Source organism: Durio zibethinus, chromosome 10 (genome assembly GCF_047325235.1).
Source record: "Durio zibethinus cultivar Kanyao isolate XHJ-2024 chromosome 10, ASM4732523v1, whole genome shotgun sequence".
Classification (NCBI taxonomy): Eukaryota; Viridiplantae; Streptophyta; class Magnoliopsida; order Malvales; family Malvaceae; genus Durio; species Durio zibethinus.
This window is the reverse complement of record NC_143171.1, coordinates 5456210-5528298: the sequence shown is the minus strand read 5'-3', so window position 1 is coordinate 5528298 and position 72089 is coordinate 5456210. Positions and strand designations below refer to the sequence as shown.

Sequence of the window (72089 nt, the reverse complement as noted above, 5' to 3'; positions counted from 1 at the left end):
GTAATTATTATTATTATTATTATTATTATTATTATTATTATTATTATTATTATTATTATTATTATATTTTACTTTCTGTTTTTTTTTTCCTTTCTTGTTTCAATTCTAGCATGAATTTTGGAAACTAAAATCTTATTGAAGGAATTCAACATAATCAATGGTTTTATTGCATAATTGGGGTTACAGATTTAACTCAAGAAATCGACCAAAAGCCTAAACTCAATTTGAAGTTCGAGCAGAATCTAATCTCAGGATCCAAGTCTGGGATTGATTCTATCTGTTTCTTAAAATCTATCCTAAGAGGCCATAAATTGGACAGGAAACCATATAATAACAAAGGGAATGGATTGGGGGGTATACGGTGAATTAGGAAATTTTTGGTTCTGGAAAATTGCTTGGGCAATAAAGGGTTTTTCTAGGATTTTGATTTTGAGAATCCTAGGTTTGATTTGAAGTTTCTGGGTTAGATTTGGGTTTCTAGGATTTGATTTAAGTTTCTAGAGAATTTTTGAAGAAATATGGGTAAATCTGGGAAAATTTGGGATTTTTCTAGGAAAATCTGGGTTTGGATAAATTTTTCGGTGGAGAATGAATTTTTCGATTGAATTTTCCAATGGGGTTTGAATTTTTCAATAGGTTCTGGCCAGTTTCTGTGGGTTCTCCAGTTTTTAATTGAATTTTTTGGCGACATTCCCAGAAACCAATGGGATTTTTAGTTTTCAGTTGAATTTGTCAATGGGTTCTTAGGGAATTTTAGAGAGAAAGAAGAGCTTTTGGAAGTTAGAAAGAGAAGGAACTCAGGGATTCTAATGAAAAAGGCTGAAGATTACCTTTTATACTGATCCAAAATGATAGTGTCTTCGAAGTCCCTGACTGACGCGTCTACCCGACCACCCGTGTCTCGACCTGTGTACTGACCCGACCCAGATCACAAGGTTTTCTTTTTCCAATTTATTTTTATTTTCTAATTATATTTTATTTTATTTTTTAGCTCATTTTATTTTTAGTTTTTATTATTTTTTGGTTTTATTTTTTAGAAATTTTATTATTCTGTAAAAATTGTTTTTATTTAAAAAAAAAAAAAGAAAAAACGATTGTATAAAAATAAAAAATATATTTTTAATAAAAAAATATATAAAATCTTTTCAAATAAGTTTTCAAAATAAAATAAAAATATAATAAATTTTATCCTTTAAACTATTGAAAGATTGATACCTAAAGTAACTCCTACCAAACTATTGGGAGACTTTACAAATTTTTTTGAAATAAAAGAAATTAATAAATTTGATGACGTAGCCTTATTCAGAGTAGGATATTAGTTTTCATGAATATTCTTGAGGTAAGAGAATTATCTTGAATTGCTACCAAACTATTAGGACAACTTTAAGACTAATTTTCAATATTTAATATTTTAGTAAATTATAAAAATTTTTTAAAGTTTAAATAATTTGGAATCAAACTGGTACCATTCTATGGATAGGCGTTATGGGGGTGCGATAACCTTTCCCACACATAATCGTACTTTCAAATCTAAACTCTAGTTTCATATATCAGAATCTACTATTTAAAGATACCTAAGTCAATCTTATGACTCATTTTTAGATAGGACATATTCACTCAGGTGGCCAATCACACCTTAACAAAAAAGATTGGTAGACTCTTCTAACTCATGTCTAGTGGTAGCTTCATGGATCTATACGTTATGACAGTTCCAATCATTCGATCTTGACTCGATTCAGATCATTTTTCTAGAACCTCTATGAAACTTAAAATCTTGTGAATCTTTCATTCTTGTGAATCTGAAAGTCTTTGCGAACCTGAAATCTTTGCAAATCTAAAACCTTTGTGAAACTTGAAATCTTGCGAATCTTTCATTCTTGCAAATCTAAAAGTCCTTGGGAACCTGATATCTTTGCAAATCTAGAACCTCTACAAAACTTGGAATCTTGCGAATCATTCTTGTGAATTGAAAAGTCCTTGCAAACCTGAAATTTTTGTGAATGTAAAACCTCTGCGAAACTTGAAATCTTGTGAATTTTTCATTCTTATGAATTTAAAAGTTCTTACAAATCTTAAATCTTTGCGATTTTGTTACGAAACTTAGAATATTGGGATCTTTCAACTTTTGTTATGGAACCTTACAAATCTTTGAATTTTTAAATTATGAATCTTTGGATTTCAAGCTGAAATTTTAAATTTTATGTTTTTTGACCTACGATTCAATCCCAATTACTCGTTTTGATCTTGACTCAGTCCATATCATTTTTACTTTTAGACTTGCAATTCAATCCTAGTCACTTGTTTTAATCCTGACTCAGTCTAAATCATTTTATTTTCAAACTTACAGTTCAATCCCAATCACTTGTTTTAATCTCGACTCAGTCCAGATCATGTTAGTTCTTGTTTCGCAGTTCAATCTCAATCATTTTCCTATTTTGGTATACTTTGATCGCCATTTTTAAAGCTCAACATTCAAACTCGAAAAAAATAGATGTTTTTATCTTTGCGTTATTCCTATTTCACATAAAAATGCACAAAGAGGGGCAACTGTAAACCCCATATTTTGTTCAAAAAAAATTTTTTAAGATTGAAAATAGGCTTTCAGTTGTGAATTGAGCTCAATTGAAAAACTTTGAGTCCAATAAGAAAATTTTTAATTTTAATTTGATTTAATTTGTTTTATTTATTTTGTTTAATTTTACTTGTTCAAAAAAAAAAAGGGAAAAGTTCAAAAAAAAACATTGAAGATTTTGCAATAAATTTTGGTGCTTGATTTATACAATTACGTTGAAGTTTTTGCAAGAAATTTCAATGCTTGATTTATGCAATTAATTCACATTCAATTTATTGGCTAAAATAAAAAAGGATTGAATCCTATAAAAAACCAATCGAAAGTAAAAGAGGGAAAGCAAGGATCAACAAACAAGAAACCATCGCCAAGTGATTCTTAGGAATTCCACAGGGCAATTTCAGGCATACACAGGAGAAAGCACTTCAACAACTCTAAAATAGTAAATATAAAAAATCCAATTCCCATGTAGCAATTTGTAACCAAAAAAATATTCAATCAAAAATCCCAAATCTAGCCAATTGAGCCATCACCAAGCCTCTATGGTTGAACCCAATACCATTTCCTCCATCCTCATAATCCAGCCCTGAGACCACCAGCACCTACCTCATTTCATCTAATCCCTTGAACTATCGAGACCTAGGCTTGTTGACAATGAGGTCCCTCTCCCCAACGTCACCAGCAAAATCTTATCCACGATTTTCGAGTATTGCAAAAAGCACGTTAATGCCACCTCCACCAGGAATGACAAGAGTACCGATGTAAACACCATTTTGTATATTCTTTTTTTTTTCTTTTTTTTCTTTCTTTTTTTTTTTTTCCTTCTTCTTCTTTCCTTATTCGATTCAATTTGATAAAAATTTGAGTGCATTAAATGCACTTTCCCTAAAGTCCCAAATCACCACCGCTAGCTATTGGCAGCCACCTGACACCCTGCCTAACTTGGCAGCATGGATTTCGACCACCAAAATTTCACAGCTCAATTGAAAAGCTGGGATTTGAATCCCAAAAAACTCTATAAATAAAGCTTTTAAAAAAAAAAGGGGGATTGAAAAAAGAAAAAAAAAACTTTGCTAAAAAAAAACCAAAAAATATGCAAAAACAAAATTGTTTTGCTAGATTCACCCAAAAAAAAAAGTTTTCTGTCAAACAAAAAAAAACCCAAGACAAAACAAACCAAACAAATACAAATCCAAAAAAAAAAACTCAACTTCTAAAAACAAGAACCACAGCACTAAACAAAAAAATAAACATAAAAAAAAAATTTTGGTCGAAACTTTCAGGCCAAATATGTGCCATTTGAAGTTTTTTTTTCAAAAACCAGGCTTAGATCTAGACTTGAGAGGCTGTAAGGAGCATTTTGGTATTTTCTTGTAATTTTTTAACACCGAAAATGATGATCGAAGCTCATCGACGATCAAGAACATAGCTGTTGTCAAGGCGGACCGTCACCGGCCCCAGATCAATCTAAAAAAAAAAGGATATGAGAGTTTTTTTTTTTTAGAGGAGGAGAAATGAAAGAAAAAAAAATTTTGACTTTTATATAGAAGGCTAAACCCAAAACAACATCGTTTGATTTAAATGCCCAAAAAATGCCATTTTAGCCCTTAAAAATCCACACGTCAACCCGTGACTCGACTCAAGGTTTTCCCACCTGACCCGATGACCCGTCTATCCCTCAGCCTCTTACCAGTCCAGTCGAACCAACCCGACCAAACTAGACCATCTCTGAACCGCTAACGCCAAAATGACCTACCCAAACCAAATCGTCGGACCAGACCGCCTATTGACCGGACTACTGATCAGTCCGATTCAGGTAAAAAAAAATTTTGTTTTGAAATTTTTTTAGATTTTTTCATATATTATTTTTGTTATTTTAAATTTTTATTATTAACATTTATGCATGAAAAGAAATATTTAAATTTACCAAAGTAAATTTTTGTTGTTTTATATTAATAATTAATAAAAATAAATGATGAAATATATAATAAATAAAAAAATTTGATAATTTTGAATAAACCTTATAAAAATAATTGGTAAAAAAAGTTATAATTAAATAATACAAAATTAATAAATAAATAAATAAAGAAAAATTTTATCTGAAGATGAGATTCAAAGGTACTCCAAGTAGTGATACCTACGAAATCTCTATGTGAAAAGATTTTTTTAAATACTACCAGTGTATTTGAGTAATTATAAAAAGTTTTCAATAAAATAAAAAAAAATTTGTTAATAAAAAATAAAATTAATTAATTTAAAATAATTATAATATAAATAAGGAAAAAGAAATTTTATCCAATGATGTGATTCTAAAAGTATTCTGAATAGTGATACTTTATGAAATCCCTAGGTAAGAAAATTTTTTAAAAATATTATCAGTATATTGGAATCTTATATAGAAAAACTTCAATATATTAAAAAAAAATTTCTTCAAAAATTTAAATTAAAAATAAAAAATCAAATAAAAAAATTAATAAAATTTTTAAAAAAAGAGAATAAAATGTGTGCATCAATATGGCAACATTCTGCATTGCATGCATGACATAGTTTTTTTATAAAAAGTAAATTTGAGCCTCCGAAGATGAGATTCTACGATATTCCAAGAAGTGATGCCTATGAAATCTCTAGATGAAAAAAAGTTCTTCTAATGTTACTAACGTACTGGAACATTTTAAGAATTATTTCAATAAAAAAAGGTTCTAATTTATTGTTCTCGAATAAAAAATGAAACAATAAATAATAATATATATAAAAAAAGCTAATAAATGAACAATCAAGAAAATTATTTTTCAAACACCAAAAATAAAACTGTTTTTATTAAAAACAACGGATAACACTTAATTAATTGGTACCATTTTAAATGGACATTGTGGGGGTGCTAATCCTCCCCCACACATAATTGACTTCTAAACCCAGACTGTTGCGCAGATCCTAAAATTATCCTTTTAATAAATTTTAATTAATTTTAAGATTTCATTAAAAAGATATATTTTAGTAGATGGCCAATCGCACCTAGCAAAAAAAGATTGGTGGCAACTCCATTATTTTTTTATTTCATTTTTAAATTCGTCGGACGAATATAAAATCGTTACGATAGTTTGGCGATTTCACTAGGGATGCCTTTTGTTTTCAAGAGTCAAGCTAAAATTAACTACGTGTTATCCTCAAATTTTGATTTAAATAGTCCTAATCGGTTTCTTAGATTTTTATTTTTCATTTTTAAAAAAATCTAAAACAAAAAGAAAAAAAATTCACACATGTTTCTTTTACTATGCCTCGTAGGTTTTATTTTTGTATATATATTACTTTCAATAAATTAAGATATATTTGCATACATAAAACATGATACATCTCATGCATGAACTCTACACCTGAGCTCCATCCCTTATAGAAAGAAGTAGAGTACCTATGCCCTCATGAGGTGATAACCTCCGTAATGGAAAGCGAAATACTTTCACTCAAATTGAACCATTTTTTGTTCGTAGCCTGTAATGGGTAAGGATCGGGGTGCCATACTAGTCCAACGTGAATGATAGTGAGGAACAATTTGGGAACCTTTAGACACGTGTCAATCCAAACTCAGCATGTAATAAGCTTAGGAAACCAGCCTTAGGTAGAGCCTCGTCCACCTTCTTGTAAGAAATACCTAAGAATAAAAGTTGTGTGTAATACAAAACAAAACAAAACAAAAATCTCAAAACTCAATAAAATATTTTTCTCAAACCACATCCTCACACTAACTCAATTTTGTTTCTTTTTCTTTTTCTTTTTTGCATTAATCATATCATACAGTTTTACATCGAGATATTTTCTTTATGACATTTTTTTCAAGAAGTTTTCATGAATTTCATAGAACTACAGATTTGCTCATCCTCAGTCACTGTCCCATATGAGCCGTATAATGAAATACATGTTTGATCGAAAGAAGCCCAACAAAAGAATGGAGATTGCTTGCCTATTGGCTATGTGTCTGAGTTACCCGATAATGTGTATTTGGATCTTACACAAAATGATTTAAAAGACTTAGCCATCATCTAGGGTCAGTTAAATAAAGAAAGAAAAGAAAACTTTTGTAAAAAGTATGAGCAGATTGCATCCCTCATTCTAGTAGTGATCGATGAACAGTTGATCAAGATAGCTATACAGTTTTGGGATCCATTCTATAGATGCTTCATTTTTAATTAGGAAGATTTGGTGCCAACTATTGAAGAGTATTCAATTTTGCTTGAAATAAAACTACAGTGTCCAGATAAAGTGTTTACTCTAAAGTCAAAATCATGCTATCGTAAAAAATTGGCCAAGCTTATAAGGGTTAAAGTGAAAACCATTGATTCATTCGCAAAGCCTAAAAGTGAACATCTCGGCATCTATTGGGACCTTCTCTAAAACTTCATTCAAGGGCATTTAAATGATGATCAAGTTATGGTTGTGTTTGCTCTAGCATTGTATGGCATGGTAATTTTTTTGAAGACTTTGAGTTATATTGAGATAACTGTGGTAGACTTTTTTTAGCAAATTAAAATCGAAGCAATTAATCTCACTCCATTAATCTTAGTAGAAACCATCTAATCATTGAATTTCTATCAACGAAATAGAAAGTGATGGTTTATAAGATGTGCACCACTATTGTATGTATGGGTTAAAAGTCATTTCAAGTGTGAAAAGAATACATTTTTAAAATCGTATCTTCGAAATAAAGCACCCAATGAAGAGTTCTACAGAAATTGATGGCCAACATTAAAGAGTAAGGAAGAGTGGGTCATTTTCTTACGAAGACTTACTGGGGATGAAATTAAATCGATGGCGTCTTGGATGCCTCATGTGCCCTTGTTGTATCATGGAAAAAACGAGCCGTGGATGCCACTATTAGGGCTATGAGGTGTTAAAAGTTATGCTCTGTTAATGGTGCTTAGGTAATTTGGTGCAAAACAGTTTATTCTTACCACTCATGGCTTAACCTAAGTAGAATTTATTTATCGAAATCGAATCCATCAAGAACCTTAAAGCAGTTGATCCAAGCATGGAAGAAAACACGAAGAATAAGATTGGGGCCTCTTATCAACAAAGTTATCCATGATTATCAAATTTGGAAAGTAAAATAGCTTAGAGATATAATACTCCATCCTAATCAAAGCTCATATTGATCAGCTAATCTTTCAGAAGAAGTGTAATTATCAAAAGTTGAGCTTGTGAAGAAAGAATTAGAAACTGAAAAAAAAGAAATAAAAAGAGAAAATTTGAGACTTCATAAAAATGTGGGACAATTAAAATATGAAGTAGAGATACAAGGGAGTAGATTAGAAAAAGCCATAAAAGAACGAGATGTGGCCAATAATAATTTCAAAATTTTACATCAGGAAAATAAAAAATTACGAGTTCAATTTGAAACCAAAAAAGTCACCAAGTCTTACCTTAGTCGACAACATGAAATGGATGAGCTCCAAAAGAAAATGAACCAATTGAAAGGTAAAGCTCAAGAAAAGAAAGAGGAGGCCATTAGAATTTCTCAAGAATGCCATAATTGGAAGGGATTATACTTTACAACTTCAGCAAGATTAGTGGAATGCCAAAAAAAAAAATGAAAGGTTGAAAGCCATGCTCGTAAAATAGAGAAGAAAGCACTTTGAAGTACTGAATGAAAAAAAAATCACTTCACCAGGTGATCCAAGGGTTAGAGATGCAACTGTGAAACCACAAGAGTCATATTTCAGCACTAATAGATGAGTGGCATAGAAGGAAAAAAGATTGAATCTTTACATGTGATTCAGAAAGGGATGCTCGCATGAAATGAAAAGCAGAAAGCTTAGGGAGGCATTAATACATAGAACACCTGACTAATCAAGTTTGCAAGGTAGTGAAGAAAGCATGAGAGATGGTTGAAAAGGTAGAAGCGTTAAGAAAAGAAGTCAATCCCATAGGAAAATATAGACAGCGCCTAGTGAACTTTCTAGATGAGGTGAATAACCATTATGAATAAGTCAAACACTTTTATGGATATAATTCTAGAATGGTAAATCTCATGTAATAAAAGTTGTATGAAATCAATAAAAATTTCTAGTGATGAAATTCATCCAAGAGCAAATATCTCTCACTTGTATTCATGCATCATGTATATCATTTTCATAAAATAAGTGAAAAAAAATTTTCAACACATAGTATTTTGATTTTTTTTTCAAAAAAAACTTTATGGTAATAAAGGTTCAAGAATAGCTCACTCATCAAAAATTTTGACCCAACCTACTCATCATTCATACAATACCATGACTCAAACAAGAATCATAGAGTAAGAACAGGCCAGTCGATTTGAAATAATCAAGAAAGCTCAAGAAAAACTAAGAGGGGATCTCAGTACAATAATAAATATGCTCAAAAAACTTGACAAGAGAAAAACATTAGAAAAAAATCCTAGCTTTTAAGAGCAATCGCTAGATATAGTAGATCTTATTTACCCTTCAGGGTTTGAGCCACAACCGACTCAACCTTATCAATGAACTAGAGTACAAATACCTACTCCTGGTGAATATTTCAATTTTTATCCAGGAATGACATCTACACCTACTTCAAGACAGTTTCAAAATTTTATTAATCCTGTTATGATGAAAAAATCACCCAAGCCAATCTTGGTTCTCGATTTGGATTATCCCAATGAGAGAGAAAAGCTAGGGATAAAGACACTCAAGAAAGTAAAGATAAAAATATTAGAAGAAAGACTTAGGGCTATAGAAGAAATGAATTTTTATGGTTCCACGGATGCAGTTGACCTTTGTTTGGCCTTAGACATGGTCATTCCACCTAAATTCAAGGTCTCTGAATTTGAAAAATATGATAACACAAAATGCTCGATGACCCATATCACCATGCATTATCGTAAGATGATAACACATGCTCGTGATGAGAAATTATTGATGCACGTATTTCAAGATAGCCTTACGAGATCTACAACTAGATAGTATGTCCAACTAGATAAGACTCGTATTCATTCTTGACAAAAACTCACTAGGACATTCTTTAGATAATATCGACATATCACGGATATGGTTTCAGATCGTCAATCTCTACAAAGTATGGAAAAAAAAGCACCAAAAAGTTTTAAAGAGTATGCACAGAAATGGAGAGATATAACTACACAAGTTCAATCTCCTATCATCGAGAAAGAGACAACTGTCTTATTTGTGAACATTCTGAAAGTATCGTACTATGAGAGATTGATAGGCAATGCAACCAAGAACTTTATAGATATGGTGATATCGAGTGAAATTATTGAAAATGCTATAAAAAATGACAAGCTCGATGCAAGAAAGATTAGTGGAGTAAAAAAAGGTAGAGTTCTCAAAAAGAAAGAGAATAAAGCTTAAGTGGTGAACTATGTAGGGCAATAGTTCAGAGGCTTCATGCCCTATCCTATACAGTTTACCAAACCTATTACCCTCCCATAAATAGTATTACATCTACTTCTCATCCATATCAGCCATACCAACCATTACCACAATCAGTTTATTCACCTCAGTTCTAGCTATTCTTTCAGACATCCACTTATTCCTACAATCATCCTGCTACACCTGCTAGATCAAAATGGAGCCCTAATCCAAATAATGGTCTAAGAGCCCCAAGAAATACTTAAGAAAAACCCACCTTCAACCCCATTCCTATGACATACATAGATTTGTATCCCTGACTTGTTAAGAAATATTTATTCGCTCCTATTATTATTGAACCTTTAAAATTTTCATTTTTCAAATGGTATGACCTCAATGCGCATTGTGATTATCACTATGCAAACTCAGGTCATTTCATTGAGAACTATACTGCTTTGAAAAGTAAAAGTGTAGGGGTTAATCAATGAAGGGGTGTTAAACTTTGAGAATAACCAACAAAGGACTCTAAATATTAATAGAAACCCTCTACCGAACCACATTAGGCCATCGATAAATGCTTTGATTGATGGGCAAGCAAGTTATGTGAAAAAAAGAATAGAAGAGGTCAAAACTCCTATGGCTAAAGTGTTTGAAGCCTTGGTTAAAGCTGACATGTTGAAGTTAATAGAACCTCAGAATTGCTCTGAAGTGATCAACTTAACTAAGAGCTATAATTATCATGAAGGTGCTCTAGGGCATTCTATTGAAAGTTGTTACCAATTTCATCAAGAGGTACAGAAGTGATGGATATGGGTTGGATAAAGTTTTACAAAGAAAGAGAATAATTGATGAAAAATGAAATGTCTACCATTGATTCAAAGAATAAGTTCATGCATAAACTAGTAATAATTTATTATGACACCAAGGCTAGAAAAATCCATCTGTTGACCAATAGTGACAATTAAAGTTTTTATCCCTTTTTCATACCAAAATGATAAAGCAGTATCATGAAAGTATGATTGTAATATTATAGTTAATTCAAATACCGCAAAGGCATGAGAGGTATAACTCAAAGTGGGAGGTGTTATACTCTAAAATCTTTAGAGAAAGCTAAAAAAGGGAAAGCAAAAGTGAGAGAAGAATAAAAAAGTCAAAATAATCTTGTTGTAATCTTAGATAAAGAATGTTAGAAGTCGATCTCTGAAAGTGAAGCTTGTGAATTCTTAAAGCTAATAAAACATAACGAGTATAGCATGGTAGAATAGCTTAACAAGATGCCAGCTAAAATTTTACTATTATCATTATTGCTAAGCTCAGAGTTGCACTATAATACTCTACTAAAGGTGCTGAATTAAGCATATGTGTCCCACAATATCTCTGTTGAATACATGGAATAGCTTGTTAACAATCTGAGAATTTCAAACTATATCTCTTTCAGTGATGAAAAGATTTTTCTTAAAGGTCGAGAAAGTACCAAGGCTCTTCATATTACTGTAAAATGCAAAAGTCATATAATAGCTAAAGTTTTGATCGATAATGGCTCATCCATCAATGTTATCCTATGACTACTCTGGCAAAACTTTTTGTTGATAGATCTTATATGAAGCCTAGTCATATGATAGTTCAAGCTTTCGATGAGACCCGAAGAGAGGTGCTAGAAGATATAAAAATGCTATTATATATTGGCATGTGCACTTTCAACGTGAAATTCTAAGTTATGGATATCTTTTTCTCGTACAGTTACTTGTTGGGTAAGTCATGAATTCATATGACGGGTGCTATTCCATCCTCATTACATCAAAAAGTCAAATTCATTATTGATGAAAAATTGACATGTGTGGTAGGAGAAAAAAATTTACTAGTCACCCAATTAGTAAATACTCCCTATGTAAAAGCAATGGATGAAGCCTTAGAATGCTCATATAAATCTTTCAAGATTGTTAACATAACATATGTGGCTAAATAATCTAAATTATATTTGCCACACCTATCTACGATTACTAAAATGTTGTTAAGAAGCTCATCGAGATAGGATGGCAAACTAGAATTAGACTAGAAAAGAACCTACAAGGAATCATAAAGCTACCAGCAGTATATGAAAAGAAAGATAGATTTAACTTAGTATATAAGCCAACAAGAGAGGACAGAATAAAAATGGTGAATGAGAAAAAGATAAGAGAATAGCTAATCTTAAAGGATATAAGCCAGAGTCAGAGCTCATAGTTATCCCCTACCTCTATGATTCTTTTCGTTCGAAAGAATATATTTACCTAGATTTGCCTAAAGTCTTAAGTGTAAGATTCATGGAAGAGTTTTTTGAGCTAGCCATTCAAATGGTGGATGATGGAAAAAAGAAGAGACGAGATGAAGAGCTGCTCGTGCACCCTTATCTTTTATATTTTTAGTTGAATAACTAGAGAATCATAGAGCTGTCTATTATTTTTAAAACTTCTAAAAAGTAATGTATTGTGGAACTTTAAATCCCTAATTACTTTCTATGAGCATTGGATGATCTTTTGTGATGTCTTTTTTTTGTCATTTTAATAAAAAACTTAGAAGATGCATTCGTATTTTTTCTGTTATTTTCATATTCATTTTGCTTTTAATTTTTTCTTTCCATCATTTTCTTGCCATTCCATTTTTGTCTGTCAATATTATCTTCATCCTATCCTTTGTAGGGTCCCCAATAATGAACACAAAGATAATCATGGCAATAATCTCATATTTGATTTTGAAAACTTAATTCATGTTGATGAACTTGATAATGAGAAAGATTCAGATAATTACACATTACCTCTTGATTTGTTAAAATTAATAGAACATAAAGATAAGCCAATTGAACCCACCAAAAAATTATCGAATTAATGAATTTGAGGGACGATAAAAATAGAAGAGAAGTCAAAGTTGGTACATCTCTTTTATCAGCTGAAAGGTAGAAGTTAGAAGAACTACTTCAAGAATATGTGAATGCGTTCACATAGTCTTATCAAGATATACCCAGACTCAACACTAATATTGTAGAGCACAAGGTGCCTTTGAAACCAAAATGTAAGCTGGTACAGCAAAAGCTAAGGCATATGAAGAAGGAAATATTGCTAAAAATTAAAGAAAAAGTGAAAAAGTAATTTGATGTCGAATTTTTAGAGGTGGCAAAATATCCTAAATGGGTAGCCAATATAGTGACAGTTCCCAAGAAGAACAAAAAAGTGAGAATGTGTGTCGATTACGAAACCTGAATAGGGTGAGTCCCAAGAATAACTTTTCTCTGTCCCATATCGATACTCTAGTGAATAATACTGCTAGGTACTTTATATTTTCCTTTATGGATGACTTCTCAGGCTATAATCAGATTAAGATGACTCGAGATGATATGGAAAAAATCACATTTGTGACCATATGAGGGACATTCTGTTACAAAGTCATGTATTTTGGGTTGAAAAATACTAATGCCACTTATCAAAGAGCAATGGTGACTCTCTTTCATGATATGATGCATAAAAAAATAAAAGTATATTTGAATGATATGATCCATACCTCAAAAAAATACGAGGTTTTTTAGGGAAATTAAACTCTATTTCTCACTTCATCTCTCAACTTACCTATAATGCGATCTTATTTTCAAGCTTTTTAAAAAATATGATCTAAAAAAATGGAATGATGAATGCCAAGAAGCTTTTGATAAGATCAAAGAATACTTGTCAAATTCACTTATGTTGATACCACCAATCTCGAGAAAACTTTTGATTTTGTACTTAACAGTGCATGAAAATTCAATGGGATGTGTGCTGGGGCAAAGAGATAAAACTAATAGGAAAAAATGAGCAATTTGCTACTTGAGCAAGAAATTCACTGATTATGAGTTCAAGTATTCTCTATTAGAGAAGATGTGTTGTGCATTGGCCTAGACAGCTCATAGGCTTTAATAATACATGCTTTATTATACAACTTGGCTCATAGCAAAGCTAGATCCTATTAAGTATATCTTCGAGAAACCTTTATTGACAATGAGAATAGTGCGGTGGCAAGTTATGCTTTCAGAATATGATATTATTTATGTGACTCAAAAAGTTATTAAAGGAAGTGCAATAGCCAAGTTTCTTGTCGATCATGCAATCGAAGATTATGAGCTAATGAAACTGAATTTTTTTTATGAAGATGTGATGGCCTTTGAAGAAAATGAACCTGTTGGAAAGTCTTGAAAGATGTATTTTGATGGAGTTGTTAATGCTTTAGGCCATGGTTTTGGGGTAATTTTAATATCTTCTGATGAACATTATTATCCTATCATAGCCAGGTTGAATTTCAATTACACAAATAATATAACTGAATACGAGGCTTGTGTTATAAGTCTACAAGTAGCGATTGAAAAGAAGATCAAAGTGTTAAATGTGTTTGGAGATTCAGCTCTAGTCATCTATCAGTTGTGAGAAAAATGAGAGATAAGAGATTCTAAGTTGATCCGATACCATAAATACATCTCTGAGTTGGTCAAACTATTTAAAGAAGTTCAATTTGAGCATTTACCTAAAGAGGAGAACCAAATTATTGATGCATTGGCTACTTTAGCTGCAATGATTAAAATAGATGCAAATACTGAAATCCAACCCATCAAGCTAGATGTGAAAAATGAACTAGCACATTGTTCAGGTGTTGAAGAAAAAGTTAATGGGAAGCCATGGTATCATGACATTATGTAATACATTAAAAGCCAGCAATATCCAAAACATACAATAAAAAATGATAAAAGGACTATCAAAAGGTTGGCTATGAATTTCTTCCTTAATGGAGATATCCTTTATAAAAGGGGTTGAGATCAAGTACTTTTAAGATATGTGAATGCAGTTGAAGTGAAGAGAATTATTTAAGAAATGCATAATGGAGTTTGTGAGGCACAAACAAATGGTCATATGATTGCTAGACAAATTATGAGGGTTGATTATTATTGGTTGACAATAAAGAATGACTATATTAGTTATGCTAAAAGATGCCATAAGTGTCAGATTTATGCTGACAAGATCCATACTCCTTCAACAGCATTACACGTTTTGGCTCCTCCATGACCATTCTCTATGTGAGGCATAGATGTCATCAGTTCCATCACTCTAAAAGCTTTCAATGGGCATAGATTCATATATGTGATGATTAATTACTTCACGAAATGAGTAGAAGCTACATCATATGCTAGCGTGACCCAATCTGTGGTATGCAAGTTTATAAAAAAAGAGATAATATACAAATAAAGGCTTTCAGAGACAATTATGTTTGATAATGCCAAAAACTTAAATAGCAAAATGATGAATGAAATATGCATTCAATTCAAGATCCATCATCGTAATTCGACACCATATCGATTAAAGATGAATGGGGCAGTGAAGGTTGCAAACAATAACATCAAAAGAATATTAGAGAAAATGACTGATACTTACAAAGACTGGTATAAGAAGTTACCATTTACTTTGCATGCTTATAGAACATCAATCGAATATCATGACAAGACATTGATGTTACAGAACTTTAAAGAAAAAAATATTGTTAGGGAAGAATATAATGGACAGCTATTAAGAATAGATTGGTCATATGGCAATTGTTGAAAATTTTGATAAAAGAAGCAAAAAGCAAGAGATTTCAAAAACCTTTTTACTACAATGAATAATTTTGATTGCATTACATACATTGTATTTAGAGCACTCAGTACATACATCCATAAGTAGTTATAATAAGGACAAAGACTTTCCATTCTAATGAAAAATAAGATTTTGATCTTCGGGTAAAGATAATAATCAAACAATCAAAAGAGAGAAATTTGCTTGTTTAAAGATGAAAAATCAGTTTCGAGAAAAGATAAATCTTTAAAGTTGTTGAGCCTTTACTGAAAGAAACTTTTTCAAGATGAATTTTTAAAGTTGTTGAGCCTTTACTTAGAGGAGTTTTTTCAAGATGAGATTTTAAAGTTATTAAGCCTCTACTTAGAGGAGTTTTTCCAAGATGAATTTTTAAAATTGTTGAGCCTCTAATAAGAGGAGCTTTTTCAAGATGAGATTTTAAATTTTTTTAGTCTCTGCTGAGATGAGCTTTTTCAAGATAGATTTTTTAAAAGTTACTAAACCTCTGCTTATAGGAGCTTTTTTCATATGAGATTTTTAAAGTTGTTGAGCCTTTGCTTAGAGAAATTTTTTCAGGATGATGAATTTTAAAATTGTTGAGCCTATGCTTAATGGAGCCACTTTAAATTTTCAAAAATGTCATTGAACCTCTGTTTAGAGGATCCCTTTAAAAAAATGGATTTTATGCTCAATGTTTTTTCTTTCCGAATAAAATGATCGTTTGTTTGTCTTTGCCTTATTCTTGATTCTCAAAAATAGGCAAAGATGAGCAACTGTAAACATTACTTTGTATATTTTTTTTCTTTCTTTCTGTCTTTTTTCTTCCTCTTTTTTCCTCATCCGATTCAGTTTAACAAAAATCTGAGTACATTAAATGCACTCTCCCTAAAGTTCAAAATCACCACCACTAGCTGTCGTCAGCCGCCTGACACCCTGCCTAACTTGGTAAGATGGATTTCGACCATCAAAATTCCACAACTCAATTGAAAAGCTGGGATTTGAATCCCAGAAAGCTCTATAAATAGAGCTTGTTTTTTTTAAGGGAAAGGGGATCGAAAAGGAAAAAAAACCTTTGCTAAAAAAAAAACTAGAAACTCTGTAAAAACAAAAAAATTTTGCCAAATTCACCAAAAAAAAAAAGCTTTTTGTCAAAAAAAAAAAAGCTAAAACAAGCCAAACAAATACAAATCCAAAAAAAACTCAGCGTCTAGAAATGAGGACCACAGCACAAAACAAAAAAACAAACATAAAAAAAAAATTTTGGCCGAAACTTACAAGCCAAATCTGCGCCATTTGAAGTCTTTTTTCCAAAAACCAAGCTCAGATCTAAACTTGAAAAGCTGTAAGAAGCATTTCGATTTTTTTTATAATTTTTTGACACCGACAACGACGACCGGAGCTCACTGGTGGTGAGAAACACGACGACCGTCAAGGTGGACTGTCACCGACCCCAGATCGATCTAAAAAAAAAGAGATGAGAGTTTTTTTTTTTTTTTTGGAGAGGGGAAGAAATGAAAGAAAAAAAAATTTTGACTTTTATATAGAAGGCTAAACTAAAATGACGTTGTTTCATTTAAATGCCCAAAACGACACCATTTTAGCCTCTGAGGACCCATACGTCAACTCGTGACCCGACCCGACAACCCGTTCATCCCTCAACCTCTAACTGGTCCAGTCGAACCAACCTAGACCGAACGGACCGTTCTCGAACCGCTAACGTCGAACCAACCTAGCCAGACTGAACCGTCGAACCAGACCACCAGTTGATCGATCCGGTTTATGTCAAATAAAAAAAAATTTTGAAATTTTTTTAGATTTTTTCATATATTATTTTTGTTATTTTAAATTTTTATAATTAACATTTATGCATGAAAAAAATATTTAAATTTACTAAAATAAATTTTTGTTGTTTTATATTAATAATTAATAAAAATAAATGATGAAATATATAATAAATAAAAATTTTTGATAATTTTTAATAAACCTTATAAAAATAATTGGTAAAAAAAGTTATAATTAAATAATACAAAATTAATAAATAAATAAGAATAAGAAAATTTTATCCGACGATGAGATTCAAAGGTATTTCAAGTAGTGATGCTTATGAAATCTCTAGGTGAAAAGATTTTTTTAAATACTACTAGTGTATTGAAGTATTTATAAAAAGTTTTCAATACAATAAAATTTTCCTTTTTGTTAATAAAAATAAAATTAATTAATTTAAAATAATAATCATATAAATAAGAAAAAGAAAATTTTATCCAATGATGGGATTATAAAAGTATTTCGAGTAGTGATAATTTATGAAATCTCTAGATGAGAAAATTTTTTTAAAATATTACCAATGTATTGGAATATTTTAAAAAAAACTTCAATATAATAAATTTTTTTTTCTTCAAAAATTTAAAGTAAAAATAAAAAATCAAATAAAACAATTAATAAAATTTCTAAAAAAAGAGAATAAAATGTGTGTATCAACATGGTAACATTTTGCATTGCATGCATAACATAGTTTTTTACGAAAAGTAAATTTGAGCCTCCGAGGATTAAATTTTGTGGTATTCTAAGAAGTGATGCTTAAAAAATCTCTAGGTGAGAAAAAGTTCTTCTAATGTTACCAACGTACTAAAATATTTTAAGAATTATTTCAATAAAAAGGTTCTAATTTTTTTTCTCGAATAAAAAATGAAACAATAAATAACCGACTCTCGAACCTAGACTATTATGCAGATCCTCAAATTATCCTTTTAATAAATTTTAATTAATTTTAAAATTTTATTAAAAAGATATATTTTAATAGGTAGCCAATCGCACCTAATCAAAAAAGATTGATGATGACTTCATTATTTTTTTTATTTTGTTTTCAAATTTATCAGACGGACAAAAAATCGTTATAACAATCGATAATGAACTTAAAGCATGGGATATTGACTTTGTCAAAGTGGTGAAATGCAAAAAATTAGGAGCTCTATACAACAATAAAGATAAGATAGAATCATTGGCAATTTTGACAAAAAACCAACACTAAAAAGAGAATTAAAAGAAAGTTGATCTGAAAACTGCATTTGGGAAATACAAAATTGAATCAGCAGCATTAAAGCTTAAAGCAATGGAGGAATAGAATTAATAAATGGAAAAATCTTCTTCCACTAACTTGGTATATATCATCACGTGCTTTACTTTTGGATTTTATAATTTTTTATCATGATGCTTTATTATTATTATTTTTACTTCCTAAGATGCCAAATGGATTTTGTTTTTTTCTTTTTTTCTATATTGTTTGATCCGAATTTTTTTCTTCTAATATGATTTTTATTTATTTATTTATTTATTCTATAAAATGATTGAAAATTTTTCATAGATTTAAATTTTATAAAATCCACTAAACTATTAAAAAATTTCATAAATAAAATTTAAAAATAAAAAAAAATAATTTTATCCTCCAAACGATTTGAGGATTGTTTTTAAATTAAGTTTTACCAAACTATTGGAAGATTTAATGAGTTTTTGAAAAAAATAATGAATAAAACTTTTATAAATACTTTTACAATAAAATCTCACTAAATTATTGGGATATCTACTTCAAAATAAATTCTACCAAACTATTATGAGACTTTACTGATTTTTTTGAATAAAAAACCTTAATGAATCCGATGACGGAACCTCTTCAGAGTGAGACACTAGTCCTCATGAATACTCCTAAGGTGAGAAAATTATTTTAAATTGCTACCAAACTATTGGGATAATTTTAAGAGTAATTTTCAATATTTAATATTTTGACAAAAGTATAAACGTTTTCAAGGCTTGAATAATTTGATATCAAACTGATATTATCCTTTGAATGAGCAATGTGAGGGTGCTATAACCTTCTTTACACGTAACTTTACTCCCGAACCTAAAATTTGGTTTCACATATCAGAATCTATTTCAGATGACCAATCACACCTAAATCAAAAAAATTGATGACGACTCCTCTAATCCATGTCTAGCGATAGGTCCACGGATCTATACATTATAACATATGATATTATATATTTACACTATTGTTATTATTGCATGATAATTTATTTGCATAGCATTCTTGTATGAATAGTTTAGCATGATCTAGACATGATATTATTCCATGATATTTGGTATGATTTATAATATATTTGCATGATAATTTTTGCATTGTATGATTTATTATTTATTACGTGATTGCATGATTGCTTGATATTCTTGATAGAATTTTTTGTATCATCATATTTTATAAATAAATAAAGGGATTGAAATTAATTTATTTACAAGATAAAAAACACCTTTGATAAGGCCTAAATCAAATAATATATAATTAATTTGATACTAATTTTGGGCGTAAAGGGGTGTTAATACTTTTCATACATATAACTAGCTCCTGAACCTTAGTTTTACTGATATAGACCAGAACATATTTTTTTTAAGAACCCTTAGTTTATACTTAAGATAACTTTAAAATAAATAAATTTATATAAATGATCAATTACATCTAGATAAAAAATATTAGTGACGATTCTATAATTTTTGTATCTAATGGGTAGGTTCTCCTAACGTAAACATTATATCAATGTGCAATGAAGTTTAAAAATTTGTATATGTTATCAACTGTCAATGAACATAAAGTCTTCAAAATGTGTTTTTAATGCTTTTTAAACTTAGAATTTGTTTGTTGCGGTGATTTCTTATACAAGAAAGCAATATTATACCCATCAAATAATCAAAGTGAAACATCTAATACTTAGCTGCAATAGTAAAAATAACCTTGCTCCACCTACTGGTATCCTAATTGCAAAGAGTTGTTATTGTTTTAGTGAAAGTATTGGATTGGAGGAGGGTGGAATTATCACAACTGCTGAAGCTGCTGCTCTTCAAGCATCATTCTGGCAGGAGGTTGTTGTTTGGCATAAGCTATTGCAATTTTTAATGTTTTAACCAAGTGACAAAGCTGCTGCAATTGGGCAAGATCTATGGTATGGGTTCTTACTCGAAGGTTTTATTTTTTTAATATTTCAGATTTTTGGCATCTAGGTTTGCTTTGTTCTTTATGTTTAATTATTTTATATATGCATGCTTTAGCTTTATGAATTTAACGGGCAATGTTGATTTTCGATGAATTGTGTATCTTGGGGATAAATTTTAGCTATCTTTGTGAATTATGTGGGTTTTCAATGGTGATATAAGATACTTGAATCAAAGGGAATAAATTTACATAGTTTCTAGAAATTTGATGCAAAGAAAAAAACATAAAATTTTGTTGAATAATAATCTGATTTCTATTGCTGTTTCCTAGAAGATGAATACTATTGATCTTTAAAGACGTGTGATACTTGGGCTATGACGGATAGAAAATCTTTTAGGGTCTAATGGGAGAATCATAACTGCCCTTTGATTGTCGACTTATAATCCATTCATCCCCCTTTTATCGTCATATCCAGTAAAGTGTTAATGATTCAACTTGCACATAAGTGCAGTGGGGGATTTGAACCCACGTCTTCCACGCTGGTTTTCCTTTTACCACTGGATCAAGTCTTATTAGTTGCACTCTTTTTGTTTTATTTTTTTATAGATAATGACATTACTATATTGATATAAATTATCTATTTCGTTCATTTTTGTGCTGTTTATCTCTTTTGCCATTTTTGCTATTTTGTTTTTCCACCATCCCAGAATCTAAATCACGTATTATCAAACACTTTTGATCATTAATTTTGTTAGAAACTTGTGTTTTGAGTTTTGAAAATGTGAGGCTAGACTAAACTACTCCTTTCCGTTATTTGATCACTTCATTCGTGTCCTAGACATTAAAGGTATGAATGAAAGAGTTTCTGATACGTGTGGTGATGGCTTAGTTTAAATTAACGTAGATACTGAAAAATGCATTGAAAGTCTTAGATTGCTTTTTAAAGTTGTAATTTACTGTATTGTATGTTTATTGGATTCCTTTTTGTTGTTTTGAATGATTTTGAGCTCTCCATTCAAAAACGCCCATGGCTTAACGGGTAAACATCTTATTTCTGATCAGGCATTTGTGGTTTCGACATGCAATGTGTTTTTGCGTATGAATATTATTTTTCAAGTGAACAAACCTGACCAAAAGCCCATTATTCTTATGGGCTATGGCCCAGAGATCTGTTAAAGGTTACGGTCCCAATGATTATAGTTCTAAAAAATCTCCCTACACATGATCCATAACTCAAGACAATCCAAATTAGTCCACTCCCTCTTTTAAGTCCATGCAGTTTGGCCCATTCAAATTTAATCGATATTTAGTCATATATATATATATATATATATATTCGTTATTAAACGGAATTCATTCCTAATGAAATGTGAGGTATTAATTCCATCAATTTGATTAATTTTTAATTAAAATAATTAAATTAAATTGACTTAATTATGCTATTTTATTTTTACTAACTAAATTAAATTTAGTAAGCTTTAAATTTTTAATTGATTGAATTTATTTTTTTGTATTTGAAGTTATTATATTTTAAATTTTAAAATTAAGAGTCAATATTCTATCAAATACCAACAATTCATGCAGTTATTAGCTAATCAAGCAAATTTAATTCAATTAATTTTATCAGTTTTTTAGTTTAATTAAATTATAACATTCATTTATGTTTAATTATAATTTAAAGATTAATTTTTTATAATCTAAATAAATATGAATAAAATCATTCAAAAAAATATTTAAATATCAAAATACATCTATAATATATTAAGAACCCCAACAACATAACATTTAAAACATCATACAATGATTAAAAATATAAATATTTTATTTTTCAATTATTAATTATGTTAATTTAATTATTTTGATTTATCAAACTAAATTATAAAAATAAAAATTTCAAAGATTATCTAAAAATCTCTTTTGATCTCCACCAAATTAAATCAATTGGAATAAAATCTAATTGGATATAGCCCTAATGAAATGACCTTAATGTAAAACATTAGTACTAATAATTTCATATAATATTTTAAAGCCAAAGAAATATATTATATTAAAGTCTCATTTGTTTCACGTAAAATAATTTTTGAAAAATAATTTTTTTTTATATTTATTTGATAGAAAATTTGTTGATAAATGAGAAATAATTTATTGATCAATAAAAACTAAGTTATTTTTAAAAAAATTATCTTTTATTTTTTAAAGGAAAACAATTTTCATAAAATAATTGTTTATAGGTAAAACTACTTAACAATATGCTTGAGTATAACTTTACTCAAGTTGAATCTTATAAATGATTTTTTAATGTCAAACTTAATTTGACTCAACCTGAAATATTTTTATATTAATAAATAATATTCTTATTTAATTTTAATTAAAATATTAATATATTAATATTAAAAATCTTTTAGTATTTAATTTTTGATATTTTATAATTTTATTCAAGTAAGGCTCTGAACATAATATTTTAAACTCTAATTTTATTTGATCCAACTTAAAATATTATTATATTAATAAAAATATTTTTATTTAATTTTATTTAAAAAATTAAAAAATAACACTAAAAGTCTTTTATTTTTTAATTTTAAATATTTTAATTTCATATATTAGTAAACATATATATTTTTAATGTTTCAATAATAAATAGTATTATATTATATTATTATCTTAATAATAAATAATAACATATTTAATATTTTTATTATTTTAATAATATTATTAATATAATAATATTATTTTCATAATATGAATATTTTTAATAGTTACTTAATATTTTTGTTTAAAATATATTATTTTATATTTTATTTATTAATGTATTTATATTACTATCTTAATAATATATATAAATAAAAAATTTTTTGTTATGATTTAATAATAGATACTTTCAATATAAAATATAAATTAATAGTATAAGTATTTTTAATATTTTAATAATAAATATGACTATTTTAATATTATAATATTAATAAAATAATATTTTAAAATAGTAATTTTGTTTAAAATATTTTAAAATATTAATATAAAGAATAATAAATAATTATGTTTTAAGTTTTTATATTAATGTAATATTTTAATATTAAATATTATTATTAAAATATAATTATAGTTTATATTAATAATTTTAATATAGTTTAATAATAAGTTAATTTTAATACTTAAATAGTTATATCTACATTATTTGAAAAAATTAAATTTTCTAAAAAACAATCAAATAACAAAAAAATATTTTTGATTGACTTGTTTAAACAATAAAAATTTTTATTTTCTTAAAATGTATTTTTTTAAAATCAAATTCTGTGAAATATTTAACAATAAGGGGGCATTTGATTTGCGAAATCTTAGATTCCAGAAAAAAATGTGACACCCAGAAAAGTTTGATACCTGAGGTTTTGTTTGATTTTCAGGGCATCCTATATTCAGAATCACTCATTTGATTAAGGGAATCTCCACTTATTAATTCATATATATTTACCATAATCTTCTTGATAAATTATAGGTAACTTTTCATTTTGCTTTAATAAAAAATTTTCAAATGAGAAATGATGTTTTTAGTATCAAAAGAAAACAAAGATTTTTTTAAGATTAAATATACCCAATTGCAGCGTTTAATTAAACATAATGCCATAATTACATAAATAAATTATAAAAAAAAAAGTTCAACTACAGGGTTTGGAACAAATGAACACCTTAATTTATTTGTTTTTATAATTGATAAAAACCTTTCAATTACAACATTGTGCTCAGATAAAAACCTTAATTGATTTGGAAATCTAATTGATAAAATATATCAATTACAACGTTTGGAATAGATGAACACCTGATTTTATTTGGTTTTATAATTGATAAAAGCTCTCAATTATGACGTTTTGTTCAAATAAATGCCTTAATTGATTTGGTTTTATAATTGATAAAATTTCTCAATTACAGTGTTTGAAACAGATAAAAGCCTTAATTGACAAGTTTTATAATTGAAAAAACCCTACAATTATGGCATTTGTTTAATATAAATGCTTTAATTACTTCCCAAAACTCCTCAATTAAAGCATTTATTAGTAAAAACGTCATATTTGAACCAACATAAAAAAAAAAATTTAATTACTTAATTATAGCATTTCTTTTACATAAACACTATAATTGAGTATTTTTAAAATCAAATACACATTCATTTTCCATTCTTGAAACTTGAGAAACCAAACAGCTAAAACCTTTCAACAAGAAAGGAACAATTCGTGTATTTTTAAAACCATAAACCCATTCACTTTTCATTTTTGTTTTTTCATCTCACTCGTCGCTTCTGATTGTGTAACCATTACGACCATTGCACATTGTCTAACTCTAGTAAATGTAAATTTTTTTATTTTTTCTTGCTTATCTGTGTATCGATGTGAATTTTTTCCTTAATTTATATTTATACATTTATATATATGCCTCTACCCAAGTTGCCACTGTCGCATACCCCCTGCACTGCATGCATGATTTTTTTTTTTTTGTATGGTTAGAGTTTTGTGGTTTGCTAATTAGTTTTATGGAAAATATGTCTTTAATGAATATGATTTTCAATTCCACCTTTATTGCCATGGATTTGTAGATAAAAAGTTTGGTTAAAAAGATGCCTTTCTACTGTAATGGTCTTACTTTGATTCTCATTTGTATTTCATAGACTCTTATGATACGATGAAACACAATATGACTTGTTTCATGTATTTTATTATTGGTTTTGTTCTATATATTGCATATTGGTGTATTTATTATGTATTATTATGTTGGATATTGGTGTATTTACTATGTGGATATGTAGAGAGAATTTTTGGTGTATTGCATATTAGTTTGTTTCTTAAATTTTATATAATTTTGATCAAAATCATAGATAGCATGGCTCCAAAAAAAACATGTCTCCCTCTACTACCTCGAAAAAGAGAAAATCTAACGGACGTGGTAAATCACTTAAAATGAGTGAGACAAAAATTCATATGGAGTTCAATCACAATGGACAGCTTATGTTAAATGGAAATGCAAAGTTGGCTAGTCACATTGGAGCTATTGTCCAGTAGTATATATCCATTAACTATCGTAATTAGAGGATGGTTCCAGATGATAAGAAGGATAGTATATGAGATTAAATCTCATAGATTAAAGCAGATTGACAATAAAAGATTTTAAGAGCAGATTGACAATCAAATATATTTTACTGTTCACTGATAATTCTGAATTGTTGTTTACTCTTCCAATGACATATACAGATGACAGTGATGCAAAACAGTTACAATTTTTTTGAGATTATCTATAAGATGAATTTTCTATATGCATACCCAGCTTCTTAAGTTTTAAACTATATTGTTTATTCTAATTGCATGCTAATATGTAATTGATTTTATTTTTTCAAAAAATTAAAAAATAACAAAAGAACACACGGGCCTAACAAGTGAATCACCATCAAAAAAGGGTTATGCAAATGTTAAAAATGATCTTGTACGTATTCAAATGCTTTTATTATACTTATAGATGAATATTATAAATTTTATTAAATGAAAATGTAAAACTTATATTAATTAATGATTTTAGGAAACATCTAACTCGAAAACCGAAATACTAAAATAAGATATTTGAAAAAAAAGACATATGCACAAAGATGGATCGTATGGGAATGAAACAACTTAACAAATGACTAAAAAGATTGTAAGTTAATTTCGTTTTTATATCACGTATGTTGAATGTGCTTTTATGCATGAATAAATATTGTATTTAGTTAGTTACTCAATATCATATTATGTTTTAGGATGAATTTACTACAAAATATGAATTCGATGACCTACGAACCGGTTATGACGAAGATTATTTGTTCTTAGCTTTAGGATCAAAAGAGAGACATGATTGAGTTCGAAGGGTTAGGAGATTTGTCTCGTCATCATAGTTCTTCAAGAATCAATCGAAACCTCAATGTTGAATATGAAACACTAATTGAGCAGTAACAACAAATACTCGATGAACAAAAGCAACACCATAATGAGTAACAACAATGACTCACAGCATTGGAGATAATATTGGCAGCAATGCAACTTAACATTATCAGGTGTCAGTTTGTTATCAACATCCAGCTTGAAAATGAATTCGCAAATCAAGTCTTACAACAAGCCCATTATCTACTAATCATCATTATTTTTTTTCTTGAGTTAATTTTTAATTTTATTTATGTTATTTGATATTGTTTAAATGAAAAATATTTTATACTCATTTGTAACAAGATGTTTAGCCTTAAATAATGACACATGCGTAATATGCCATGAATGCATTAACCACTTATTCGCATGAGCATTTGTTAAAAGGATATTGCATTGTCATAGAGGTCAAGCATGGATTATTTGATTATCTTTCAACTTCATAGATAGAGCAATTAGATATTCACGTATTTTGTACAAATGATGAGATATTGACTTCCAAAATTGTTGCTTATATAAGGTAAGCTTATCATTTAATTTAAATATATTCTATCAATTTATTTTCTTATATTATATAGCATTACTGAATGAAACTGTTAATTTTCATCATGTAGCTTCCTATACAAAAGGTGAATGAGAGACAATTGACTAATAGATACAAATTTTTTTACCCAAATTCTATCAGTCATGACTCTGGGTCTCTCACTACTCATGCTTATTATGTGGGTCAATCATTACAAAAACCATCCAAATATTATCTGATGCCTTATAATTCCAAGTAAGTTCTATTTGTAGTAATAATTGGATAATTTATTATATCTAATACATTCTGTATAAGTGTATACCGAATTTATGTTTTTTCATCTAATATATTTAATATTATCATGCATATTATTTTCTTGGGGTCATTGGTAGCTTGTTGTAATTGAGATTAATATGTGGATTCCTTACTTATTAAACTTCGAATAAGTAGGATTGATGCATAAACCCTATGTTGTCAATTTAATAAAGAGGTATTATATTTTACGTATAAGTGATAATTTAATTAAAATGTGTTTTTGTATAATTACTAGTATTTATGTTTACGATGGTTTTTAAGTTCAATTTAGGGGAATGACTTTAGTTCATAAAATAAAAAGTTCAAATGGGTGACATTATTGATAAATGTAAAATATATTCTTTTATGCTAAGTTTGTTTAGAAAAATATTTAGCAACCGACTCAATTTCGTTTTTAGGTTCCTCATCAACCAGGAGTTATCGAATGTAGATATTATGTTCGTTGTTTTATAAAGAAGATTGTTATGTATAAGCTTATGGGAATACCATTCAAGGTTAGTATAAATACCATATAATAAGTAATATTTTTGAATTAAACTTATATATGATTATGCAAGTTGATTAATATTTACTTCTTATTTTTTGTTTATAGTAAGCGCAAAAGGAAAGCTTCATGCAAAAATAAATTGAAGTTCATAAAAAATGGTATGATCATATATCCACCTTTGCACATTGAGGATTGAGGACAATCAATTTGGATATAAATTTATACAAAAGTTCCAATTTTTTTTATAGGCACTATGATTGTGTAGTAATTAATTTTTATAAGTTTATTTTTGTTTAAATTAATACCAATCCCCAGTAATTTAATTTAAATACTATAATGATCAATTTCTTATTTCATTCACATTTTACAAGTGGAATGTGATCACTTTGGGCCAAATGGTTCATCCTAATGATGAATTGAAATTCAAATCAATTCATGACACATACATTTCACAAAACATTTATCTTAATGTAAATATGAAATTAGTCATCATAATTTTTTATATCATTCACACAAGTATGATTTTTGTTCTAATAATACAAATATGAAATTAATCCTATATACAAGAATAAATATTAGATTTCAATATAAAGAAATGAATTCATTACCTGCCAATCTATTTGCAATAAAAAAACTATTCCGACCATAATTAAATGAAAATAAAGAATACATAATATATGCATCTTTATACAAAATGTATTATGTTTTATATGTGTCTAGGATGAGGGAAGTCAAAAGATAGGCGATGAGCATTACATTCATTTAACTGTTTTCTAATATAGTCATTTTTAAATACAGGTGGCAAAGCAAAGAAAAACTTAACTTTATGATTTTCTTTCAACATATACTCACCAACAGCAAGCATTTCATCAATCGATAAATCATCGAATTGTATTATTTCATTAAAAAGTAGTATTCTTTTATCACTATTCTTGACTTATGAGCCACTCACATCATATCATAATCAAATAAGGCGTATGTACCATCAATTACGGTGTTTTATATATAAAAACACCGTAATTGATGTATTAAAAATATGTTATTATGAATTTGATTAAAAATTATAACATTTATAATGTCAGAATACAATCTTCGAGAGAAAAAATAAATTTTTAATATGTGATAATTTTGACATTTTGAGGGAAAATTGTTATAATTGATACTCAATTAAAGTGTTTCTTAAATGAAATGTCGTAATAGCCACTCACATCACAAATGTTAAAGTTACCAAATAAGATATATGTATTACAAAACCATCATAATAGGAACTTAACAGGATATAATGGAAAACTCCAGATTTATATCAATTACAGTGTTTTGTTAAAAAAAAAAAAAAACATTGCAATTGAATTAAAATAAAATTAAAATTAAATTTCAAACTTATTTTTAAAAAACTTAAATATATGAAATAAATTTTTTATTTAAGTCAAATTTAAAAATCAATTTTTTTTTCAGAATATTAAAATATCATAAAAAAATGTAGATTTTTAATTTTAAGAGTTTGATTATTATTAAAATTTTGATATATTCTTTCAAAATCGAATAATTCTAAATCAAATATAAAAAGAAAATTCACCATTAAAATTTTAAAAAAAATTATAAAACGTACTATAAGAGATTCATATAAATCATCGTCTTGCTAAAAAACAAACAGCTCTTAAGCTGTCTCCGAAAAGGGACAAAAACCGCTCTAAATTGCAACATTATTAACTTCAAATCAAGCGGCCCAATCTAATACTTCCACGTCCGGCCAGCAGCAAGCCGCGTCCTTCCCCAGCATCCCATCCGTCGCATATGCACCACGTCTCCCATAATTTGCCACCATGGCACTTTCCAAAATACTAAACCCATCATACTTCAACGAACTTGATTGAACCACGTATGATGGACCCACGAAATCACTAACAGATAAAACCAACCCAAAACCATGAACTTGCAACACGCAGCAGATGACAATTGCCCTTCGATGGGTCCAAGAACCGAGGCATGCGTTAATCGGCGCATTGATGAAGCACAGCTGTAAACCAAACACCTCTCTGCTCCACGTGACCCCACTGTCCCCTTAACGAAACCCAAAACTACTTTCATTACGCCACTTCAAACTCGTTTTTCTTCTTCAACAGGCTTCCAAGCTTTGCAACTTGTTACTGACCATGGCTTCCTCCTCTTCTTCACTTTTCTGCAAGCTTCTTTCTGCCCTTTTCATCGCTTATATTGTCCATTCAAGCTCAAAAGTTGAAGCTCAAGTTGAAGAGACAGGCTTGAAGCTGATGAGAGATGCTTTAGAATGGCCACTTTCAATGTCTCTTTACAGTGACTTAAACGACAATGAGGAAGGTGACGAGGAGATAGATGATGAAGAGGAAAGTGGGTATAGTCGCAGATCCTTGTTTTGGAGGAGAATGAAGTATTACATTTCGTACGGGGCACTTTCTGCTAACAGAATCCCATGTCCACCAAGGTCAGGCAGGTCTTATTATACTCACAACTGTTTCAATGCTCATGGCCCTGTTCATCCTTACACTAGGGGTTGTTCCAGGATCACTCGGTGCAGGAGATGAGGTTATCATTTTAGGCTTTGAAAATTTGGGTTCTTTTAATTGGAAATGGGTACTATTTATTTTGTGAGAATGTGGAAGATTTGAGTGTTATATAGCTAAAATATCAGTAGTTTTAGAAATTTGGGTGTTTTTTTTTTAATGGTTGCGCTACTACCTTTCTATGTGGATTAGCAACGTGATTATATAACTTATTATGTGTAATGAGGTTACACTATTCTATGTTTATGGTAATTACTCTAATTGTGATTTTTTTGTTTGTTGTATTTTCAATTCAGTCGCTTTGTTGTATTAGTATAATTTATGAAGCTATCAACTATCACTTCGTCAGTCTTTGATCTCATAAACTTTCATGTAAATGCTTGAAGACTTGAACCCTACTAGATCTTTGTCGGTGTCAACTCATGCAAACTTGGCTTTGCTTTTTTGTTAAGGGACTTTAATTGAGCTGAAATCATTGTAGAAGACTTGGGTGATGGAATTACAGACTAATTTTTGAGCTTTTGGTTATGATTTATGTAGATTAACAGCTTGATAACTTAGATTGATTTGTTATAACTAGTTATGAAGATGTGTTACATCATTATGTAGGCTAATAATATCAATTAAAAGCTCTGCCTTGGTTTTTTGGTTACGTGGTTGGTTGGGATATAGGTTACAAAAGATTTAAGTTGTGATCATAAGATTTAGGAATTGTTTTTGGTATTAAGGAGATCCCAGCATGGGAATAAAAAAGGCTACGTACTTCAGTTTTCTTAGACATCACCATTCCCGTTGTTTGAGTTGTTTGTTGCCTCATGTCTGCTAAGCAAATTAACTTGCTGTTTATGTTTTACTTAGGTGATTAATTAGTTTTGGTAGCCTCGAGATAATTATTGAGTACAACAAACATTTCATGTCATAAAGGGAAAATATCAAGCACTTTCCCATTTTTCAATTTCATAGCATAATAACTAGCCAATGCTGTCCCATCTACTTTCCAGCAACTTACTTTACCATCATTAATGAGATTAAATTTAAATGGCAACCGTGGGCATGGATGGATCATGAGTTGGTTGTGACTAGGGATAGGTGTTTAAATTTTGCTGGAGAAGGAAGAAATGAGCACCTTATTTCATCATCAGTGGTGATTTTCTAACTCAACTGATGTACTGAAATTCTTATCCACCGATGATTTTCTTGGGCGATTGTCATCCACCTCATGCAAAATTTTATGGCTTTCAAGTCATGACTGGTTATAGACATTTAATAGTCTTATTCTTCAAAAAAAAAAAAAAATGAGATACTAGAATTTCAACTTAAAATCATAAGAATGAGCCTAGCCCAATCGTGGAGTGGGATAGATATTGGTAGGTTCTGTGGTTTAGATTTTAGGCAGGGCAATATTGGGCCTGATCCAGATGATATCTTAAACCAGTGTAAGCATTTCAACCCTAAGTACAAAGTTTTCAGAAACTCGCTACTGATGTTTTAGAATGTGAAGACAATGTTGCAACACGAGGAGGATATCACCATGCATTGTAGAGCTATTGGATATTATTGTTTCTAACATCAATGGATTTCCTGTTCCCTTTGTAGTTTGCTGTTGGAGATTATTGTTCTTCTCACGCATTCAATGACTTAATGCCACTCTCATTAACAATTCCACTTCTTGTTTATGAAAAATACGAACTCCAACTTTGGCATGAAACTTATACACGGCTTTTAGTTTACCAATTTCCTTCAAGAAATCAATTCATAACGAAGTTGTCAACGGTTTTAAGAAGACTGAACTTGTGTAAGTTAGGTAGTATTCCTCAAAAGAAAAAAAAAATCTACAGCCTGATATATTGGAATTGATGTAGTCCTTTGGCGAACTTTGATCTTTTCCCCTTTCACCTCATTTCTATGTTGAAGCCTTTTAGCTCAAAAATATCAAATTAGTAGGCTTTACTTTGATTGATTTTGGCATATCGTCGACACGAATCATAGTCACTGGAGATTGCTAATTGAAACTGCGGCACAATTTATGCAGCAATCACAGGAGTTGGAGCAACCATGGCTTAATACAATTTGAGCAGTAGGAACCATGTAACATAATTGAGATATGAAATCTGTCAGAAATCCCGGTTGTAAAATTCCTAATCCATCTGACATAATTAGACTAGTGTGTCAACTGTTTGAAGATATGAAGAAATCTTAGTCTACCCATCAATAAAACATTGCACTTGTCAGTACCTAAAATTTAACTTCGGATGGCAAAGTTGGGCAAATACACTTATTTATATTGCACTTTTTCCTTGGCAAAGTCATCAGGCTAGATTTGCGCTTAGTGGAAGAACAGTGTAAGAATCCTGTTGCAAACTCAATAGAAATCTACAATACAATCAAGAGACTCTGAGTTTAAATCTAGGCTTAATGATTAGAGCTGCTTCAAGATCAAATTGGTCAAGTGATTCAAAGTTGGAGAGTTGCATTCCCGTTGGTGTACCGTCTTTCAAATTTCAATCAAAATTGTCAAATAGTCCTGTCTTGAATCTTTCTTCATTTTGACAATTAGCTGATCCAACTAACATCGTCGTCAATCAAAAGAGCAGCCCCTCCTGGTGGGTGGGTTGGTATCAACTTGACAACTTTCTCTTTGTACCTAACAAATTGCAACTAAATTTGTTGTCCCTTGCGATTGTCACTATAAGGTAATTGCTGAGGTAAAGATTATTAGACCTGTTAGGTTTATTGTATTTGTGCAGGCACTGCACACATCCACTAATCTTTAACATTTGACTTTCACAATATAATAATTTAATTTAAACTTAAGACTCAAATATTTGATTCGAATGTTACTAAAATTTAATTTTCTTTTAAATTTATTAGGTACAGTTAAAGAAAAAGAAATATTAGTCAGAGCCGACTTTTTAAATGAAGAAATACATGCATAGTTACTATTAAGCTAAACCTGCTCAAACATACACTTAACTCCGCAATTCTGTCTACTTAATTCATTTGAAAAGGATATTAAATACTTAAGTCATTTTGAACCCTTAAACTTATAAAAATCTAATCGTATACATATCATTTGAGCTAATACTTAATTAACAGTAAAAGAATTAGTGACATAACTTCATTAGACTAAGAAAATTATTGGCAAAGAGTATTTACTACAAGAGTAGAATTAGTAAGTCTTAGATATATACAATTTAAGTAATGACATTGACTTGAGCTGAAATACAATTTTGCATATATCAAAATATGATTTACTATCAAAACAAATTTAAAGTAATATTGGAAAATGCATGTACTTGGTCAGAATATATCTATTTGAGAACAAAGAAAAAAAGGTGATGTTGATTCTCTGAGAATAACAGGATGGAAAAGAAAAAGGTGTGTTTTCGATGATCCTAAAATAGTAGCTTTGATAAAGTGAGGATTCATACCATTGGACTTTCAACGCCGACTAACTTTAGTTATCTCTTCGAAGAAAGGTATGAAGTAAACGTAAACTTGAATGGTAGTTAATATCATTGCTAAATTAATGTCACTAAAGAGTACACTTTCAATGAACCAAAATTTTTCTTCCAAGTTCAGCAGCTGATCAATTTGAGTTTGACCGAAGCCTAATTCTATGTGGAGTAGTTTTTTTACAATCTCTTTAAACGTGTGGAATTGTGAACTTGACTTGTTCTTTCGTTTGTGTGAACAATTTTTTCTCCCATATTTGCTTGATTTAAGTATAAGAGTCCTTTTCAAAGTAATATTCTAATCATAAAACAATATCACAAAACGATGAAAGAGTTTGCCAAAGGAAATCTAAGCCCCCGAAGGGTTGCAATACTTTAAAGCCAATTCGATTTCTAACAATTAAAAAGGAAAAAAAAAATCTTATAGGAGAATCCCCATGATTGGTGGATCAAATTCACTTACGTAGGTCCAAATGCTGCTAGGAACAAGATTAAGATCAATCTGGGTCCCATTTTCACAATCTACCCAAAAGATTAACTCAAGAGAGAAAAATTAAAAACCCACCAATTATAGTGTAGACGGAAGCAAATAAAATTCGGCAATTACAATGGAGCAAAAACAACCGGAGGCTAATCCCAAAAGGGTCAAAAGCAAACAGGGGCTGCCTGGCTGTGGCTGGCCCCTGGCCCCTGAACGTTGCTAGTGTGGCCAAGATTCCATGAACCTTTGAGGTTGCACTTGAATGAGCTCAGAGGAGTCAACTAAGAGGTCCCCACTAGACGAGGCTGCATCTTTAATGGATATTGACTAATAGAACACTCAAAACCGCTCTTGGTGCATTGCATGGTGCAATTTGCTTTGTTGGTTTGCCTGGTGGACTAGAATCCATCTTTATGGACCGTTGAGGTTAATAAATTGATTAGACGCGGTCACACCTTCTGCTTCAGTCACGGTTCGGTATCTTTGGCTCACATGGGTCGTGGCATAATCCAAGAAACAGACAAAATCGAACTATTTCAGCATTTTTCATCTGTTTATCGTGGGAAAATTGACGTTTCGACGGTAAGTCAGATTTTAATAAATATACATTAGCTCATCAGTTTTTGAGCCGTTCAAACATGTGCGATGAATGTCATGTTGCCTAGAGTAGCTAGGGCGGTACCAAAAGAAGTACTAGCTATAACTAGGGCTCGTTTGGTATGACAATAGATACCCAAATTATCTGATCTAATTAAATAGAAATAGAATATTTTATAATTAATTCGGATAATAAAATTATTATTTATTATGGGTTTGGATAGAATTCGAGTAAAGACTTTAAGATATTCCCTATCCAAATTCTTCGATTATAAATAATATATTTGTTAATATTATATATTTTATTTATAATTATATATCATTTATATAATATCTAATTAAATTAATTTATTAAATATATTAATTATGATTTTTATTTTTAATTTATTTGTATGAGTTAATTTTATTTTTTAATATTATATATTTTATTTATAAATTATATATTATTCAATTTTATTTTTTAATATTATATATTTTATTTATAAATTTTATATTATTCATATAAATGTAAACAACTCGAATGTCGTACTTTAATTAAAAAGGGTATTTATTTTTTAAATTTGACTAACCAAAGTGTTTTTTTTTTTCATAAGATGAGCATATAGTTTATGAGAAGAGGAGAGAAAGTCTTGGGACGAACTCAAGACGTCTATGTTCTTGAGGGCTCCCAAATCACCAGGTCAAAAAAGTTGAGGAGAAAATTTTATTAGATGAATGAAGACTACAACTCAATTGCACAATTTGCTCATGAAAATGAATTTAACTAATTTTTAATTTCATGAAGTTTACATGAAATTATATAGATCTAAAATAATCGTTATTATTTTTTATTTTCAAACTATAATTTTTTTTATAAAATTTATTTTTATTTAATTTTTTACATAAAAAATATTATAAATATTAAAATTTAAATATCAAACTTGCTGCTGGATTCCAACACCTAAAAATTAATGTATGAACCAATTAGCCTTAGTCTTGAATTCCTATTATCTAATTTTTTAATGTTATCAAATGGGCTTTTTGGTTGGTTAACAAATAAAAGAAAATATGAGTTATATTACATAGTATCACTTTCCTTTTATTTTGGGTGGAAATATCATATATAATTTCTTTCATGTAAAATAGAAATATATTCACACGTTGTCGTGAGTCAAAATTTTTTTTGTTTTATCATCTATATTTATTATATATTTTTTAAAAACAAATGGGTTTAAAAATCTTTTTGTTTTATCATCTATATTTTCTAAAGAATTTACCTAATTAAAAAAACAAATGGGAATGATATGTGAATACCTTAATTGGCTTTTTTTTCTCATAAAATTTATCTAATTAAAAAATAAAAATTTAAAAACCAAATTATTGAAAAAAAAATTAAAAAAAAGGCTTATAAAGGTGCTACATTGACACCCTACATTGAGCTTAAAAAATTAATTCATAAATTAAGGTTAAAATAATTTTATTAATATAGTATATAAGTATAAAATTAAATAAATTATAAAATATATACATTAATATATACTTCGAAATTAGTCCAAACAAAGCACCATAAACATGCTTTTGACCCAATATCTTAAAAAAAAAAAAAAAAAAAAAAAAAAAAAAAAAACTCAACTTGTCTCAACTCAACCACGATTTAAAAAAAACCTCGATTTAAAAAAAAAATCAATCCTTATCAAGTCAAGATGAATCAAAACCAATCAGATACAGATTATTTTGACATCTTTATTAATTAATACTTTTTGTCATAAAATTTATCTAATTAGTAAAAACAAAAAAGTAAAATGGAAAAAAAAACAAATGTGTCATATGGACACATTTATTGATTTTTTTACAAAAGGATTTTAGTAAAAACGAAAAAATGCTAAGGGAAAAACTGAATAAAACAAAAAAATAAAAACATAAAAATGAAAAAGAAAGTTCATTGAGGTACTATGTAAACATCTCATTTAAGTGAGAGCCCATTGTATACGAATTGTTTTGACATGTCTATCCATTGATTTTTTGTTACAAATTTTATATAATTTAAAAATAAAAAAAGCAGAAAGGGAAAAAAATAAATTGAGGTGCCATGTGGATATGTACATTATTTTTTTCACAAAATATATCTAAACATATAACAAAAAACAAAAAAGTTGAAAAAAAAACAAAAAAAAAGTGACATGTTGAGACCTTGAATGAAAGTCAAATAAAAGTAAAAATAAGTAAATTTTATATAATGAATTAATTTATGAATTACATTTTAATTATGTATAAATATGACATTTTTTAAAATTAAGATATTAAATAATAATTTTATTAATGTAATACTTATATAAATATAAAATTATATAAAATATTATTTACTATATAATTAAGGTAAAACAAAATACAATAAACCCACCTTCGACTCAACCTTGATTTTTGACAAAAAGCCTTGATTTCAATCTCAAAAAAAAATTACATATTTTGGATTTGGACGAATCAAAATCTATCGAATTCGAATTGTTTTGTTGAGCATACCTCAATTGACATCTAAAAAAATTTACAATTTCTTTTGAAGAGATAAAAAAATGAAATAAAATGCTAATTTTAAATATCATTTTTTTAATTATTTAATAAAAAAACAAAAAATGAAAGGTAGCAAAAAATTTAGAAAAATCAAAAAGAAAAGATAAAAAGAAAAAAAAGAAGAAGAAAGTTGGGTTGCCACGCCACATTAACAATAATGAGCTATCCTTGCAAAATTTATATTACAGATTTATAACTTTTCTTTTTATTTTAATTTACATTTTTGCATATTAATAATTTTTAAGATATGTTTTATTTTTTGTGTAGGGTTTGCTTTGGAAGTTAAGTTTATTTATTGCTTAATTGGCTTAAAACTAGACATATCTTTGGTATCAAATGGATCTAACAAAAAAATAAGATATAAAAAATTAATTAATTTTTTTAAAAATAGGGAAAAAAAAAGAGAAAATTTTTTATATCAAATGGTTATAAACAAAAAAATAAAAAATTTATTAAATATAAGATAAGCAACAAATTTTAAAAACAATCGACGCCAAACAAAAAAAAATTTAAGAAGAACAAAGACAAAAATGAGTCAAAAAATATAATAGAAAAGTAAGTCCCACATCTAAAAAATTATTAATTATAAAAATAAAAAACCTAAAAAAAAAAAGTGGATCTATAAAAAAAATGTGAGCTCTATTAAAATATAAGCATAAAATACATATAAAAAAGCATTAAAATAAAAAACAAATTAACTCACAAAAAGGCCCTCGAAAAAATTTAAAAAAATTATGGGTCCCCATAAAAATTACAAAACAAAAAACGGATCTATCAAAAAAATTACAGTCCTCGTTGAAATAAAAACCATAAAAAAATTAAAAACAAACTCAAAAAATAGATTCTATTAAAAACAAAAAATAATGGGCTCCATTAAAAACATATTTTTTAAATAATAAATATAAAAAAAAATTAAAAATATAAAATATAAACGTAAAATGGTAAAAAAAAAAACACCTTATCAATAAAAAAACGGATCCCATCATTTAAAAATAGTGGGCCTCGTAAAAAAAAAATATAATATAATATTTAAAAATCTAAAAAAATAATAATAAATAAATAACAAAAAAATGGGTCCGACAAAAATGGTAATGGACCTCACTTGAAAGAAATAAATTTGATTTTATAATACAATATATAAAAAATTAAAAAATTGATAAAAATGATAAAAACACATCACATGAACAATGCATATATATATATATATATAAAGGGGTCCAGACCTATATATATATATATATATTAAAAGATTAAATGCATCTTATTAAAAAAAATAACAATTCGAAAAAACGTGAACTAACGGAAAGAAGGGAAATGCTTTAGTTTGAGCCTTGAGGGTTCTCCTACCTATACCTAATGAGTAAATCACACCCATCTACCCTCTCCCAAGTCCCAACACACTTTCATACCAAAAAAAAAAAAAGAAAGTGGTAACGTCTGATAGAGGCCAAAATTTGGCACCTTTTTCATGCAACCTTTGATTTATTCCATATTTTATTCATGTTGACGTGATTTTCTCTTTTTCAGTTAAATAACTTGAAAATCACACATTAAGGGATGCTTGATCCCATTCATTTGCCATGATGAGAGACTTTCTGGTACATAAAGTTTCTTCCTGCCTTTCAAGTTTCATTAGCCAAAGAAATAAAATAAAATGAATGCCTCGAAAAAAAAGTGTTGGGGGAACGATATGTATTACATATATATACTACATCTTTAATAGTTATAACGGACGCAATCCAGTAATTTTTGTATTAAGAAAATGGATAAGAGAGGCTAGGAGCATGTAAGCCAAGGCCTTGGTTCTTGGAATTTAACTGAAAAAAAAACGTCCAATAGTCTGCTGATAATAACTCTCTAAAGCAATGCAAAAGAGAAATTGAAAAAAAGGAGATGAATTATGAAGTAAGCAAAGCAAAGAAAGAGGGAGGGCTAAAAAATTATTGGGATTAAGAGAGAAAGAAAGCGGTGGGTAACAGACAGGGTGGAGTAAGTGATATAATTTCAGCCAGGGGTATAGAACATGCCAACATGCGATCGATGGCTAAGGTTTGCAGACCCAAAACGTGACCTCTTCTTTTCTTTTCTCTCTTTCTTTGTGCAGAGAAGAAGAACTGGATTCGAAGTGAATGCTACTGATTTGATGACCAGACATGCGCGCACACTTTAGTTAAAACAAGTTGGCCAAATTGATTCTGATCTTTTTTTTAAAGGCTTAGGTAATGTTATCATGCAGCTGGATTGAGGATGATCTGAAACCCACACCGCCTTCTCATGACAGTTGTGGGATATTGTCTCATTGCACCTTCACTTATTTTATTAAGTATTTAAAAAAATTTTATGGCTGGTAATGATTGTTAATACAGAGTAGTTATAGTTTTTTATGCTTGAAAAACAAATTGAAATATGCTATAATCTTGATTAAAATTTTGAAAGAACATTTTGTGTCTCATATTATGCTGAGTTGGTCCAATATTATGTTGATATTTTTAAGTTATATGTCGATTTTTCATTCAATTAGTTTATTTTGTTCATTATTATACTAAAATGTATTTTTTTAATGCTTTTAAAAGAATTATAGAAAATTATAGAAGAAGTATTGCTATTTTCATGATTTTGGATAATTGGATTACCTCAAAAATTGTTTAGGCCAATGCCATACTTTGTGAGCTGGGTCAGGTGGTCACAGCGGCAACATTTGGGAAATCAAGGTGTTTAATATCAAGATCTCAAAAAGAAAGGGTCGATATTATTTGCCCTCACATGATCATGAATGGTTATAAATTAAATAAAAAAAATCAAAGTATCAAATTATATGTAACATTTTTTTCCGTAATAAATAATGAAATCTATTAGCTTTCAAAAATGATATGGACAATTGGACATTGTTAATAGCACGTTAAACACGGGTTCGGAGATTTTGAGTCTAAAAGAAAGCAACATCAGTTGAATTTAGGATCACTAACAAACTGAAGAAAGATAAATTCATCAATCAAATGAAAAAGGAATCATAAATTGCCAACTCTATATAGTTAGGCGACCCCTAAAAAGTTAATTACTACATTTCTTTATCTTCAAGTCACATATAGAATTATCTACCGTACTCTTTGAAAAATGAAAAAGAAAAGAGAGGGGGACAATCACCAAACCTCCCATTTTAGGGTAACGCTAAATTATTTCTAAATGAAGGTTAGAATTTGACAATATAATCAAAGGGACTTCCATTATGTCATAGTTACATTTTATGATTCGACCCTTAATATTTCATAAGTCATAAAACAATATTACGGTACAATAGGAATTCCTCCCATCACATTGTCATATCAACCTTATATATAGTTATTGTGTTTTCGTGTAACAAAAAAGAAGTTGATTTTAAATTAAAGTTATCTTAATTAACTATTAATCGATCGGATTAATGAATGCCCATTTCTCCAAGTTAAAAAAAAAAAAATCAATTAGAAAAAAGTTGGTTCATGATAATTTGGTTAATTTGTACATGTTAGTCTATAAATAATTTTCCTATATAATGTGAGACAGTGAAATATAAAAAGTTAAAAACTTCATAAGCAGTTGAAATTGTTGTTATAACTACTTTGAGTAACATAAATGAAAAGACAAGGTTTAGTAGAGAACCTATGGCCGTTTTCGAAAAATGTTCTACGTGAAAATTAAAAGCTAAAAAATCAGTCTTTGTCCACTAATTGTTACTTTTGTTAATAAATAAAAAATCTTTACCCTTATCAATTGTTTAAAGAAAAAAATCTACTGCTCAAGTATGTGTATTTTTATATATATTGGATATTCTCTTGATCTTTTTCTTAAAAAAAAAAAAATACAAATAAATAAACATCAATGTAAATTGGTCTCTTTTTTTTTTTTTTTGGAAATAAAAAATAAAACAACTAATTTTTTTAATATAAAAAACTGATTTAATTCAATGTATGTGATATGTGGGTTAAACTTATACTTATTAGCACAAAAGCATTTTTTTCTTAATTTTATGAAAATATTGTAAATGTTATATTTGAATTTTAAATTTTTTATATGTCATTTTTTAAAAATGAGTACATATATAAATTGAATTAAATTTTAAATTTTATTTTTTTATTAATCTTAATTAGCTACTAAACATCATATTAGATGAGGAAGGTGCCTCTGACGAGCCAGCTTAATAACAGTTTAACAACCTATAAAAATCCTACTCAAAAGCAGGAATAAGGGAGAGAGCAATGGCATTTTAGTCAAATTGAAAATTGTAAAACATAAAAAAATTCCAAATCCGAGTGGGTGTAGAGTAAAAATCTTTATGGATCCGCGATATCGAGTATCGACCACGTTTGGGATAAAGCTGTTTTTTAATATCCAACTTTGAAAAATCAAATTGAAACAAATAAAATATCGTTGCCTATCACGTGCATTAATTTTAGGAAAATTCAATTCATACAATGAAATTGAACGCCTACCAAATAAATTAAACCCAAAAAAAAAATCCTTCCCCTGTATATAAGAAGGACTTTGCGCCGCTATAACGCCCTGTGACCTCTGTTTTGCGCCTTTTTGCCCTCTTTTCTTTCTCTGAAAGAAACAAGCAAAAAAAAAGGCCTTCAATTGCTTCCAAAACCAAACCTGAGAAAACAACCTTGAACTCTTCAGTGAAAGTTGGAGTCTCCAATGGAGTGGGTTCGAGGGGATAAGATTGGATGTGGAAGTTTTGGCACCGTCAATTTCGCGGTACCTAAAAAAGCCTTTTCAAAATGTCCTGTAATGGCTGTTAAGTCTTGTGAAACTGTCGACTCTGTTTCTCTCAAGAACGAGAAGGAAGTGTTTGATCAACTTGGTTTTTGCCCGCAAATCATCCGATGTTTTGGCGATGATTACACCATTGAGAATGGTGAGAAGTTGTATAATTTGTTCTTGGAGTACGCTAATAAAGGAAGCTTGGCTGATCAGGTTAAGAAAAACGGTGGAAACTTGATAGAATCTGATGTTAGAAGATATGTAAGATCGATACTTAAAGGGCTACGCTTTGTCCATGCCAAAGGGTTTGCTCATTGTGATATTAAACTTCAAAATATTCTATTGTTTGGTAATGGGGATATCAAGATAGCTGATTTTGGATTGGCAAAGAGAAACGGGAGAGAAGAAGGAGAAGAACACAGAAGGATGGAAATCAGGGGAACTCCGGTCAATATCGCACCAGAGTCTGTTAATGAGAACGAGTATGATTCACCGGTGGATATCTGGGCACTTGGATGTGCTGTTGTTGAGATGTTTACGGGGAAACCAGCCTGGAATTTCAAACCAGGAACAAACGTGGCGGCTTTGCTGATTAAAATCGGGGTTAGTGATGAAGTCCCTGCAATTCCTGCTGAGTTATCTGAGGAAGGAAGAGATTTTCTTGGAAAGTGCTTTGTTAAGGATCCAAATTATAGATGGACTGCTGAGATGCTCCTGGATCATCCTTTTATGACTGGTAATGAAGAGACTATTGTAATGAATCTAAATGAAGAAGAAGCTGCAACATCTCCAAACTGTTCTTTTGAAGAATTTACAGAATCACCAAGATGTCCATTCGATTTTCCTGACTGGGTTTCAACTCAATCATCAGTTTCTTCTCAATCAAATTTTCAAGAGAATTCAAACTTTGTTTCTTCGTTTTCAAGTTACATTTCATCACCTTTGGATCGGATTCGTCAAGTGTCTTGTGAACAGGCACCCAATTGGTCGATTTCCGGTATCTGGATCACCGCGAGGTAGAAGAAGAGAAGTAATTGAATTGCCTTCATCAAATCTGACGGCTCTGATCCAATTGGTTTTCGTTTTTTTTTTGGTGGCAATTGGTGATGATTTTTTTTTTTTTTTACTGTAAATAATTAGGAAAACATAGACAGGCTGACCTTTTGCTAATGAAGAGTTCTGATTGGCTACTCACGTGGCCACAGAGTGTGCAGGCAATTCTTTATTTTGATTTTGCTTTTGCTTTGAACCAATAACATATTTTCCAATTCCTTTCCCGGCAAATATTAAACTATGCATTTGCAGAAAATTAAACCTGAGTTGTTAAGATTTTGTTGGGCTGCTTCATTTCAAGTTCCAGATTCAATCAAATTTTACCAAATCATCAATCTTATACAATTTCAGAAGTGGGTAATTGTTCATCTAACGTTGAGAGTTGAGACATTTCAGTCCACCAATCCGAGTTTTGCATTCTGAAATTCTAACATTGACTTGACCCTTCGAGCATAGATTAAATCCCAACTTAATTTCTTTGATGAATATAATGGACTCATGGTTGACGAATTGCAGTTTGAACTGAATTCACGTGTGAAACGTGTGCTTTGTTTTCCTTTTGAAGCTGATTATTTTTTTTGTCTAAACTCCAATACCAGGTAGACTGTAGGAACTGGGCACGGCAGCCACCATGGCAGCTCAAGTCATACAAATCAACTTATTGAATTTCAACTTTTGGTGATTGACCCACATTAGTTTATATTTTACGTGCATGTTGTATTGATATTAAATAAAAAAATAATTGTAGTGAAATAAATGTTTTGTGTTTTCTTTTATTTTAAACAATTTCCTTCATTAAGCAATAATGATTTCTCAACACCCAAAAAGAGCAAGGAAAATAGGCAGACTGCAGCCTGCCGACATCTCTATTTAGATTTGCCGCAAGCACTTTGTGTAAAACAGCCCGTTGGTGCAGGATAAATCATTTTGGTGGGACTTTGGATTGTTTTTTTTATTCATGACCAAGATAATAAACTAGCATTGCTTCAACCATTTTGTATTCATATTCACCGTACTCTTTTTTTTTTTTTCAAAAGCAAAATTAATAGTAATAATAAGGGATAAGCAAATCAATATCAAAACTAAATCTTAATATTAAAATATGCCAACCATATATGTTGACAGGAAAATGCAAAGAATTAAAGACTTGAAAGCGTAATCAATGGTAGATCCACATGCGATGCACAAGTTTGGCATGTCATTTATCTAATGAAGAAACGTGTTATATGAGATTCATGTGCTGTAAACAACATACCAATATGTCATTGCTTCATAACCACGCCCTATATATGTATAATTATATTATTTTTTCTAAAGATATGATTAAGAATTTATTTAGATTTCTTCACCTAATGATGATTCTGGTTCAGGCCGTTAGCTTAAGTTTTTTGCAAACCTCCATTTCAATTCCTTTTTTTATGATTAATTTTATCTTGGCTTTCCTTCTTGCATAAGCGACCTTAGTGTTCGATCAAAAAGTCTTAATCAAATCACACAACGAAAATAAAATCAAATAATCAATTAATAATATAAAAGATAATAATTTAATGTGATTTGATCCAATCAACTTACATTTACGGATGAGAAATAATATTCACTAGTTGTAAAAAATTATAAATATATAAATAAAATCATCAATCTCACTCAATAATTAATACTCATAAGATATTCTTAATCTCCTCTAATCTTATGGAGTATTCTCAATCCAAACAAACATATATCCATGTGCATCCTTTTCAATATAATCAAACGCATACCCATATGCATCCATACATCATATATATGTAGACCATTTCAATCTCTTTTAATTTACTCTAAAATATTCAAACATACACACCCATAATACGTAAATCCCTAGTACTCTTATGGGGTATCTATATCACAAAATCTTATAACTCTCTTATATCTTTTTCTCATATCCAATCATGTAAAGACTTAACTTATTTATAAACATACAAACTTGCCTATTAAGATTTCTTTTCCTCTTAAAATTATTTTTCCTACAAGTATTTTTATCCATCAAGTAATATTTGATCAATCCCAAAAAATCTCTTATGAAATTTAAGTAACTATTCCCAACAGTTAGTTTGTTGTGTGGACTTCCATTATTGTAAAATCACACTTATATTAACTCGATAGAATGAAAAATTATAATCGATTAAGAGTGGCTTAATACTTTAATTATGATAAAAAAAATAACAAGGATCTCTGCCATCAGAAATTGGAATGACTGGTATTTTTCTTTGTCACTATGATGACTTTGAACTTTGAAGCAAAGGGCAGCTAACCAAGGCATGGTTGGGTAGTTGGCGTAGGCTAGAACTAGAAGAGTCAGGCCCTCAAAGAGCCCCCACATCCATAAACTGGCATATTCTTTGGTTTTGGACTCAAAGATGCTTTAGCTTCATTACCAACAGAAAGTTTGGGAAAATGAATAAACATGTGTTTGTATTTGGACTCTTTGACAAATTCAGAGCCGTGATAAAAATATTTTACTTTGTAGACATATGGGGCAGCTGCCTGCCTCAGGTGCACGTGAGCAAATGGAAACTGCAATTGCTTTGAAAGCAGACTTCTAGTTGTATTCAGGTAAGTTCTCGGAAGCTCCTTCCATAGCCTGATGTGTTTTTTGATAACTAAAACTAAGAGTTCAGCTTACTATTGATGGCTAAGCTGCTATTTCTTGTTGTCAAGGGAATTTGGTTCTCCAGTTCTCCTTTTGTATATAAATCTTCTCTTGACTCCAGCCAAAAAGGGAATGATGGTATTGATCAATTCCATTCATACACCAGCAAAGAACATAATCTTGGATCCCCATTTATGTGTGTTCAAAGGCGGATTTAAGAACAATGGAGCAATCCATGTAGTCCACTTGTTGACCATAGGCCTTGGGCCCTCTGGTCTGCTTGCATTGGGTGGAAATGTTTAACTTAAGATTCAAAGCCTCTCTCTCTTTGGTCCAGGCCCCAATTTTAAAACGTTATGTTAAGGTTGCAAGTGAACCTAATGGTCAATATTACAACGTTGTTTGATCAAATTTTCACAGCAATGATATAATCTGATTCTTTCCTATCAGTTTGACTTTCGGCAGAATCTCATTTATTATGAAATTATTTTAGACATTAAAAAAATTTTAATTAATTCATACATCTATCACATCTAACAGATATCATCTAACATATATGAATTCAAATTTCAACTAACTTTCTTTAATTTTCAAACTGGGATTTTTTTATAAAAAAATAATCTATCATCAAGTCATCAAGATACATGGAGAAGAACTCAGGCTTGGCCCAGCGGAGATTGTCAAAAGCCCAAAGCAAAAAATTTAGAGATTGTCAAAGCCCAAGGCATGAGGTTTTCCCACGGAATATCCGATTGAATTACTGGTTGGATGAGTGATAAAATTTCTCTATTTTCTTTTGGAAGTTTATGGTGTATGCAGTGGCATAATGGTTTTGGTTCCGTGGATGCTTGTTGTTGTTGAAGATGTCGCCACTGTCCTTGTGTTCGGTTAGTGGCTGGTTTGTCCACAACGCGTTTGTAAAAATGCTGAACCTTTTTGTTGTAAAATCATTTCTTTCTAAGTTGTTTATATTTGGTGGTGAATCATCCCGTGATGAGTTTTAAGTTTGAAAACTTAAGTGACGTGGCTTTTCATCGGTTCGAGTGTCAAAGGGCGTCTGTTGGAATACTTAAGGAAAAAAAGAACAAAGGGTATTGGCGCCAAAACCCAAAAACCTTCCCGCCGTTTATAATTATATTCCCTAAATTGTTTCAACGTTTCACCAAAAAAACCCATTGAAATCAAAGCCACCAAAAACCCTTTTTTCAAACAAAAAAAATAGATGAAAATCTACGGGTTGTAGAACAATGGATGGTGACAGGCCGATGGACGAGCCAGCAGGCACCGCAGGTCGCCGCCGTGGCCGAGGAGCGGAGGCGGAGAAACGTGCTGGAGCCCTAGAACGCTTAAGAGCCCTACGTCAGGGCGGGCGTCGCTCCGATTCCTCCGCACCTGCTTACTACATCAAGCTCGATGAGCCGGTGTTCGATAACTGCGACGAAAATGCTTACCAGGAGATCGTGAACAAGAGGCGAAAAGAGGCTGAAGATTTCATTGAGAACGATGAAGAATATGGAGACTTCGGCTACGGTGATGACGGCAACGAAGTTGACTGGACTCGGGCGAACCATTATTCGTCGTCCGATGATGGGTCTGAAGGTCTAAGATGTTCGAGGAAAAAAAAGGTTGAGAAAAAGGACAAAAAGGAAAACAACAACAACCATAGCAACAGAGTAAGCAAAAGTAGCGCTTCGTTATCGGCAGCGGCAGCAATGATGGGGAAACAGAGGGTTTCTTCGATGTTTACTTCATCGACTTTTAATAAGAAGAGTAAAGAAACTGACAAGGTGAAATGCGAAAGCATTGTTGATGATGTGATCAAGCAGTTTGCCCCTGATGAATCTGATAGGGAACGCCGTAGGCGAGGGCAAACCAATCATTTGGCTTCTGTTAGGCCCTCCAAAGTGGCTCCCACAGTGGTTAATTCCGTTAGGAGTGAAGATGAGTTAGTTTCAGATAAAGGTTTGGAGGAATTTGTTGAGGAGAAGTATCCCGAGAACAATGTAGGAGCAATTGTGGAATTTAGCAAGATCGAGGTCAAGGAAGTGGAGCCTGAGGTTGAAATGAAGGCAGAGGCCATAAAGGAGAGGAAGGAGGAGAAGGGGGAGAGCGTGCATAAATTGAATGCAAAAATTTCGGAGGAGAAGAAGGATGAGGCTTTGAGTGCAATGGCGGGGTGGAAGGCGCTGAAGAGTGAAGGGGATGGCAATGTGAGTGGCTGTGGGGAAGGGAACAATGGTTTTAGTGGTGAAGGACAATCGGAGTTTAAGCTTGACGTGGATGGTTCATTGCCATTTTACATACTTGATGCTCATGAGGAGTTTTATGGTGCTAATATGGGTACCCTTTATCTCTTTGGGAAGGTAATTTGTAATCTTAATGACTTTTCTATAGCTTCTTTGAAGTAATTTTATGGTGCTATGTTTGGTTTTTGCTTTAAATTTAGATGTGAATTGTGTTTCATATGTTTATATCTTAATATGAAAAATGCTTTTGGTTGTCTGAAATGGGGACTTGAATTTAGGTCAAAGTTGGGAGTGGATACCAAAGTTGTTGTATTGTTGTAAAGAATATGCAAAGATGCGTTTATGCATTCCCCCACAATTCTATATTTCACAATGATGAGATGGTGAAACTAGAGAAAGATGCAGAAGAATCGAAGATATCTCCTTCAGGTTTCCGAACAAAGTTGCATGTAAGTTGTTTTTATTTGCCTTCATTTTCTCTCGTTTGGTATTTTTACCTTTTTGGATGTCACTTGATGGCTTGATGTTACTCTCCAATTTTGTTCTTAAAGGATGTGGCATCAGGGTTGAAGAATGAAGTTGCACAACACTTGTTAAATCTTAATGTTTCAAGTTTTACCATGGCACCGGTTAAGGTTTGCAGATTCAATCAATCTGACCCTTAGTACTTTATTGATGATCAAATTTGCAAAACACTTGTTCTTAAGGGTTTGTTGAATTGGTGATCAAATTTCAGAGACAATATGCATTTGAGAGATCTGACATACCTATTGGGGAGAATTATGTGCTCAAGATTAACTACCCATTCAAGGTATATGAGTAAAACTGTAATTCAAACAAGAACATGGTTTCACCTAGAGTTTATTTTCACATATTTTGTTGACCAACTATGTTTTTTTTTTAAGTTCAATTGAATTGAGAGCCTAAAAGGTCATTCTTTTCAAGTTGTCACAAACCATGATTCTAATGTCCCTGATAGATAAACTAGTTGCTTATTCTGTTGTTGATTGCTACCTCTTGTTTAAAAATTGCTTTTTGTCCTCATTTGTTTTTCAGGATCCACCACTTCCATTAGATTTGAAAGGAGAAACATTCTGCACTCTGCTTGGGACTCATAGCAGGTTTAAGTAGTTGTAACATTTTTTTAAGAGGAAAAAGTGATAGCAGCAGAATTTATAATGTTTTGAATTGCTTTCTCTTGCACATGTTCATATCTTAATACATCTGTGTGTTTGTATATCTATAAAATCATTTAGATTTAAAGGTAACACCTAACCCAACCACACCCATCCTGTAATCACTTGATGTAATACCCAATGGCTGGTTCAGATACGTAGACACATGCAAATGTCTTTTTCCAGTCAAAGTAATTTGCCAATTTAATTGTCCCACATGTTTGGTAAATCATGTGGTATTATGAGTTGTTATCAGCCTTTTGTAAAATTTTCCCAATTGTTGTAGTGTTATTCTAGCTGTTTAGCTTTGTAAAGCCCTTTCTCACTTACCTTATGGTGAAAAGGTTGAGTCAACATGCTTTTGGTGATTGGCCAATTACATGATATGAAGTTGATTGATTGTTTAGTGATAATCATAATTTTTTTTTATCTATGACATGCAATGATAATGTTTTAAAGCTACTTTAAAATTTAAAATCAATTTGACTTGATTATCTTCCAGAAAGCTTATTCTTGATGAGCTTCTGTTTAATCACAATATTTTTTGTTGAAGGATGCAATAATTTGGGTTCTTTACTTGAAAAATTGGAAGGATTACTGACAGGAATCATCACTTGCAGTGCATTGGAGCTTTTCCTTGTTAAAAGGAAGGTAAAGGGACCTTCTTGGCTATCAGTTTCAAAGTTTTCTACCTGTCCAGCTACTCAGAGGGTGAGATTCTTGAACCTAGGCATCTGCTGTGGTTTTAGCTGATTTCACAAATTCTTTAAGCATGTTTTCGGTTCTTATGTTGACAGTTTGGTTAAACTCTGACAGGTCAGCTGGTGCAAGTATGAGATTATTGTTGACTCTCCCAAAGACATTAGGATTTCAACTTCATCAAAGAACACGACAGAAATTCCTCCGGTTGTTGTTTCAGCGATAAATTTGAAGACTATCATCAATGAGAGGCAGAATATAAATGAAGTAGTCTCAGCATCCATTATCTGTTGCCACAGGGCTAAGGTTTGTTGATGAGGCTTTTTCTCCTATCGTACTTTAGGCATGTTTTGTCAAGAACTTTTTTAAATAGCTTTGGTTGATTTAATTTAGCCTTTTTTCTTTCCAGACTTGGTAAGCTGCTTGAATTGTTAATTCTGGGGGATTCAGTCTTAAATAGATATAACATCAAACATTTCTTCCTACGTATTATGCAGGCATATGGAGCTAAGAAGAATTAGTGCACTTTTAAGCTTAGCTGAGTCATTTAGATGTTTCAGCAATTGATAGCTAACATAATTCATTATGCTTTCAGGCTGGCCCAGTTATTTAGGCAAAATATATGCAACTTGATTTTATAGGCTTTACTTCCACATTCCTCTTTTTTAGGAAACCATCTTGGATCCAAGTTGCAGAAAGATGCTATCATTGATTTAACTTCACTAATATTAGCTTAAGTGTTTTATAAACTGGCAAAGATCTAACCCACACAAGTTGCTGTTTTGACCTAAGAAAGTAACATGATATGCACGGTTTGGGCTTTCAGATAGACACTCCCATGTTGGCTTCAGAATGGAAGAAACCTGGTCTTCTGAGTCACTTTACTGTTGTCCGTAAACTTGATGGAGGCATATTTCCAATGGGGTTTACCAAAGAGGTGACAGATAGAAACTCAAAAGCTGGATCAATTGTTTTAGTCTCTGAAAGCAGGTAAGTTGTGTATGTTGTCTTCACCGAACTTTTTGACCATTGCCTCTAACATGATACTAACCCTGAATAATTATATTTAGTGGCTGTTGTTGAAGTATCTTTCCTTGCTATTTTGCAGTGAAAGAGCTTTATTAAATCGACTGATGATCGAGTTATACAAGTTGGACAGTGATGTTCTTATCGGGCATAATATATCTGGGTTTGACTTGGATGTTCTCCTGCATAGAGCCCAGGTGGGAATCACCTCAAAGTGCTTTATTATAAGAGTAATTTAAAGCTACACTTTATATACATTCTCAGCCACTGGCAAAAGATCATGGCCAGGCTACAATCTGCTGGCCCTATTTGTATATTTAAGCAGGAGGTGGCATTCATTGATAGCTTATTGTAGTTTCTTCTTTGAATAATTAACAAAACCTAGTAGGTGCAAGACTATTGAATCACTATTAATCAATATGTCAATGTACACATGAGAGTTTCTCCTATATGCAATTAGTTTTTAGCCACCATTAAATTTATTTTCTTGATGTTATAGTTAGCTTTTCTGTATCATCAAATGTTTAGATGGCTAACTTTATATAGTTCTTTGATTTAACTTTTCCTCATCTTATTCTTCAAGTGGAAGCTGCTTCTGTGCCTATCAGATGTCCCATATAATGAGTTCCCATTGACCATATAGTGCTAATAAATTACTTATGTGCAGACTTGCAAAGTGCCAAGCAGCATGTGGTCCAAAATTGGCCGTCTGAAGCGTTCTGTGATGCCCAAGTTAACAAAAGGAAGTACCATCTTTGGGTCTGGAGCAAGCCCAGGGATCATGTCCTGCATTGCTGGTCGTCTTTTATGTGATACGTATTTGTGTTCCCGTGACTTATTAAAAGAGGTATGTCAATTGGTGCATTACACCCTCAATGCAGTATGTGAACTGAGATGGTGGCAACCTTTGCTTATTAAACATGCAATTTTGGTTCTCAGGTTAGCTATTCTTTGACACAACTGTCAAAGACTCAGCTGAACAAAGACCGCAAGGAGATTGCTCCACAAGATATTCCCAGAATGTTCCAAACATCTGAATCGCTCATGGAACTTGTAGGTTCTGATAACTATGTCTAGTAGCATGCTTTGAGCTCTTTTTCATTTATAATGTTCTTAATTACATTTGAATTAGGTGACATTTGAGCTTTAATAACATTCATAGAAAACATTGATAAACATGCAATAAGAAAGATAAATCTAAGCTGTAATTTGATATTAGTACCCAGCTTGCATGATGTTTGTCTGATGCTTTTCTTGCAATGTTTCAATTTATGTTGTAAATGCATTAATAACTCGTGCATTTTCCCTTATTTTCTCACCGTTTTTCCTCATTTTCTGATTAAATTTTTTGCTGTTTTCTTTGATTCTTCTAAAAAAAAAAAAGAATTAATAACTTATGACTTCTTGGCTCAGAGCTTTTACTGCTTACCATGCTTTGTGCATTTTAACAAATTATGGACTATACTGCTTGAACTTGAGCATTACAATACTCAGGGCGTGTGCAGCAGGACAACCTAGTCAATTATAACTGGAAATTTATGACTGGTCCGGGATATCATGCTTCTAATTATATCCGTGATGTGTTCAGATTGAATATGGGGAGACTGATGCATGGTTATCTATGGAACTAATGTTTCATCTAAGTGTTCTTCCCCTTACTCGCCAGCTGACCAATATTAGTGGTAATCTCTGGGGAAAAACTCTCCAGGTGAGTCCCGTTTGGTTCCCCACGTGTAATTGTCTCAATATCTGTTCATTGACTTGACCTAAAAGAACATGCTGCTTTTCAGGGTGCTAGGGCACAAAGAGTAGAGTATCTCTTGTTGCATGCTTTTCATGCAAAAAAGTACATTGTGCCAGACAAGTCTTCATCACACACAAAGGAAATAAAAGTTACAAAAAAGAGAATAAATAATAGTGTTGAGGATGGAAATATGGATGAGGTGGATAACAATGATGTGAATTTTGAAGATGAAACTCATAATGAACATGGGAAAGGCAAAAAAGGTCCTGCCTATGCAGGCGGATTGGTTTTGGAGCCAAAAAGAGGACTGTATGACAAATATGTATTGCTGCTGGATTTCAATAGCCTTTACCCTTCCATTATTCAGGTTTTAACAACTCCCTCATGTCTCTTTTATTATCAATCGGAAATTTTATCTCGTCTTCTCTAATACAAGGTTGTGGTGATTTCTGCTGCATATACCCTTTTAGTGAGTATGAGCTACTAATTTGATTATTACAGGAATACAATATATGCTTCACAACAGTTGAAAGATTTCCAGATGGATTAATTCCCCGTTTGCCATCTAGTAAAACAGCTGGGGTTCTACCTGAGGTATAATCTCCTCTAACATTCTAAATCCTTTGTTGCTGATTACTTTTGAACAGCGGAATTTGCCAAATTGTGTTGAAACTTATATTCATACTCTGCTTCTTTATTTGTCTTCTAGCTGTCTGTATAATTCTTCTCTAAGTAAACACTTTGACTGTCTAGAAGTGTAAATCCCCTATAGAAATGCATTAACTTTAGTGAGGGTAGTTGCCTTTGCGCTTCATCTTAACTTTTTATTCTTAATTGCATCATGTTTTTTGATGGTTTATAATAAAGGGTACAATAGAAACATCAACAACTAATGGATATCTATTATTATTTTCTAGTAATTGCAAAATGTTTGAGATCTTCCAAAATGGAAGAGGAATGTTTTTGAGTTGTATCTTGAGAAGACAATACAGAAACTCTGAGAGAAGGAATTTAAAGAAGTAATAACTTATTGTTTTTTTTATAATTTTGGAACTAGAAATGCTTTTTGAAAATTTAATGGCAAGATTATTATGAGTTAAAACTATTTATAATCACAGGATGTTAGTTACTATTTTGAGTGATCAATTAAATATGATAAAAGAAATTTTGAGATGGTGTAATTGATGCTCATCAACAATCTGCATATATCACTGTTTGAAGAGCCATTGGCTTGTTGGCTCCTTGTTCTACACATTTGAATGAAACTTCTCTGTGAAAGATGTCTCTACATTCTCTATTTGCTTCCAATACTTCACACATACCAGTAGATAATTTGTTTTTCATACCCTTCTGTAGTTGCTGAAAAATTTGGTTCAGAGAAGGAGAATGGTAAAGTCATGGATGAAAAATGCATCTGGTATCAAGGTCCAGCAACTTGATATTCAGCAGCAAGCACTAAAGCTTACTGCAAATAGGTTTGTGTGTATTTTTAATTATTTTTACTATTATTTTGGAGGTCATTTGGTTGAACTAAGACATGTGTAATGTTCCTTGAAGATTCATGACCCTTCAATTTCTTTGAAAGTTTTTAGTATCATCACCAAAACCTGTCCTGCTGTAGGTGGCATTTTCAATTTTTTTTTTTTCTAGTTTCTGGCTTCTTGCAACACTGTACTGACAAGTCTTGTTTTGTAGTTTAGATGGTATCTCTCTCGTGTATGACCTGATAACGTTTGCTGTGCAGTATGTATGGATGCCTTGGGTTCTCCAATTCAAGATTTTATGCAAAACCTCTTGCAGAGCTTATAACGCAACAAGTAAGAGAGCTTTATGTAGCATACACGCAAATGCAAAGATCCATCCTGTTCTCAAGTAGAAAGATGTTGGCTTTTTTATGGATTATTTTCTTGTGATTTGATCTAAGTTATGTTGCTTTTGTTTAGGGAAGGGAGATTCTACAAAGTACTGTTGATCTTGTTCAGAATAATTTAAACTTAGAGGTATTCTCTTATGCCTTGATGTTCAGAAGTTATGAATAGTGTTGCCATATCATGTCTATGTTAATTAATGAATTATGCTCCTGAAGATGAGTGCTTTTGTATTTTGCAGGTAATCTATGGTGATACAGATTCTATTATGGTTTACAGTGGACTGGATGATATTGCAAAAGCAAAAGCAATTGCAGGAAAAGTCATCCAGGAGGTAAGGCTCTAATAATGTGCTTTTTTTGAACTTATGTTGGCTACCTCACGCATAGTAAAAAAAGAATAAATTCATAAAAGTTCCAGTATGTGCTGTGCTTGTAATGTGATGCAAATATGGTGTTTATAGCTAGGAATGTGGTTGATAAGATTTGCTGCAAGGGTTTGTTTAAACCTAAAACCTATAATGGAGAAGAAAAAAAGTCCTGTTAGTTCCAATCTTTTAGACTTTATTGCTATAGCCCTTTTCTTAGAATTTGATTGAATTGTTGCCACATTCAAAATTTTGAATCCTCATTTTCAAAGGTTTAGATTTCCCTTGAAGTCTTTAGTGAGGATTGGTATAAACTATAGAGCTGGCTTTAATGTGCCATACTTTTTCTTTTTGAATTTAAACCCATCTTTTAGGCACTTTGTGTAAGATGTAACTTCTCTATCTCTTTATGTCTAGGTAAACAAGAAGTATAGGTGTCTAGAAATTGACCTTGATGGCCTGTACAAGAGAATGTTGCTCTTGAAGAAGAAAAAGTATGCAGCTGTGAAGGTACAATTCAAGGATGGGATGCCATATGAGGTAATGTTGATTTGTTGAATACATTTTCACTCACTAATGTGACTCTTAGAAAGATTGGAGAGATAACATTTTTACTATAGGTTATTGAGCGCAAAGGTCTTGATATGGTTCGTCGTGATTGGAGCTTACTGTCAAAGGAATTGGGAGATTTCTGCCTTGGTCAAATCTTGTCAGGAGGGTACGCAATATTCTACTTTTTTGTTAATTGTAATTTTTAGTGTTGAGTTTTATACCGAGTTGGAAATCCAAGCAGGAATTGGTCACTGAGTGTTTGTAACTTTGGCTTCTATTTTTACAGGTCTTGCGAAGATGTTGTTGAATCAATACATAACTCTCTCATGAAGGTAAGTAAATATTGCTTATTATTTGAACCATTTTTGTTTTGTTCTTTTGGTTGGATTTGGTGCGGAACAGAAAGTCTTAGTTCCTTGGGATCCTTCACCAATACAAAGGTTTTAAGGGCTACTGCTTATGGTTTATTACACATCATTTTCTGAACTTTGGAAGGTGAAGTTGTGTGCTTATTCTGCAATTATATAATTGACCTGCTTTGCTTGTAACAGGTGCAGGAAGAAATGAGGAATGGACAAGTAGCACTTGAGAAATACATTATCACAAAGACATTGACTAAACCACCTGAAGCCTACCCAGACGCCAAAAATCAACCTCATGTTCAGGTGAGTTCAACAAACTGTAACTGATCTTGCATGCATTGTATCTCCATCTAATCTTATGTAATTTTCCCTACCATTTATCTAAATCATTCAATGGTTATTACTTGACCAATTTATAGGTGGCTCTCCGATTGAAGCAAAGTGGCTATTCTAATGGTTGCTCGGCTGGTGATACTATTCCATACATAATTTGCTGTGAACAGGTTTGTACATCCATTTATTTTCTATAAAATCATATCTGAATTTTAAGTATAGGGGGCCTTCAGACCTCGATTTTACATTCATCTCAATCTGATTTTCCTTTTCCATTTTGTTCTGTCTGGGACAGGGGACTAGTTCAAGCAATTCAACAGGGATAGCTTACCGTGCCAGGCATCCTGATGAGTTGAAAAAAGATGAGGGGAAATGGATGATTGACATTGATTACTACTTGTCACAGCAGATCCACCCAGTCATATCTCGTTTATGTGCTTCAATACAAGGAACAAGCCCAGAGCGGTTGGCTGATTGTTTAGGACTTGACTCATCGAAGGTAAGCCCTACTGGCTAGCCTAAATTTGAAGGGCATCTTTGTTCTATCTTGCACACTTTACCAATGATACTATTATCTTATTGTTTTTATTCCAGTTCCAAATTAAATCAAGTGAAGCTGTCAGCAATGACCCTGCTAATGCTCTCTTGTTTGCTGTAGATGATAAGGAGAGGTAACTATTTTCTTCTGTCCAAGTACTATGCTGTTTCTGTCCTGTTATAATTTTAAAGAACTTTTTAATAGTTCATTTTTTCTGTTAAACTCTTGCAATATTCTATTATATTTGTTATTCCTTCACAAATGAATTTTATAATAACTGTCTTCCTCTAGTTTATCATCCAGGTTCGTACGTAAAATGTTATCCAAATTGACTACAATGAAAGAAAGTATACATTTCTTCAATGAAATAATATATGTCATGGATTGTGTTGCAGATACCAGGGATGTGAGCCATTGACCTTGTCATGTCCGAGCTGTTCAGGCACTTTTGACTGCCCTTCTGTCTTCAGCTCCATCTGTATAAATGGTGAGAAGCAAACAAAAATGCAACAAGAGAAATCTACTTGCAATTTTTGGAGCAAGCTGCGCTGCCCCAAATGTCCAGAAGAAGGCGACATGGGTAGAATGTCTCCTGGAATGATAGCAAACCAGGTATTTATTGAGTTTGGACTCATTTATTGCTCTTATCGCTTTTAGCCCCTTCTGATAACCATGTACAACTGAAATCACTCATCCAATAATGATGTTAGTAATATAATCGCATATCTTAGGCTTGCATGACTTAAAATGACTGCTGGTGCTGACACCACTCAAGGTTCCCTGTTGTCTTCAAGGGGTACAAAGTGGAACCAAGGCCTATTATTCTCTCTCTAGAGTATATTTTGTCATCTCCCTCCTGTCATTGTCTTGTGTATCACAATACCTAACATGTTCTTCAAAAATATCCAATGTCGCTTGCAATATAGTCATGCTAAGCATGTGTTTTCCTGACTGTCAGGTCAAACGACAATTAGAGGGGTTTATTTCAATGTACTACAAGGGCTTAATGACGGTAATATATCTCTTGCAAAATACTGTATATAACTTAAAAAAAAGTTTGGGTTATAGCAGTAATTAAATCTGATAACATTATAATTGGGCATTCAGTGTGATGATGAGACCTGCAAGCACACCACGCGAAGTCTCAACTTACAGCTGGTTGGTGATTCTGAGAAAGGAACAGTTTGTCCTAACTATCCTCGCTGTAACGGGCGTCTTGTTAGAAAGGTTTCATGACAATCCCTTAAAATGTAACACATTTTTTCTAACATCTTCATGATTAAGCTGAAGAATTTTTCCTTAAATCTGTAGTACACGGAAGCAGATCTATACAAGCAACTTGCATATTTCTGTCATCTCTTGGATACCACACGCTGCATAGGAAAGGTGGTTGACATTTTGCTCAATAACTTTTCTCATGGATTAGACATCATCTATTTACTATTGCTCTTGTGAATAGTTGGTATTTTTTAACTGATTTTTTGCTGCTGGTGTCGCAGATGGAGACAAGTGCGAGGATACCTCTAGAGAAACAGTTGGCCAAAGTTCGGCCAGTGGTTGATTTGGCTGCTTCTACAGTTCAAAGAATTCGAGACAGATGTGCCTTTGGTTGGGTGCAGCTTAATGACCTCATTATAACAATTTGAATCACGTTTATTTCTTCTTATGCCTTAAATATTTATGTAAATTTAAATCTTGTTTTGATTTTCTTATGCTGTTTTTTCTTTTCTTTTTTTTTTTTTTTAAATTGCGTACGCCTAACTTAAGCAGCTGACAAATGACCACATCTTAAAAAACAAATATTGGGAAAAGCAGAACCAACTATTTTTGTATGCAAAATCTACAAATGGCCCCTGGTTTGAAAGTTTTGACAAGATTAAACTAGAATTTGGACAGCAGAAAGATAAAAAAAAAAAACAACAATTCCTTTTATTAAGCATAGTGACAAAATAAGGGATTATTAGTCAGAGGTGAGAATAATGTTATGTATGAACACCACGTCAAAGGAGCTCCTCCAACTTCATTGGAATCATTACTTGCACTTGCTATTTGTATACTTATTCCATGCATTTTTATCTTGGATTCTCACTGCAACTCCCCAACAGGCGCCTCATTGAGCCATAGGAAATGGATGAAATCATACAGTTTTGCACTTACACTCACCTGCATGGTGTTTAAGAAAAATACTTTTATACTAGCAACAAGGGTTTGCGAAGAAAAAGAATATTTTTATGGATTTGCCTGTAATACCTTGTATGGTGTAGGGTTTAATCTCCTCATGTGATCAGGCCTCATTTGCTCAAGCTGTTTGATGCAATGGTCCCTAATGTCCTTGAGAGCTGGTAACTCTTCTCTAACTTTATCTTCAAGAGGGTAAAAAACTTGTTTTAGTAAATGGGAATAAACAAATTGCTGATGAGTCTCTCTTCTGTTCAACAGCGAGTAACTAAAATTCAAACCTAAATATTAGTTTCTCATATGGTTTCTTCATTGATAGGATAGTGATAAATTCCAAATGGGTATCCTGAGCTCCTACCTGACTTCCCAGGCCAGTAACACTTCAGAAGCACTTCCACACGCTTTGGTACGACATATGCTCTTTTGGATTCATTAAAAGGGTGACGGCATAGAATTCGTTCTCCCACCTGCAAATTTAAAGAGCTTAAAAATGAGGTCGTTCGGCCTCATCATTGTAGCATCTATGGAGTTTTAAGTCTATATATTGCTGTGGTGCGTACAGCTATTAGTGGTTGGTGACTTAACAAAGGAATTTAAAGCAATCCAAGTTCAAAAAATATATATATTTTGAAATCAAAATGAGCCAGCGGCTTTAATGGTGAATTTTATATCACAGACCAAATAAAGAAAAAAAAAAGCATAAGAATGTTGGTATCTAACCACTGAAAAGCTTTGGAGCCTATACAACAAGATAATGGGAACTATAAATGAATACCTGTGGACATGGTTCATTTTCCCCTGTCAATATGTCCACCAGTGAATATCCTTCCTTTCCATATAATCTGTAACATCGTTTTTTGCATGGCATAGAGACCTAGTATTTAAAAAATAAATAAATATAAGGAAATGTGTTATATGATGAGAAAGCATGGTGCTAAAACTTCTGGGCAACCAGGTCAAACCTTAGATACATCCTCTGAAAGCTTGATGCGTGGCTGATTATTGATCTCAACAAGCTTGAAAACACAACCTAAAGCTGCTTGAGCATAGCAAGTAACCAAATAGGTTCCTATTCCAAAACAATCCACCTCATGACCCTGCAGGGAAAAAGTTTGATCCCTCATTAGTAGATGTGCACAAGAGTGAATCATGTACTATATTGGAGGCATTTTCATCCTGATACAGGCCCTTAAAGAGATGACTAAATTATTCAAAGAAATTTATTCTAGATTGACAACCTGCTTGTTTAGTGCGTCCAAAGTTTCCTCATTCAAATCATTACTAGCAGTAATGCTCATCTTTCCAAAACCAGGAACCCCGAATTCTTTCTCAACTGCATTAAAGATCTTCCGGGCTTCACTAGACAAGTATGCTAGGTCACCAGAGTCCAATCTAATGCCAACTGCTTTGTACCTGCATTTTGTGCATTTAACTTATCACTGGAATTGAGTATGACCATATGCTTAATTGTATGAATGAAATTCACAATAAAACTTCAGTTGTTATCTAGACAAAAGTAGGACCTACAAATGATCCATGACAAATGAAGAAACCCGACAAAAAAAGTGTTTAACACAAATACAATGATACACATAAAATGCCAAAAAAAAGCAGAAGTAAAGGCAACATCTGTTAACGCATGGCACATAAAGCCGTGTTTCATGCCATTCTTCGTATGACCTCGATTTCAATTTAAGTATAGCCACACACAATGCCAAGATATAATCATACACTAATTCATTCTCTCCCAACCCATCACGCGAAAAAAATGCTACTAATACGACCATTCAGCTTGACAACGTAAATTTGTGTTTGAAAGTCGTCACAAAGATGATAAAAAATTACTAACTGAAAATAGGCGCAGATAAAATATCAAATGGGAGCAAAAGAAATTCTATTGACCCAATTTTGTACAAGTGAGAATTTGTTCTTATAAGAAGAAAAGATAAAATATATGTATAAGCCTTCGAGACATACCCCAAGTCACTAAGTGCCAAAGCAACTGCACAAAAGTTGGGGACTCCGCTCCTCATTACCTGGTAAAATGGATGTCAAAACTGCAATGTTAGTGCTGATATATGTTATGAGAAAATAGACTACATCAAATTTGGTTTAAAGCTAAAACTAAAGGAAAGTGTACTTACATCATATGTATCTACAAGAGCAAGAAAGTTGTTAGGAAATGCCAAGGCATATGACATGAAAGCTGCTAATTCACTCTGATTGGTCTCACCAAAAATGCCACTGAGTGATTTTGACCACTACAAATATGCACCAAATGAGACAACTTAAGGTAGGTGAAGCAGCAAGTAATCAACTGGCAGCAATATCGCATTGAAGAAATCAGGAAAAGAAAAGCATCAGTCTCAACCTAATTCCTTATATATCATACTCTAAGGATTTTCAAAGGAATAAACATTTCGTCTGCTATTCCTCCCACCAATTTCTGGAGTATGGACAGAAAGGCTACTAGTTAAGCAGCAACTGTGGTCTCAAACCACAGTCAGAGATGTTCATAAGAACTCACTAGTATTAAAAACTAAGCTTTCTATGTCCAATGCATGCGATGTAGGTATAGCATGAATGACTATCTGCAGCATTTAACACATGGGAAATTCTATGGTTGTATTACCTGTGGAAATATCAAAGTTGAATCACTAGTCTGAGTGCTGAAAATTATTCATAGTAGATCTCTGTAATTATTATTATTGTTGATAATCCTTTAAAATTAGTCATTTTGTTATGACAAAATATTAGCCAATGTTGTCTCAAAAAGCAGAACAATAATCCAATGAATCTACTTCTCAAATCTATACATAGATATAATATATAAATTTCCCAAATCTATCTATATGTAGATATAATTTGGGTTTTGGGAACTAAATGGAAATAAATGCTGTAATAAATGCTTTGCACTTTCCATTGTGAACCTTTGTTTTTTAATCGGTTTTGAGATTGTAGGCTTTTAGATTTAAGATTGCAATTTTGGGCCATTGGGCTTCTTGGAAGGAAGAAACATAAGCTTAAATACCTGATTTTGATGAACTTGCACATGTAGCAGAAGTGGGTTTCGGTTATTGTACTTTGACCAAAGTAATGGTGTAGAATATATCTCTAGATAGACATGACAAGCAAATTAAAAAATTTTTAACAAAAGTGTAAAGGACCATCCACATCACCTGTATTTTGTTTAACCATGACTGAACAAGACTGACAAAGTCCTCACATGTACTTGAACCATCAGAGCTACACATGGATCTCTCTAGGATCTCATCAGGGCTCTGCAAATTAAAATTGAATAACCTCATATACAAGCACAAAAATACTCCAAGAAGACATAATAATATTCAATGCATGAAAACACGTAAGACAATGGTTCATACAACAGCATACAGATAACTGATAGAAAATAATACGCAATTTAAAAGGTCAGTGTGTAATCCAAGCTCATCTCCGAACATTAAATGTTATGGAGCATGGACCGATTCACTAAGAGACAAGAAACCACCAAGAAATAAAGTGCCAATCAAATAGCATTTTAGATATAAACACAGATAGCCAATAGCAAGGGTTAAACTCAAGAACATTATAGGAAACTAATAACTATATTAGTCAAATTAAAAGCTATATACAGATTAAAACTTTATTTGCCACTCAAATCATGTCTCTTGCAGTTGCTTCATCCATGTCACTCATATCTACATAGGTATTATTTCACATTTATTAATATACCAGTAAGGTAATAAACAAAAACAAACAGGGCAAACAATAAAGGAAAATTTTAATTAGGCTTGCTATTTATGAACTAGTTTGATCTCAAAAGGTGTCCAGTCATTATTGTGAAAATATTTTGGTTATTACTGTACAAATGAAACGTGCCCATATCACATGTCATTGCATTAAATACAATACTTATCACAGTTTAAAGTCTTTTTTTCATACAATATATTAGGAGCAATGGAAAGTTGCACTAATGCAATTTACAAAACATTCGTATTGGTATCATCAATGAGCGAGTTTAATAGAGAGTTAAAGAATAAAAGAACTCTCTCAGAATTAAAGCAAATAAGATTCTGTAAATAACAGATATTTAATCTCTTCATTTTGCTAAAACTAATGCCTTCCATGACATAATTCAAATAACAAAGATTCCCAATTTATGAAAATATATATACAGATAGAGGGAGAGATTATGGGAAGAAAGTCCTGCAACATACAAAGTTATAAACTACCATATAGGTATAAACTAAAGTACATGCCACTAGTGAGTGTATATGCAGGAAATATAAATTAATGCAGAAAATATAAATTAAACTCTTTAAGTTAATTGCTTACAGATATTGAAATATCCAGAAAATGTTACTAACCATAAATGAGCTAACAAAAGCATGGGAATGTGTTCCACGAAGAGGTATCCTGAATAACCTCCCAGCTGCAACATTGCTGGTCAACATAAAGCATAAAAACAGAAACAAATCAAATGAAACATTATCTTAGATAAAGAATCTACATTAGTGAAGAATAAATCAACTTGAAAAATCATAAGCTCTGCATAATTCAAAATCAAGCAGAGGACAAATATTAACTTTACTTGATTTCCATCGCTTTAAAAAAATGATATAGGAAACCACTAAAGCAGATACAACATGATACAAATATTTCAGCAAATCACCTTGTAGCATCAAAACCTCCAATATAGCAATACTTTGATGCCCCTATAGCACCGTCAGGTCCCTGCAATTAACATGAATGGAAATGTTTCACAGAGAAACTCAAATATTAACATTTCAAAGAAGAAAACAAAAAAAATCATTAACCTGAGCCCTTCGAAGCCCAAACTCGAGCAACATTTTAGATTTTCCAGCAACAAGTCTATGCCTAGCAGCATTTGTAGCCACTAAGGATGCAAAATTTACAAGATTCAAAAGTGGAGTTTCCAGCAATTGAACCACCTAAAAATGACAAGTTTAGATACCAAGAAAAATCAAGATGTAAAACAAAGGAGCAGAAAACGAATAACAAATTCAAGACAAACAGAGGTGGCAAAAGAATTCGTTAGATGGTACTCACAGCGATTGGCCCTTCAACTCTAAGCAGGGGTACCTTAGGGAAAACAACTGTTCCCTCTGAAATAGCATACACTTCAACATCAGAACAGTCAACTTCTCTTAGATAATTGAAAAAGCCTTCCTGTTGTTTGCAGATACAATGAACAAGTTAACCATCCAATATACAAGAACAGTTCCGAAAATAAATTAACTACAACTAGAATATTATTACTTGAATCCTCGGCGCAAAGTGGTTCGGCTTACCTCACATGAACCAGGCAAGCTTTCACAGATGAAGGAGATCTCTTCCTCGGTTAAGTTGAAATTTGCAATGAACTTTATGCATTCTTCCAAACCAGCAAACACCGTAAATTCACCACCGAACGGATTCTTCCGAAAATATAGATCGAACCTTAAAGCATTTAATTCAAAATGAAGGATTTGAAATTTGTGATTGTAAAGAAATTAATAAAGTTAAAAGAAAAAAAAAAAAAACTCTACTGGAAACATGCAAATGTAACTAACAACCGACAAACTAATAACTACCTAGTAACAAACTCTATTTTCAATCCGATTTTCATAGTAGCCAAACAATTGAACAAAGCAATAGATAAATTCAAAATGAAATGAAATTAAAGGGAAAAAAGAAATTGTAAGTTACACGGCTCGTTCGTTGTGTTTGCCGGCTTTCCAATAAGCATAAGCCATGGTGAACTGATAAAGATCGGTTAGAAGAGGCGTGACCATCGGGTTCGTAGGTCCGTCCATGACCCGACCCGCGTTCTCACTCGCCCCGTTCTCTTTCGCCTCCATTAATAAATCCTCTCTGGCCCCTGCAATCCTTTAACTACTTCTCAGTTCAAAACTCGCCTGCTTTTATAGAGTGGAACAAAGCAAGCGTGTGGCTCACGAACATTAAATAGGAAAAATAAAAAACGAGTTGGAGAGATCGTTAAAATTAAAGCGTATTTCTTACTCTCTTTTGAGAGACAAAAAAAGGAGAATAAAAATAAAAGGGTTTTGAATTTCATCCAAAGTTTTTTCGGGGTTCGCTGGCTTAGTCAGCCTTCAAAGAGAATGACGTGTACAAACCGGAATTCGGTCACCGGTCTGTGTTAAAAGTCCCTGGCTTTTTTTCGTGGAACATATAAACTTTTTCTTTATATTTTTCTTGGCTTAGGTTAGGCCAGTTGTCTTTCTTTTTATTTACTTATATATGGTCGTGATTTCATTTATTGTTTAATCTTCAAAATTAAGCAAAATGTATCATATTTTTAAAAAGCCTTTAATCAAGGTTAACATTAATGAAAAATTATCATTAAGATTTAATTTTTTATAACGAAAGTCATAATTTAAAAAAAATTTAAATATTAAATTTTAAGTTCATAAAATATTATCTTTCTAAAATGATTATGTAAATAAAAAATTTATTAGCTTAAACAACTTTTTGTTAATATTGAGTATATTTGATCATTTGATGTATAGCATTAATTTTTTTTTTAGAGAAATTAAGTTTTATGAAGATTTTAATTCTTTTTATTTAGTAAAAATAGTTGTATGAATGGATTTATTCAAGTGATAGAAATTAGATAAATTCAAATAGTATTGTTAAAGACTTAAATCATAATAACAAGGAATAACAAAAAAAACCTAAAATGACAAAATTCTTTTGAAAATGTAAATAAAAATGTCTTTGATTCGTTTTGTGGTTCAATTCTTCCAACCCGTCAAACATGTCTCTTCGGAAGAATGAGAAGCAAAGGAAACCATTAATCATGACTTTGAACACATTTTGGAATAAAAATGGTGGAACATGCGTACCATGTCGTGACTCACAATTTCCACTTGGGTTAAAATTAGACAAGATTAGAATTATTAACCAAATTCAACGAATTATATTCCAATCTTAACAACTTTTTCGTTTGGTAAGTCAAGAGACGTTTGACTTTTTTGGTTAGTGCATTCTGTCTTTAACATTTTTCTTAATCAACATTTTTTACCCAAAAGAAGAGATTTTTTTTGTTGGTAAATGAAGTATTTGAAGTTTGTGGTTGTCCTGTGGGATGTAAACAAATATGCTTGCTCACAATATAGACAAATACTATGATTTTATAGTCTAAGATAGCATTACATTCGCAAACAAAAGAAATGTGCCCATAAAAATTGAAATCAACGACCCAATGTGGTACAGTCTTCCGCTTTTGGACGCAACATATAATGTCATGAACCGTGTTGTTTTTTCTTCTTTCCTCGTCCAAAACTAACCTTTGGTGGATTCAACCATTTGTCTTCTTCCTAAAGGAATTAATTTAATAAAGATTATTCTAATCATAGAGTAATTATCTTCATTCTCCAAGCAGCTTTGTTAGTAATATAAAATTGGATGTGTGTATTTTCAATCAAAAAAGCTATTTGTTTCGTAAAAAATAAATTTTAAAAAATAATTTTCAAAAAATATTTATATTTTTTTAATTGAAAGAGATTTTTTGTTATTTGGATGAATTAATAAACAGTATTTTTTGTTTTTTGGTTGCTTTTTGAAAAATTTATTTTTTTCAAATAATATTAATATAACTATTAAAATATATTAAAATAATTTATTATTAAAATATATTAAAATAATTTATTATTTAAATTATTAATATTAAAAATAATATTTAATATTAAAATATTATGTTAATATAAAAATACTTAAAATAAAACTATTTATTATTCTTTATATTATTTATTAATATATTTTAATATTATGTATTAATATAATATTATTTATGAATAAATTATAATATTTTATTAATATATTATGTTAATAGTATGTTATTTATTTATTAATATAATATTATTTATAAGTAATATTATGCTCAAAAGTATTAATAAATAGTTATAATCATAGACAGTTATTTTTCAAAAAATAATTTTTTTCAAATTCGTAACATAATTTTTTGAAAAATGATTTTATTTTTTATTGACCATTAAGTCATTTTTTATTGATCATCAAATTTTCTATCAAACAAACACCTAAAAATATAAAAATCGTTTTTTGAAAACTATTTTTGGCGAAACAAACAAAGCCTTAAAAGAAAAAAATTTTCCATTCTAGTAATGCAAAAATACTTAGACAATAACATGTTAGTTCAAATTATATAGTTTTAGTTTATTGGTGTAGATGTTACTTGTTGTATATCATAATATGACTTGTTTTTTCTTTTTTTAATTTCATTCCAGGAAATTTCAATTTTTTATTCTTTTGTTTATTCTTACAATATTGTTTTCCTTTGCCATTGTAAAACATTGTTGCCATTATCTTTGTCATTGCTGTTATCATCATCGTTACAATTATCTTTTTAGCATAAATGGGAGCTCTTACATGACTTCATATCTATCAGGATCCTCTGTTAGAAGAAAAAAAGATGGCATATTATATTTAATTAGTTTCTTTTGGCCAAAAGGTTTAAGGTCAAGATTAATGCAGATTAACATGCAGCATTACTAAATTTATATTGCTTAAATCATGGGAGATATTAAAGGTGTGAATCTCCTCGTCATTGATAAATATAGAATTCGAGTTAGACTAGGAACTGAAGTTTGAGTACTATGTCTCTAGACAAATTGATCTTCCTTTCCATTCAATTCCACATTGGTCTCATGACATGCACGTCGAATAAACTCTTGAATATTTCGGGTTCAAGAGAATTTAAACTTGTAATATCTTCTTCTAATAAATTCTTTGATCCTACTAATTCCTAAAGATAAGACTACTTACCCTAAGCCCAACATTCCAGAAAAAACAAGGACATGAAGAACACTACCAAAGAAGATGTAGAAAGACTCAAACTAGTTAAAATGCAGCTGCCCAGAAAATTAGTGTTTAATTTGCTTTGTAAAGAGATGACAATACCAGATATCGAAGAAGGTGTTAGATGATTTTAGCATGAAACATACCCAATTTGGTTCATGTAGATAAGAACTATTACTTACTATCGGGCTAATAGTTTTTTCTCGTAAATTATATACGAGCGAACACAAAAATTTTGATGGAAAATTATCAGAAGAGCAAGTGGCAGCTGCTAAATTTACGCAGGGAAAGGGGAAATTTTGGTTTACTTCAGTATCCCAAACATTTGAGGCTCATGTTGCATTCATGCTCATTTGCTGCTGGATGTTTAAGAGGCATGTCAAGACATTGCCTTCACTATAGAGGCTTTGTAAGAATGCCTTCACCATGGAGGCTTTGTGATAAATACAAAAGAGACACAACAGCTGACGGACAATGTTGCTATACTAAATCCAAAAGGTTAACAGAGTAGCATCAGTTAAGCAGCCAATTCAGACGTTCGGTTTTTCTATCTTGATTTCATCACTGGAGTCACTTCTACCTGCTTGCCTGTTGTTCAAGCGTAGAAATTATATGATGGAATGATTTTGCGCGTGTGGCCCAGTCAGGTGCGGAGAAAGTATAAGGTCATGCTCCATATTATTTAAGAGCACACTGTTGGATTGGTTTCTTCTCATCATGCTTGTATCAATAGAACCGCTATCCTTTAGATCAGATTCTCGTGTATTAAAGCGAAGTGAAACTGTATTTACAGCCGCTGAGCCAAATTCTGTTAACAGTTAAATATGTGTCAGACCAGGGAGTTCTCCACCTTTCATTCTTCATAGAAGTAATGGCATGGAAAATGGTATATAAAGCAGCAGTCTGGCTTTTACCATTTGAACAAGTATACTATTTTTAATAGAGTTGAAGAATGTAATCTTTAGGGCCTACCTGATATTTTTGTCCTCAGTTGATCACGTGGCAGAATGTCTTCCCTGCAAATATCCTTCTCAATCGCTTAATGTAAGATGACTGGTAAGGATTATTCCGCAAAATTTTTATGCATTCTCGCTCATAAGACTTACCTGAGATGATGAGAGGAGCTGAAAAGGCCCAAACTGGGACTGGATTGATTCCAATCCGAATGATGTTTCTGAAGTAATTACGTTTGACATGTTGGGTACAGATGCAGGGTTTGAGGAACTGCATTGGTTGGGTAGATCAAAACCCAACTGTGCTGAGGGTTCTTGATTCGCCGGCACTGTGCCTGACACATTCATGGGTAGAGAACCTTTTTCTTCGCCAAAGTCCATTCTTGTTTGGGAAAACTGGATTGGTTGCAAAACTCCAGGCAAGCACATGGGATGCAAGCTTAATCCATTTCTCATTGATAGCAACTGATATTTGAAATACAAGGTAAACAAATCAAAAGCAAACTTTTTGTCCATATCTCCCATTGTTTCACTCATATTTCCATTTGTTATTAGCAATTCTACATAGACAATAAAAGGATAGATTTTGGCTACAAAACAAACATCCTGCAGCAGATAGACCTGTAGGTCTGCAGACTTTATGATCGAAGTTTGACTAAATTACAGCTATTAATATGTAATACAGAGCTTGGATGCAGACATATTTATGTGTCGCCTTAACCTTATCTTACAATTGAAATAAGCAGCCGTTAAAAACCACAAAGACAATGAAATGATTTTGGGCATTGATTTCCCATTGCTTCTTGTAATGTTGTTTTGAACTAGCTTTGATGTCGTCTTTCCTATCTCGTCTTTTAATCCTATTATACATTTGACAGCACCTCTAAAGCAAGTTTTCAGCAGAATTCTAGCGGTACAATAAAAACTCTGTAGTCTTATTATCTTCTCAAGGCTGTTAGTGGATTAATTAGGCAGTTCTTTGCGAGCTTCAAAGAACATAATAGATACACCCAATCAGTTTCTTAAAATTCAATTTTATCTTGCATGTAGATGCCACATTTCTCTAGAGACACCAGTTTATAATCAAGTTACACATTTTAATTTTAATCATCAACAAGCTAGACTAGCAAAGGAATCAAAAGGATCACTTTTTCAGAACATGTTTCAAACCAAAACAGAATGAGGCGATTTTCAGCTGACTCGTAGATATTCTCAAGAAGAATGTTGTTCTGAAGGGTTTAGATGGTTCAGCCATATGTCGTGGCATATAGGCCTTTCTGCTTTTGGAAGAAAGACAATAGCTTATGAACCTGCTAGTGAGCTTTGAAATGCTTTGATGCCATGAAACAGCCTAATCCAAGAAAAGACTATCATGCAAAATAAACAAACAAGTACTACTTCATGCAAAATTCTTTCCACATCCCCAAAATCCTCATAAGTTTAGACAGTGGATTCAGTAAGACATGCAATATAAATTAAACTAGAGTTATGGATCCACCCATAAAAAAAATTGTAAAGTTGTTGACATACCTGAACTTGAAGCTGAAGCTGCTTCAAGTACTCAATAGCTTCATCGAGCATCGAAACCTTATCTGTCTGCCATGGATGGAAAATTCAATCCCTCAATATATTACCCTAATTAGTAATGCCACAATATAGAGGTAATCAAATTAAACAGAAAGATGAAGTGAAAAATGAATACCTTGTTAGAATTTGGAATCAGGTTTTGCAATGCTTTCATTTTCTCATTAATCCTACTCCTCCTCCTCTGCCTCAAACAACCCCATGAATAGAAATCCATGAAGAAACAACCAGACACACAATCAACACAAATCAAATAAATGTTGCCAACACAAATCAAATAAATGTTGCCCCATTATTATTATAGATTTAATTTATTACAAAACCAGAAGACAAAAATACTAACCTTCTCAGACAAATTATGAACCTCAGCAGCTCTGCTTCTTTTTGAGGAACTACGAGATGGAGCTGGCTTTGTTGGTGCCTCATCTACCAATGCTTCAAGGCCCTCCTGCTTATAACAAATTTCAAACTATCAAAAAGAAAAAAAATTGAATCTTTGCTCAATTTGAATTGTGAAAAGGAAAGACAAATCCCGTTATATTTTTTAAAAATTTTGCTAGAACTAAAGGCAAAAGAATTTTCTTACAAAATGAAAATTTTCACATTCAAAAAGAATCTTGCAATGGTCTTTACTGTTTACTTCATGTGCATGTAGTGTAACTCTCTTTGTAATTAAGATCTTAACCTTTGTCAACAAAATGTCTCAAATTCTCTCCATTTCCATCACCATTTGCTGAGCAACAGAATCATAAAGATAGTGATAATAAACCCACAAAACCAGATACTTACCTCGCTTTGACAATCATACCCATCATTATCATTCTCACCAGCAGCTCCAACCAAATTACCAGACCCTCCACTTCCTCTCCCACAAGAATCAACAGTCAAGATCATCCTTTGCTTCACTCTACCACCGGGTGGTGCCGGTGACTGTGACAAACACAGTGGATTCTCAGTTGGGCCTGCCAAGTGGGCCATTCCAGAAGACGAAGAAGAAGAATGAACTAGAATTTGATGAAGAAGATTGGATATATCATCAGACGAAGAAGATAAACACGTCCCATGATTATAATTATTATTGTTATCATTGTTCTTAGAATCAAACGTGGTAAGTTTAATGTTATCTCCCATTTTCAGATTAGCTTCTCTTTTTTTTAATCTTTTCATGCGTTTCGGTTACCGTCCTTTTTGGCTTTTGGTTTCTCTTACTAAAACAAAGTTGCATTAACAGGGAAGTTTATATATTGTGGGCGGAGGCTTATTTAATGAAAAAAAATATCAGGAAAAAAATGGTGATTTGTGGTAAAGTGACTGCCGGTGGGGCTGTCTGTGGTTTTTACGGCAAATGATTGGGCGGACAAATTAAAATAATGACATATAAAGGTGAGAGTAAATAAATTTTTACTAGTGTCAGGTGAACTCTCACTCACGATCACAGGCGCACGTGCGGGACATTAAATCATGGTTTTATCCTTTCATTACTGATTAATGAATAAATTAATTAATCCTTCTTTGTAATCTGTTACGACCAATTCTTTTCTTTTCTTCTTGCAAGCTCTTTTGCTTCTTTTTTTTTTTTTTTGGTGTGTTTTCGCATAGAATTTGGATCTCCTTTGTTCTAATTGAAGGTGGTTTATTAACTAATCATTAATAAATTGATAATATAAATATTTGTAAAGTCGCATCTAATAAATTTATATCCAAATATCAATATTTATAATTTTTTTTATTTTCAGACTACTTTATATTACTACTCTTTTGCAAAACAAAAATATGAAATGAAGAAAGGGAAGAGATTGCTTGGTTGAAAAAGCCAAGTAAGAACCA

The 72089-nt window shown here is 31.3% G+C and overlaps 3 protein-coding genes and 2 pseudogenes across 9 annotated transcripts; 3 read left to right on the top strand and 2 right to left on the bottom strand.

Moving 5' to 3' along the window:
- The first annotated feature begins 29851 nt into the window (after nt 1-29851).
- On the top strand, nt 29852-30645 carry LOC111292575 (protein RALF-like 34 pseudogene; annotated as a pseudogene). Its single transcript, XR_016345649.1, has one exon. The product of XR_016345649.1 is annotated as a protein RALF-like 34 pseudogene (transcript).
- An 11257-nt stretch (nt 30646-41902) lies between these two features.
- LOC111292037 (mitogen-activated protein kinase kinase kinase 20 pseudogene) lies at nt 41903-43348 on the top strand (annotated as a pseudogene). Its single transcript, XR_016345648.1, has one exon. The product of XR_016345648.1 is annotated as a mitogen-activated protein kinase kinase kinase 20 pseudogene (transcript).
- A 2997-nt stretch (nt 43349-46345) lies between these two features.
- On the top strand, nt 46346-58418 carry ICU2 (DNA-directed DNA polymerase). 2 transcript variants are annotated; one of them, XM_022885731.2, is made up of 30 exons: nt 46346-48159; nt 48321-48491; nt 48594-48677; nt 48779-48853; nt 49099-49163; nt 49838-49928; nt 50034-50222; nt 50743-50906; nt 51025-51139; nt 51610-51789; nt 51882-51995; nt 52531-52650; nt 52733-53053; nt 53188-53280; nt 54043-54161; nt 54431-54503; nt 54630-54686; nt 54796-54888; nt 55339-55461; nt 55542-55639; nt 55760-55805; nt 56025-56138; nt 56255-56338; nt 56464-56667; nt 56763-56839; nt 57102-57318; nt 57665-57718; nt 57814-57933; nt 58018-58092; nt 58206-58418. In XM_022885731.2, the coding sequence occupies exons 1-30, from the start codon at nt 47044-47046 to the stop codon at nt 58350-58352; spliced, it is 4599 nt and encodes a 1532-aa protein (XP_022741466.1). In that variant the 5' UTR covers nt 46346-47043; the 3' UTR covers nt 58353-58418. The 2 variants fall into 2 exon arrangements, with proteins under 2 accessions (XP_022741466.1, XP_089622681.1); XM_089766555.1 differs by lacking the exons at nt 57665-57718; nt 57814-57933; nt 58018-58092 and having other exon boundaries at nt 46559-48159.
- A 90-nt stretch (nt 58419-58508) lies between these two features.
- LOC111293032 (nicotinate phosphoribosyltransferase 2-like) lies at nt 58509-64781 on the bottom strand. 3 transcript variants are annotated; one of them, XR_016345647.1, is made up of 15 exons: nt 64594-64781; nt 64197-64344; nt 63955-64074; nt 63702-63836; nt 63557-63618; nt 63252-63327; nt 62064-62165; nt 61029-61145; nt 60862-60920; nt 60123-60297; nt 59847-59981; nt 59660-59758; nt 59243-59351; nt 58957-59152; nt 58509-58869 (listed from the first exon to the last, which is right to left on the bottom strand). XR_016345647.1 is itself a non-coding variant. In XM_022885733.2 (15 exons), exons 1-15 carry the CDS (start codon nt 64743-64745, stop codon nt 58792-58794), a joined length of 1680 nt encoding a protein of 559 aa, XP_022741468.1. In that variant the 5' UTR covers nt 64746-64781; the 3' UTR covers nt 58509-58791. The 3 variants fall into 3 exon arrangements, 1 of the variants encoding a protein (XP_022741468.1); XM_022885733.2 differs by having other exon boundaries at nt 58957-59069; XR_016345646.1 differs by having other exon boundaries at nt 58611-58869; nt 58957-59069; nt 59166-59351.
- A 3241-nt stretch (nt 64782-68022) lies between these two features.
- LOC111292340 (transcription factor SPATULA-like) lies at nt 68023-71494 on the bottom strand. Of its 2 annotated transcripts, none has more exons than XM_022884667.2 (7): nt 71052-71494; nt 70606-70710; nt 70381-70446; nt 70209-70274; nt 68832-69143; nt 68698-68741; nt 68023-68533 (listed from the first exon to the last, which is right to left on the bottom strand). In XM_022884667.2, the coding sequence occupies exons 1-6, from the start codon at nt 71427-71429 to the stop codon at nt 68721-68723; spliced, it is 948 nt and encodes a 315-aa protein (XP_022740402.2). In that variant the 5' UTR covers nt 71430-71494; the 3' UTR covers nt 68023-68533; nt 68698-68720. The 2 variants fall into 2 exon arrangements, with proteins under 2 accessions (XP_022740402.2, XP_022740401.2); XM_022884666.2 differs by having other exon boundaries at nt 68698-68752; nt 71052-71492.
- Nucleotides 71495-72089: the final 595 nt, after the last annotated feature.

Bases quoted from the DNA above. Each gene is read 5' to 3' on its own strand.
- ICU2 (XM_022885731.2), top strand. From the start codon at position 47,044: ATGGATGGTGACAGGCCGATGGACGAGCCAGCAGGCACCGCAGGTCGC. The intron at 49,929-50,033 runs GTGAGATTCTTG...AAACTCTGACAG, and splicing joins CCTGTCCAGCTACTCAGAGG to GTCAGCTGGTGCAAGTATGA. The intron at 56,139-56,254 runs GTGAGTTCAACA...ACCAATTTATAG, and splicing joins AAAATCAACCTCATGTTCAG to GTGGCTCTCCGATTGAAGCA.
- LOC111292340 (XM_022884666.2), bottom strand. From the start codon at position 71,429: ATGAAAAGATTAAAAAAAAGAGAAGCTAATCTGAAAATGGGAGATAAC. The intron at 70,275-70,380 runs GTATTCATTTTT...CATCCATGGCAG, and splicing joins TGATTCCAAATTCTAACAAG to ACAGATAAGGTTTCGATGCT. The intron at 69,144-70,208 runs GTATGTCAACAA...TTCAAATATCAG, and splicing joins AGCTTCAGCTTCAAGTTCAG to TTGCTATCAATGAGAAATGG.
- LOC111293032 (XM_022885733.2), bottom strand. From the start codon at position 64,745: ATGGAGGCGAAAGAGAACGGGGCGAGTGAGAACGCGGGTCGGGTCATG. The intron at 63,837-63,954 runs GTGAGTACCATC...TGTCATTTTTAG, and splicing joins GAGTTGAAGGGCCAATCGCT to GTGGTTCAATTGCTGGAAAC. The intron at 63,328-63,556 runs GTGATTTGCTGA...TATGTTGACCAG, and splicing joins GGAGGTTTTGATGCTACAAG to CAATGTTGCAGCTGGGAGGT.